The sequence below is a fragment of the Haliotis rubra genome, unplaced genomic scaffold (genome assembly GCF_003918875.1).
Source record: "Haliotis rubra isolate DU_JTF1 unplaced genomic scaffold, ASM391887v1 Scf935, whole genome shotgun sequence".
Classification (NCBI taxonomy): Eukaryota; Metazoa; Mollusca; class Gastropoda; order Lepetellida; family Haliotidae; genus Haliotis; species Haliotis rubra.
In genome coordinates this window covers 64169-136257 of record NW_025767674.1, presented here as the reverse complement: position 1 = coordinate 136257, position 72089 = coordinate 64169, and the positions used below count along the sequence as shown (strand labels likewise).

Genomic DNA, 72089 nt, shown 5'->3' with positions numbered 1-72089 from the left:
TTTTATGGTTTCCACGTGTAGTTAACTCACTCATAAATTGAAATATGTAAGACACAAATGGAAACTATACTGAGTCAAAAAAGAAACTTCACAAAATGTAATTTGAAAAATAATGAATAATTTTTTCTGATGATACATCTATGTATCCGAAATGGGATCCCTATCTTTCGACTCTAGAAAAACGTTAGCAAAACCCACTCAAACCCAGCCATTCGTCGTGCAAATGATGTTAGTGCCAAATCAGGTTTTGCACGTGCAGTCGAACACGTGATCTTCGCATCGAAGTTTTCTTCATATGCACGTGTTTGCATTGGCCTCAAGAATTGAAAAAACACTTTTAAACCACAGTTCTAACGGTACTTGAAATGCCACGATTGTCAAATGTGCAACGTGAACGTGCCGTTGGCATGTTGCAAGCGGGAAGATCAGTTATTGACGTCGCAAGAGCAATGGGATGCAGCCGTCGTACTGTGTATGACTTGCGAGGTCGTCTACAACAAACTGGCACCACTTCTGATCGCCCAAGGTCGGGTCGTCCACGTGTGACGTCACGAGAAGAAGACCGTCAAATCGTCCTACGTCACCTACGTGACAGATTTCTGCCGGCTACACGAACCAGGGCTGAGATGTTTAGAGGTCGACTGTCCTCACAGACCATTCGAAATCGGTTGCGGGCTGCCAATCTCCATTTTCGACGTCAATATCGTGGGCCAATATTGACGCCGTTTCATCAACGTCAACGTCTGCTGTGGGCCCAACGTCACCTCCGGTGGACCCAGAGAGACTGGAATCGAGTCGTCTTTAGCGATGAATCCAGGTTTACCCTCAGATTCGCGGACGGCAGGCATAGAGTCTGGAGACGACGTCGTGAACGGTATGCCCAATGTTGTGTACAGGAAGTCGACAGATTCGGGGGCGGAAGTTGCATGGTGTGGGGTGCTTTCTGTGGGAACAACCGTTCCCGACTTCTGGTCATCCGTGGAAACCTCACAGCTGCTGCTTACCGCGACCAGGTGCTCACCCCTGAACTCGTTCCTTTCATGGCGGCTCATGGCCCAGGTCTACAGTTCCAGCATGATAATGCTCTCGGCCGCATACCGCGATGTTGACACGAAATTTCCTTCAAAACGCTGGAATCAACGTCATGGACTGGCCATCGAGGTCTCCTGACCTTAATCCAATAGAGCACGTTTGGGATGCACTTGGGAGAAGGCTTCGTGGTCTTAGGAACCAACCTCAGAATTTGCAGGAACTTGGCGCTGCCTTGCAAGAGCAATGGCGCAGAATCCCCAACCACGTGTTCACAAGCATCAGGCAGTCGATGAGGAGACGGTGTTTGGCAGTGGTGAATGCGCGGGGCGGCCATACACGATATTGAACTGAGAAATTTCGCATTTTTATTCTTGTGACTTGACATTCTGTATACCCATGTTTTGAAACGGCGGTGTAGCCTAATGGAACTGATTATGGCACTGTCAGTGTATCGAGTACATCACACAGATCTCAGCAATGAAATAATAACAATTCAACCATCTTACCATCTCTTGTTCTTTTATAGTGCCCTGTAGAAAGAATGTGAAGTTTCTTTTTTGACTCAGTAAAAAGTGACCATAAATCTGACTGTAGCAACTCCCAAAAGTACTCGTGCATACCTTCGAGTAGCCTTGCTCAAAGCATGTACTGAAGACAAAGTATGTATGTATAGTAAGTCTATCCTTTAAAGAGGCAAGTCTAGATAAGCGGACAATATACCAGTCTATTAGAGAAATATTCATATTTTGCTGAAATTATCATTTAAACTATTAATGACTACCTTAGAGACTTGTGAAAGTCTAACCTTCAAGTAATTTTTAGTGACACATCTGTTCAGTAGGCGGTGTTTGTTGTGTCTCTATGGCAACGATAGAAGAGTTGTTGAACTCTGATGAATCATGTAACGGAAAGACGGGAATGGAAACAAAAGTAACCTGCGACAGCCATATGAAATGTTCCATGAATGCAGGTCAGGGTTTCAGTGGACATCTTAGCACACACCACGATCACCAAAACAAACATGAATGCAGTTTATACAAACATTATCGTATTTTGGTCAATTTTGTTTTATTTTATCACGTACAATACCCATGCTTCAACAAAACAAATGAAACAAAATATATAATACAGCTTATTTTACAAGTGATTTTAAGGTCCTATGCCTTTATTTTGCCACAATGACCCAATACTGAAATACTTCAACTATCATTTGTCGTTGTTCTCTCTCCACGTGCTAGCCACAGGCCCTCGTGTCTTTGCGAGGATTAAAGATGTTAAAAAAAAAGAAAAAATGATTTGAGATGACCCCCGTACATCGACTGCTTAATGTAGGAATGCTTTTCGAGGAATAGGGCCCGTAAGTCTCGCGAGGCGCTACTTCCGCTACCAGATTTCCGGTGACAAGCGAATACGCAAGAACCAGTTGTAGTGCCAAATTGCGCGACCGCCTAATATGACCTTACTAGACCGGACCAAGTGTACTACCATGCTTGGCTGTCACAGCTGGTGACAGTCGTAATAATTGGATCATTTGGGGACGATAAGATCGAAAAATTATTATTCCTTCAAGGATTATCGGTTCCTTACTGACAACCGACAACCATGAGTCAATTCGAAAACATATGAGTACCTTTCTTTAGCTATAATATATTTTTGACAACCAGTGCAGTTCTATCGGCGATAGTATCGCTAAACGTGTTTGTCACAAAACATATTTTTGGAATCAATGACATGGTTAACGTAAAATGCATTTGAGTAATATGTATTTATATTGAATTAATATAACTATTCATTAATATACTGCAATTCATAAAACAGCCATGTGTTACCAACTTTTTCAAGTTAATGTTCTATTCATATTTGGCCACATTGACTGTCATTTCCCTTTTCAATAAAAGTATGTAATTCCAAATTATAATATTTTTGTTTGTTTAATTTGTTATTTATTTTCTAAATACATTTGTTCTGCTTCAGCAATATTTTGTAACTATTCCAAATTAAAAAACTATTTTGTACATATTCAATATATTTATATTTGTTAGGAACTATTTGAGATCAAATAGTTTCTAACAAATATCAATATTGATATGTACAAAATAGTTTTAAATTTGGAATAGTTACAAAATATTCAACAGAGACAATTGGCTTTATGCAATGTAAAATGCATGTGTATAAATACTTGAGGTACTAATATAAATACTTTGTAAACTAGTTGGTAGGCTTAATAATTTTACTCTTTCCAAGTCCAAGGGATGACTTTATGCCAGTTCAGGTGACAGAATGACTCAAAGATACATGAAATAAATTGTTTGTTGTTTTGCAAATGTGAAAGAAAATGCATTATAAATTTTACTTTGGATAGATGACAGGGATCTGCATGTGTCAAATTGTTTCTTTGCCATGCTGTAAATATACTGATAATGATATATTGAATACAGGGATTGGGATGGAGACCTTCGACATTTTCACGATTATTAGCCATTTTCTGAATTTAGAATGGGCCACTGCCCTTGTATCAATAGTAAACTTCAAAATTTTAATGGGGCATTTTTATTCTAATGTGCAAAATGGCCACTGTCTTTCCCAATGCCTGGAATAAATAGCAGTTCTTGTAACATTATAATTTTTTTTATAAATATATGAACTTTCCCATTTATGGTGACGTTTTTATTCACACAAGAAGTCATAGTGTCACAAATCAATCAACAGCTCGACAAAATAACCTTGATGGCATGGTTACAATTATTTCGGTTACTACTGTCAGATATTCAAAACAAAAATGTGAAAACCCTCAGCCATATGAATATTCATCATGAAGCAATTATTTATCAAATTATGTAAACATTATTTTAGAGGTGATTTATAAAAACTGGTTGTTGCACAATATTTATTACACTTTGTACTGGATGTCTTGGAGTGAGTGTACAATGTACTATGATCTAAAGTACATGAGTGTTACTTAGTTCTTGGTTATGCAGGGGTGAGGTTCTGCTATGCTGTAAGCAAAATATGAAGCAGCACACAGCACCTTCAAGTCACAATTGGCAAAAATGCAAGACAAAATACACTCAAAATTTGGAGTAATCACTCAAAGACATTTCCTGTATTGTAAAATATACTGATCAATACATGGGGAAACTAAATGTGCATATATACTATGTCATGACTGTAGATTCTGCAGACACTGGCTGATAGCAGCATGAGTATGATTACTTGTCATGTAATATAGTGTTTTTCACCCATATTTAGTAACTTACATATTCCAAATATTCTGCCAATGAGGCCAAGGTTGGTAACTGGCATTCCATATTTTCCACTATACAGTTAGACCAATATGTTTTAAAATAATGGAAAAGAATAATGTGTACTGGTTATTGTGCTATGAACCAGTGTTGTAATCTTACAGCAAATAAAAACAAAGAATTTCATATTTCAACAAAATTCCATGTCATGTAGAATCATATGCCTATGCCATTGATTAAGTTTAACTTTTCATTGGAAAGCATGTTTTTTCATGGAAACTGGAGTAGTAGGGTAACCTAGTGGTTAAACTGTTGACACTCGTCACACTGAAGGCCCGGGTTTGATTCCCCACATGTGTGCAAAGTGTGAAGCCCATTGCTGCTCTCCCCAGCATTATGTTGCTGGAATATTGCTAAAAGCAGTGTAAAACCCAATTCTCTCACTTGGAAACCTTTGCTATCTACACTGAAAATCTAATCTCCTACATCCATCGTTGTATATTTACTGTCAAATCAATATCATGGCTAAAAGCAGAAATCTTCCAAACCATTCAATTTGTGCTTGCTTTATCCACACTTAAAAAAACAATAAACAAGTTTTAGAACTATTCTGCAAGTTTATTCCAAAGACATAATTACTCATAACATATCAAACATTCTTTGCATTTTCCAGATGCTAAACCTGAAAAAAATACTGTACCAGTATCATCTGGAATACAAATGTTCTTTCATGGTCACTCATCTAAATTCTCACTGAATTATCTGAGAGTCCCAAGATGTCACAAGACTTTCCAAAACACCTTGCTGGTTACAAGCATTTCCTGTTCCAGCAAGTTTCCAAAGGATGATGTGTAGGGCTTTAATATGTTTTATAACTGTACATACAACATTTCAATGACTTGCTGTTTCTTCATTGCAATGTATATTGCTTGACCACCAGATGTTAAAAGAAATCTGAAGATCTGTTTCAGTTTGTGTTGCTCTTGATGTCAATGGTACTTGTGGTGATAATGAAATCTATTCCTCCTTCTTTCTCCTCTTAAAGATGTGCATCTGTTCAAACTGAAAAAAATACATAACACACGTTAGACCAAGTATGATATACTTAATAAAATGTAAACACTAAAACAGTTCCTTACAATGTTGACATCAAGATATTATTGATAAATTAAGCATGTGGATGTTATGTTTAACTGAACATGCTGCACCATAACCAAATGCTAAATGGGGTTGTAATAATATATTAATCAAGCTCATATTACAGAATACATTTGTGAGAGACACCTATTCAGAGCTATTGGTATCAATCAAAGTGTGGGTATAATCATCATTGTTTACGCACTATTAAATTATTATTTAATTCATTACATTTATTTTTTTAGAATTACACCTGGATTTTCATTGCACATAAAGTTATCTTCTAGATAATTCCAACTGCAAGATACTTTATTTATTAACACAGTTTTTTGGGTACACATGCATTATACCGGATACCTGCCTGTCATATTTTATTAGGTCCCCTCTCCGGGGGACAATAAAATCCCACTGTAAGATATCAAATGCAATCAAACGATTAACTAATCTGCACACATGTCAACTCCACCCTTATTGTGCGTGCCATGCTTAAACAATACCAGCCTTTAAATAAAAACAAAGAAATCCATGTAACAAACTTACCTCGACTAATGAATGGGCCAGCCTGAAGACGACGCTGTAACAACTCTGCATCTGTTTGGCAAATATTCACGTGCTGTTCATGCAACATTGCCTTAGTGCTTTAGCAGTCCATAGTCTGTTACATGGCATAGGTTTATGATTCACACAGCCAGTGTCGAGTATGATTATCCACGGCATACCCCATGTAACAGTGTTATCGCCATTGCCGAAAAACGTTGTTTGTCACCGGAAGTACTAAACAACGTAATCTCTCGCGAAGTGCCGTGACCTACTTACGGGCCCGTTTTGTGCGGATTTATCGTCAGCCATTTGTGTCAAGATCGTTTAGTTCAGAGTCAAAATCGGGTTTCAATCGACTTGCAGAAATAACAATGAAGAATTGGTAGGTTTCATGATTGGTGCTCGATAGGCCAATCATCCATGATTATGTTCACATTAAATTTTAATCGATTGCATGCGATGGTAGCGTAGCGATCGGCAAAGCAGGGATGCTTCTGTCTAGGGATGCTTCTATCGGCTGCTGCTTGATGATGGATTTGGTTTGTTTGTTCGTTGTTTTACGCCGCTATCAGTAATATTCCAGCAATATGGCGGTAGTCTGTAAATAATCGAGTTTGAATCAGACAATCCATTGATCAACAACATGAGCATCGATCTACGCAATTAAAATACGATGACATGTGTCACCCGACAGGCGGTGTACACATTTATCACTGTGCATACTTCAATTATTAGATCATCCGGCAGCTTATATTATCATTCATACCAAGAGAACTGTCAGCTTCTGCTAATAGGATTTCGTGAAACAGAATATGATAAATAAAGGTTTGAATTATCGGTATACACGTCTTGCCGTGTTGCGTAACAATATTCGATTGGGTTGGGCAGCGTATATATAAACATGAAATCACCATGCATCAATTAAAGCGGGTTTGTGTTGTTTTCTACTGCAGGTATGACAAATAACGGAAATAGTACTGGTGTTTGTTCCGGAGTCTCTGTTGTTGAGCGCGAGTGACGTCGTTGCGTCACTAGCCAGTGTGGACATAACGTGGACATACTTCGATAAGGGCAAAGCGAATGAGGCCATAGGCCTGACATTGTGTACTCGAGCCGTTGTACGACCTGTGGATGCAATGATGTGATTCGTGGTAAATCGTGTTAGAAACGTGTGCCGCAGTTACAGCTGTTGAAGAGTGGGATTGGTTTTAAATTGAACGTAAAGTTTTATCACTACAGATAAATATGTATCATACACATTCTAACTGTCAATATGGTTGCTATGTAATCGTGTCGCTGTATCCCAAGCACGCGCACCCAACATGCATTTGCGAACCTTGGTATCGCTGTCGGTGGCGCTTTGTTACTTTGCTGCACAAACACCTTGAGTGACTCGTCGACTTTTAGAAGAGCGGGTGGCCTAGTCTTGCTCCAAGGCTGTACTGGGTGCTAAGTGCATGTAATATAATGTATATTAATTCTATCCTTTAAAGAGGCAATTCGAGATAAGCGGACAGTCTTAGAGCCCCCATCTGTTATTTATATATATATTTTTTAGAGATTATGATTTAAATCATTAACTTTTACCAAAGAGAGGACATCAGTCTGTTATTTGCATATATTTTAGAAATTATCTATTAAACTATTAATTATTACTTTAGGGACATGTGCAAGTCTACGGGCGGCTGATCATGAGTGAGCTAATGGCACTGAGTGCACTTTTGAGAGAGGGTTTGAATTGATTTTGAATCGGAAATTTTAATCTTTCTACGCGTGCACGATATAAACACTTGACAAAGGTGTGTCTTTCACGTACCAGAATATCGCAGCTGTCACCAATCGTGGGTATAGCAATCATTTAAATGTGAAACGTACACATAAAGGGTGCACGATGTTCAGAGAGAGAGTGCTTATTGGACATCACACGTAATACATTTGCGTAAGTTTTATGGTTTACTCACTCATAAATTCAATATGTAAGACACAAATGGAAACTATTAAAAAAGTGACCATAAATCTGACTGTAGCAACACCCAAATGTTCTCGTTCATACCTTCAAGTAGCTTTGCTCAAAGCCCGTACTGAATGCTATGCCCATGTATGTAAAGTAAGTCTATCCTTTAAAGAGGCAAGTCTAGATAAGCGGACAGTACACCGGTCTGTTAGAGGAATATTTATATTTTGCCGAAAGTGTCATTTAAACTATTAATTATTACCTTAGAGACTTGTGCAAGTCTAACCTGCAAGTAAACGCGAAACATGAGTTCAGTAGACGGTGTTTCGTTTGTCTTTGTGGCAGCATTTAGAAGAGTTGTTGAACTCTGATGAATCATGTATCGCAAAGACGGGAATGGAAACAAAAGTAACCTGCGACAGGCATATGACTGACTGACTGAGTTTGGTTTTACGCCGCTTTTAGCAATATTCCAGCAATATCACGGCGGGGGACACCAGAAATGGGCTGCACTCATTGTACCTATGTGGGGATTCGAACCCGGGTCTTTGGCGTGACGAGCCAACGCTTTAATCACTAGACTACCCCACCGCCCCGACAGGCATATGATGAGTATGCAAATAAAACAGTATTATTGGCAAAAGGTCATAGAAACTGACATCATCTGTTTGAACTCTTGATACAAGGTAGGCCTTTTGCTTTGTTTGATGTCCGAAATTCAATCAGCCATGCTGTGAAATGTTTCATGCATGCATGTCAGGTTTTCAGCACACACCACGATCACCAAAACAAACATGATTGCAGTTTATACAAACATTATCGTATTTTGGTCAATTTTGTTTTATTTTATCACGTACAATACCCATGAAACAAATGAAACAGAATATATAATACAGCTTATTTTACAAGTGATTTTAAGGTCCTATGCCTTTATTTTACCACAATGACCCAATACTGAAATACTTCAACTATCAATTGTCGTTGTTCTCTCTCTCCACGTGCTAGCCACAGGCCCTCGTGTCTTTGCGAGGATTAAAGATGTTAAAAAAAAAAGAAAAATGATTTGAGATGACCCCCGATCATCGACTGCTTAATGTAGGAATATTTTTCGAGGAATGGCTTCTCAAAAGAAAGCATCAGTTGTAAATGTCTCCTAAACAAGGATCAACCAACCAGAGGGCTTGCTTCGACCACACACCCGTTTTGTGCGGATATATCGTCAGCCATTTGTGTCAAGATCGTTTAGTTAAGAGTCAAAATCGGGTTTCAATCGACTTGCAGAAATAACAATAAAGAATTGGTAGGTTTCATGATTGGTGCTCGATAGGCCAATCATCCATGATTATGTTCACATTAAATTTAATCGATTGCATGCGATGGTAGCGTAGCGATCGGCAAAGCAAGCGGGTTGGGTACACCGAAGTGTCCGGCCTTGTCATAATGTATTGTACTGTGAAGCATTTCGAGTCGGGGAGTCATCCAAAAAAAGAATCTTTTTAAATCATTAATCTTCGCAAAGACACGAGGGCCTGTGGTGCTAGCCACTTCAAACAAACTGACATAATCATACTAACGGAAAAAAGAAACTGGACATAACATAAAATTGCATAAAATAGAAGTTACTTGAAAAGATATATAAAAAACCCTATATAAACATGTAGCAAAGCACTTTGAATGAAATTTGATGCCACGTATCGTGCGTGGCACGTGCACTTTGTGCACAATGAACTTACTCACATTTTGCTTTTTGACAACTGAAGTTGACGCACCTGATATTGAAGATTGAAGAACAGTTGATTATTTTGTTGCCTCTGAATGTTGTGGAAAACACGTTAATTTCAACCTAAACTGCGCGTACGTCAGAAAATCAGCGTTACTTGTTGGTATACATATCGTATAGAAAACCCTCCACCTGTGCAATTGTCGCTGTTCCCAAGATGCTCAGCGAAGACTTCATCAGAGGTATAGTTAGAGGTAGCACCACTCAGATTACCTGCCAATGACTTTGCAGAATAACATATCACCAGTGCTTCTGATGGTGTCAAAGATAGCAAATAGTAGTTTCTATTTAGCAAACAATCGGTCTGACATTTGGTCCTGGGCTGACGTGGTGAATGTATATCTAATAGCCAGCACACAAAGACAGGAATGATTTGCAAAAAAACATGGATCAAAGAATTAACCAACATTATGTTGACTGACTGGTCAGTGTTTGCACAGATAACAGTGACCAGTCAGTGAACATAATGTAGGTCAATTCTTTGATCCATGCTTGTTTTCTTGGATCTGTCAAAAGTAACCATTATGTAGATTTACTAAAGTAGACGGAAAACACCTTTATGTGTATAAACAACAACAACAACAACAACTGTCCGATGACGCGTTGACTGTTCATTGTTAACTAACTCACCAAATTATTTCCCTGTGAAGATCCGGTTTATAATTGGTCTTCAGTAACCCATGCTTGTCGTAAATGGCGACTAACGGGTATGGGTGGTCAGGCCCTTTGACCTAGATGACACTTGTCATCGTATCCTATTTGCGTAGATCGATGATCATGATGTTGATCACTGTCTGTTCCAGACTCGATTATTTACAGACCGCCGCAATATAGGGGAATTTTCCAAACAAACAACAGATTATTTAAAAAACCGGGGCATCATCAAAATAGTTGTCACGTGTGCTAACTCCAATACGACTTCACACCTGTGTGAAATACCTGAAGCATTCTAATGTGACCAGCAGAGATAGGAAGACGAGTTACGTCACGGAACTCTATATATAGATTTAAAACTATTATTTTTTTTAGATTGTTACAGTGCCAGATGACATCACACAAGTGTCTGTGTATAACTGCGGATATATGGGATGTTCAAATATGTGAATATGGACTGACACATTCCTAGTAAAAGGTAATTTTAATTTTTTTTCGGTTGTAATTATGATATTTGCATTTTCTTTTCATTCATTTGCTGTAGCTTTGATCAGAAGCATGCAAATTCCTTTACGTTTCCTCGAGGCGAGATAACACGATGTCGTTGATTTCACGTGGCTTTTCGTTCGTGGACGTTTAAATGTCAGTGAGTAAAACGCCTAGTCATTTTACAAACTGACAGAAACATCTGTTCGTAACAGACAGGCTAAAGTTATTAGAAATGCTCAAAAAGACATAAATCACCACCATAGACTATTTTTGCGGGGATTTAATTTGTTCATAGCCAAAAAATATAAATATATACGTTCGTTTTCTTGTAATACTGTCATTTTCAATCAGTGGGTTATGAAATCAAACAGATAAAGGTTTGGAATTCGTAGTCATGACAAATAGAGAGAGATTAAATTTGTAAAATATCTTAAATATACTGAACATCATTGAAACCACACCACTTATAAAAGTTCAGATTACTAAAAGCACGTGTAAGGAATTGATATTTTTTGAGTGGAAAATAACAGATGAACGACTAACAAAAACAACAACACAGTGAAGACGCTCATTCATTGAAATGTTCCACAGTCAGAAAGGATCAAACACACGTGGGGTCAAATCGAAAAGTCATTATCGCGGGTGACCGCCATTTGCATTGACACATGCAGTTCAACGTCTCCTCATTGAGTCAATAAGCGTCCGAATAGAGTTCTTGAGGATGGCATTCCACTTCTGCAGTAGTGCAGACTCAAGTTCCCGGATGTTTCGCATCTGTTGTCGCCGCGAAAGACTTTGACCAATTTCGTCCCACAAGTGCTCCATGGGGGATACATGGCGACTGTGCTGGCCAATGAATAACCTGGATGTGTTGCTGGGCCAGATACTGCATGGAAAGTCTTGTTGTGTGTGCCCGTGCGTTGTCCTGTTAAAAAGTATGGACATCTTGGTGGTGATTGAAGACAGATACGATGTGATTCTGAAGAATCTGCTCACGGTAATAAAGGGCATTAACTCTCCCTTGAAAGACATGAAGGCAGTCCTGTGATTGTAATTTATTCCACCCCAGACCATGACACTCCCACCTCCCAAAGGTCTGTCACAGAACCACACACTCATCAGCATAACGTTCACCACGTCTACGCCAAACACGTAATCGGCCGTCAGCATTACGTAGATAAAGACGTGACTCGTCAGTGACTACCACACCATGCCATTGTTGTAACCTTTACTGAAAATGCCTGCTAGCCCATTGTATACGCTCATTACGGTGTCTGTCAGTCAGAATTGGTCGAACGTAAGGACGTCGAGCCTGGAGCCCTGTAGCGTGTAGACGGCGTCGCATGGTGTCAGCGCTGATGAGCCCCACGTCAACCTTGAACTAGTGCAGCAGTCCTGGCAGTCGACAGTGTTCAATCACTGATATGGACAAGGTCAATATGGCGATCCTGATGGAGCGTCGTAACACGTTGTTGCCAAGGTCATTGAAGGTCACGGGTGCTGCCTGTCTACTTATGTCGTCTATGAAGCCTAACGATGGTGGAGTGGCCAAGTCCAAGTTGTCGAGCAATATCCCTGCTGCTGGTGCCAACCTCTTTCGTGAGGTGAATCATGCCTAGTGCACGTTCTCTTTCGTGAGGTGTTAACCTTGGCATCTCTGTCCTCGTTTCACAATCGTTAGTGAAGCAATGAGAATCGGTTCTCATAAACCCGCTTTTAATGTCACAGTCAGTATGATTTCAAAATGAAAACCGCGCTTTTTTCATGGCGTGGCTGCATGTTGATGCATTTTGGAATTAAGAGTCATGCTGTGGACAGGAATCTGTTTCTAAAGTATTTTTTTCAACTGGACATGCCCTTCGACTTCATGCTAGTTATATTCATTGATCATTGTCATGCTGAAATCCATCTTGATGAAAATATGGACAATTTTAGACTGGTGCGTTTTCAATGATGTTTAGTATATTTTGAGGTTTTGTACAAGTGTCAGCCATTATAGATGTTGACTATAACATGCATAAACTATGATAGAAGGCGCCCCAGTGAAATGAATAGTTTATGTTTCAAGTCAAAATAGTTTAAAGGAAAATGGCAGAATACAAAGTCAGTAATCACCATATTACCTATGCGATTCTGAAAGACGTCTACATTTCCTTATTAATCTATAGATCAAAGTTACCATGCACTCTTAGAATTGGTCTTCAATAACCCATGCTTATCGACTAACGGGATCGTGTGGTCAGGCTCGCTGACTTGGCTGACACATGTCATCGTATCCCAGTTGCGTAGATCGATGCTCATGCTATTGATCCCTGGATTGTCTGGTCCAGACTCGACTATTTACAGACCACTGGAATATTGCTGGTACTGGAGTTAACAAGAACCAAACCAAACCAAATCTTATGCAATCAATAAAGGCCAGGCGTGCGCTTATTGACCACGCATCTCCGCAATATCATCCAGGTTTCAAAGGGAACAAGTCAAAACAAAAGCAACATTCCGCCCCCAATAAATATTTAATGATTCATCCTGGATCAGGGCCCTCTAAACAAACCACATGCTATGAATGAATGGTGGTGTTTCACACCGGAACAGCATTAGTGAGTGAGTGAGTTGAGTTTAGTTTAGTCGGTTTTACGAAAAGCAGGGCTTACTGATCATGAAGAGCACATCTTGGCCAGATCTTTGTTATTAAGGAAGAAATGGACATGATACTCTGTTTCTAAATCGAGTGAGTGAGCGAGTGAGTATGGTTTTACGCCGCTTTTAGCAATATTCTAGCAATAATACGACGGACACCAGAAATGGACTTCACACATTGTACCCATGTGGGAAATCGAACCCGGGTCTTCGGCGTGACGGGCGAACGCTTTAACCACTAGGCTACCCCACCGCCCCGAAACAGCAATAGCCTAGCACAAATAAGTAAACATATATATGAACAAACACAAGCAAATTGTATATGCACATAATTCTCACGCACACGCGCACACACAGACATATAGCATGGACGCTCATATAGTAATAACATATCATATTCTAATAGATGTAAACTCAGATTTGGGGGTGTTTTTGTGTAAATTGCTGGTCAAGCGTGTTGACCTTACCTCTGTTCAGGTCACAGCTCCAGTACAATAACATTGTCTGCAGGAATTCCTGCATGACCAGCAACTTTTTTATTGGTGTTTTTCAGTTTGAGATAAACTTCAAAAAAATTCCCCTTTTAGGAGTCAATGCCCGATGGCACAGATTGGCATTATAAACCGATCAGTCAGCATGACGTGAAATAAATTACATCGACGTCGACATCAACACTATGATAGGCAAACAATGACAGGCACATCGCACATTGCGTTGCTTCTGTGCATTTCGCTGACTCATGTCGTATGGTGTGTATAAAAGCCCCGGACGTGCAAACTTCCCACATCGAGAGATACCACAGTCTACAACAGCAGAACAGTTCTACTCCGGATAAATACACGGTCATAATCATGGGCAAGTCCTGGGTGTTGGCGAAGGAGTTCGAGGGGAATCCCACGGAGGCTAATTTCCGTCAGATCGACGAGCAAGTGTCGGCTCCAAAACAAGGAGGTAGGGCGTGTTACGACTCAGCTCAATGCACTATACACTATATGTCCTTCATTATATGCTTAATGCAGATGCACTCAAGACTTTAGACTTAGCCTCGTCGTGGAACGCAGATGTAGTGAAAATCTACCTTTACTTCTTATTAGGTAGATATAAATGAGTCAACTGCTTGTATTTGTTTGAACAGTTTTAAATACATGTTATGTTGAGAGAACTCCGAAATGAAGGTTCGCTGAGCGGTTCGGTTGCATACGAGCGTAGCTTTAGTGATGTCATACCAATGATTATTATCACGTAAAAATATCGAATTCGAACCCAAGACAGCAGATCCTGACACAGCTAAGTGACGCAACTTTCCGCTGGTCATCATTCGAATATACCGGGACAGGTGTAAATTCTTCTATGCAAATATGTATGACCTCAGGGTTGACCCAGTTAGTAAGCGCCCATACAACTCATTCATGCATGTAAGCAAACTCTAATTCTCTCATGTGCCGTGGTACTATGCAAGCTCACATTATACAATAAAGTCTCTGATTATAGTCCCTCCCATTAGAACTGCACTGTATATTCTAGTATTCTTTTTACTTCTCATCATCATCATAATAATAATAATAATAATAATAATAAGCCCCACTGTACAGTCTTGATAACTAATTATGAGAGGTCCGGGAAATTATATAAGTAAGATGATTGTGTATTTTAGTTATGAAGAAAACTTATTCAATCATTAATTCTTACTGGATTGCACAGGGTCGTTTAAAAACAAAACAATACCACGCGTCCAGGGTTACATAAAGATTATATAACTCGCAGAGGAGTACTTCAATTTATTGTAACCTGCCAGCATATTGAAACATTCCCAGCGGGCACACAACGTTGAATCAACGTTGAATCAACGTTGAATTTTGGTTGTTTGGTTGATCAACCTTTCATAGACGTTGATCCAACGTTTATCATGCGACCAAAGAAAGTTAGTCGAGATTCGTTTAGTTGTCAACGTTGTTTCAACGTAAGGAACCAACAAAATGTCAACTAATTGTTTCCTTGGCAAATTTGACACATAATTCATATTGGTAATAGGTATCCAACTTAGCAACTATCCTTTCGGAACATTATTTTCATAAATGATCAAGATCGAGCTAGTGACAGATATAATCTTATATATTATTTGATTGTGCATCGATCAACGGACGGAAATATTACGTAAATCGCAGTTTTAGGTATAAAGTCATCAGTTATCCAAATTGCATTACATTTGATATTTTCCCACAAAACTGTGAAAATTGTATAATTCCCGACAATTTGCTTTCAAACACCAGCCAGATGTTGACCTTTCGATCGCTCGTTTGGCCATATCCGGACATGCGCACAATTATCGCGCACGCAAAGGCAGCTGATCGTTGTCAGTTGACTTTGGCGAAGTTCAACGCAATATCGTTCTATTTTCACCATCTTCACGGCAAGCTGGTGTTTATTTGGTAAGTATGTCCTTCATGTATAATGAAAACGTAGGAATGCCGTTTAAATCTAGCAGTAGCAAGAAACTCCGAATTAGGGCTCATGTTTTATCTCACAAGGTTACCGGTATGTCACAGTACATGTTTCTCAAAATTTTGTTTTGTTATTTTTCAATATATTTGCATGCATATATTTGGCATTTTATTATATAATCGAATAAGATTTCCTTTCGTACCCATCACCTGATTTGAATTTTGCAAACATACATTTTCAAATAATCAATGAAGTACATCAATATAAGGAACCGTTCATAATTAAATATATGGCTGCGGGTGGGGGTGTTGATTGTAAGGGTTGGAGGGTGGGGTGGGGTGTCACCCATTTTGTTCAGGGGAGCTGAGGGATCAGCATTTTTGTACACACGCACTATGTTTAGAAATTATGGGAAGGGGAGAGGGCGTCATAGATAATGTACATGACTCATACACTTTTTTGGTGTGTGTGTGTGTGTGTGTGTGTGTGTGTGTGTGTGTGTTGTAATTCACATTGTACGTAAAAATCAACATCACCCCAAAGCCATACATTATGAACGGTCCCTAAGGGCAGCTATACAAAATCGGATAGGATTAATCAACATTTTATATTGCATCCCATTATTATGAACATTTGTTCGTTTGAATAGATCTATCAGTAACTGATGCATTGAGCACGCCCTGAACCCTATCAACATATGTATATTATTGGGGGTGGAGGGGGTGTCGGAGAATGGCGTAAGGAAATGCAACGAAAATTTTCATTTTAAAATGTCTTGTGAAAGTCTTTGTTAAGGATGAAATTGTATATAATTTATTTGAACTTTTATTTATTTACAAAAAGTGTAACTTCACTAATGATTCTTTGATGGGACAATTAACAAAACTGCACCCACAGACTTTCATTCTTACACTTGTTTGGAAGGGATATGATAATTCATGTCTCTTAAAGGTTAAAATCTTACATACAAAAGAAGTAATTTTAATGTAAGGAACATTTAATTATGAAATAAGATTATTTTAATGGAATTTGCAGAAATCTCATCTCCGAAGACTGGGTGGCAGCAATTTTGTGGATCACATAAAAGGAGCAAGGCTAAGGTAACACGTTTTAACATTTCACTTGTTTCCAGTATATCCACCACAAAGTTTAAGAGAAAGATGATAATGCTCTTTCATTACCACCTGTTTTGAATATTTGTGATAATGTTTGGTCTTTGTGGTGATAATAGTTGGTCTTTATTTTCATTTATATATTAAGGTTGATCATTTAAGAGAAAAAAATGACAATGATTTCTCCCGGAGATGTTTAGCTTAATGAGCACTCCCTTGCTTGGCGCCATATTGTTTTTCGCCGTAAACAGCTGGATGCAAGATAGCACGCGAGAGGACAGAAGTCATACATTTATAGATATTAGAGATGTTTATTGCTGGGAAACACACTCTTCAGGTATTTAGTCAGCTGTAGAATTTGAATATGATGTTTTTTATTATTGTCAAAGGGTAGGTTTTTCATTATTTGCAATCTAATATGTGTGCAGTGAAACATACTGAGATTTGGAAGAGTGCATTATTTAAAGTACAGGTGTTGTTAGATATCAGCATTTTATGTACATTTTCCCTTGTTAAGATCATCTATCGAGTATATTAGAGAGAAGGTGTATATTTGTAGTGTTTTAAATCAGAGTTATTTTCAGTGTATGACCTACATTTCAATATGTTTTGGCCACCTGTCACCCCTTTGGTCAAATAGAGTAGGACTTCCATTTCTTGGAATTGAGAGTCAGCGATGCACTGTTTCCAAGAATTTGCGTTAGCCAGCGATGTTTGTTTACGAGTACATTTAAGTCTTTTTGAGTGTAGATTGGAGTTGTAAGAGATGTTATTCAATGTCTTATTATTCATGGTATGATAGATTATTTCTGGCAATGTAGAGTTTAATCTCATTATTGTATTGTTGATGATTCAGAGAAGCATAGTTATGACGTCGCAGATAATACGCACACATAATTCATTATATGAGAGATTTTCTAAGCGTTCCTATAAGAGATTAAGTGTAAACATTTATGAATTATAAAAAGTTATTTATCTGAGTTTTATGAGTGTACAAATGACAAAGAGAGAGAGAGAGAGAGTAGATAATAGAGAATATATTGTATACTTATGAGAGCTCATTATTGTTTTCAGAACTCCATGATCCATACTTCCTTGTGTTTGGGAACAAATGGTGTTGGGAGACCTCCCACAATAGACTTGTTCTTTGACCTGTGAACCACCACCCATTTTGTTTTCTTATCATTTAATGTAAAATGGCTTTTGTTACAATTTATGACTCCTGGTAGCAAAATTGCTACATCAGTTCAACTCCTATTAATTTGAAATAATCATTTCCGAGAATCTCTAAAGAAAACTAAATCTGACAGAATAACAACAATCTTCCATTATTTTGCAGGACGATGTCAAACAATTTGATGTCAAGAATGAATGTTGATGGGCAAAACGGCAAGTTTTCTTTTAAGAGTACAAGGTTGTATTCAATCATCTCTGGTAAGTTAAGTGCAGCATTTTCATCATGACCATAGCAAATAATATATGACAGTAAAGCATCGTCTAATTCATCCTACCAGTAATTCATAGTCTAATTAAATAATCAACTTGCAATTGAGGATTTTCTTTGAAAACGTTTAAGAAAACTTCCATTCCTTCGGTTGAAAATATAAATTGTTTACACTTTTCGTCATATTTTGTATTGATGCTGTTCATATGTTCACATGCCAAGTTACAGCAGTGAAATGAACCTTTCAAGTGATTGATTAAACAAATACTTGAATCATTTAAGACAATATATCTTCCATATAACTTATTCATGTATTTAAATATAACATTTCAGAATGTGTCCTATCTCAAGGGAATGAGATGGGAATGCATCCGAAGCAAATTTCAAGAAAGAGTTAGGAACGTTTCTGAAGTATCCACCTGACCGCCAGGCAGGGAGTGGCAGAAAGAAGAGGAGCTGATAATTGTGTTTTGGGAAATTGTGTTGAAAAATCTGAACTGTGGTATTGAAATTGGTGGCGTAAATGTCACTTTGATGCTATATGCAGATGATATTGTGTTATTAGCACAACAGAGATCACCTACAGACTATGTCATGTGTGATGTTTTACATTATGCATTAAACCACGTTTTCTGTGTGCGTGTGTGTTCATAAAGATTTCATGAAAAGTGACTTGTTTTATGTGCTGTCTTCAGGTATAGTTCCTGGTCATCTTGGATCCCTTTCATGGTGAAAGTAATTGCATTGTGTTTATTCAGGGTCTGTCTAAGAGCTGAAATTCAGACAAAATGTCTTCGACAATTTTCACCTTTTCAAGGTAACAATACAACAGTAAATAGTTTTTCTTAATTTGGAATACTCTTTTCTTCTTACTGGAATTATACGTCCAACTGACATAAAACTTAAATGAACATTATATTGAATGTGGAATTTTAACCAAGTATTTTATCAGGTAAATATTTTACTGCAATTTTCTGTTTGAACACTGTTTATTGCAGATAGCTTTTGGGTATTTTAGCTGGATGCAGGAGTTTGGTGCTACTTTATTGTAGTTTAAAGATGAAATGCGAGTCTATTTACAGGAAAGCGTAATACCTCCCAGACACAACCACGGAACAACCCATTTTCAACGTTAATAATATGTCAGACTTCAACATTGATTCCACGTCGGATATCTACGTCAAAAAAACTTTCATATACAACCTATTTTCAATCTATTTTCAACGTTGAGGATCAACCTATTCTCAACGTTGATAATCGGTCAAACTTCAACGTTGATTCCACGTCGGATATCTACGTCAAAAAAACTTTCATATACAACCTATTTTCAACGTTGAGGATCAACCTTTTTTCAACGTTGATAATCGGTCAAACTTCAACGTTGATTCCACGTCGGATATCTACGTCAAAAAAACTTTCATATACAACCTATTTTCAACGTTGAGGATCAACCTTTTTTCAACGTTGATAATCGGTCAAACTTCAACGTTGATTCCACGTCGGATATCTACGTCAAAAAAACTTTCATATACAACCTATTTTCAATCTATTTTCAACGTTGAGGATCAACCTATTCTCAACGTTGAAACAACGTTGATGTGCCTGCTGGGTTATGGGTTAGGGAACAAGAGTGAACGAAACTGGCATACGCGATCGCTCTAATATACTTAGCTGTTAAAATGCAAATAACGCAAATTAATAGGTGTTGCATGGTTAATCATCCACGACAAGTCAGGTACTTCCACTGTCCAGACAGAAATGTTAGTGCCTGGCCTCGAAGCTGGGCAGTGACGTTACGGAAATACCTGCCCTTTGTATTTATAAATAGACAAGGTCACTCACTTTGGTAGTAGTTCAAATCTGCTTTATCGTTTAAATTAAACAGGAATATATACATTGTCATGATCACGATAACTCCCCATGCACTGTGCATGCCAAGGTCGTCATATCCTGCAATTTATTTCCTACATCGGATGTGTTTATCGTACTGGCTAAATCGTGGCCGTCTGTAGTTAGTAAACAACAGTCGTCATGGATGACGTCGAGCGCTCTGATTGGTCGGCGCTCCAGCCACGCCAAACATACGTGTCGCTTAGAGGAAACTTACTGACACTGATTTTTTTTATCGTATTCTTTCCAACCGTGGCTGTTTGTAATGGTGGTCAAATACTCGGATATTAACTATCGTGGTTCTATATAAAACCGATCCCCTTATAAAAGACAGACGGGCATGATGAGATTATCGGGAGGGTGGTGTTGTGACGTGCGTAATGATATTAAATCTGAAGCTAAGTTAGTTTCAACTTCAGTCCAGATGGCGAATGGCCTTGACAGTTTATACGTATGTGAGTCCGGTGTTTCAGAGTAAGAGCAATATTTTATATTCTCTGTTTCTCATCGCCCGACCGACCCTTCTAATTTTATTGCCGACCCCCCAAAAAATCTGCAACGCCGCCGAGTCGAACGTAAAACGTAGCACCTCGTTTTATATAATGTTTATCTTTAATCAGTCGCTGCCACAAGTCCAAATAACGCGAGAAATTGTAATAAGAATTACAATAAATGAGAATCAAGAACATTATTCAGATAAATTTGTCTTCATAATTTTTTATAGTTTTTCTTGTTTATTCCCCGACCGACCATCTCATGTTCAGAATTTGGTGGCTACGTGAAACGCATAAAAATGATGCTCTAATTACTATCCTGCCTTAGCTTCCGAATCACGGTCTCTTCCGCGTGAGATGCTGCACACATGGGCAACTGTGTTAATGACTCCTGGGGGCAAGCTTCTTAGTTCCACTGACTAAGTAGCGGCAGACTGTGCATCCCACCATATGTTTTGAGGGTTCAGCAGGGTTTATCGAAATGCAGATATTGACATTTCTTTTGATTATGTGGTTGAACAAGATATTTGACAGTTGACGTAAATGGATATATGCACAACAGTAAACAAATCACTTTCTGTCACTGCAGTAAACAAATCACTTTTCTGTCACAACAGTAAACAAATCACTTTTCTATCACAACAGTAAACAAACCATTTTTCTGTCACTACAGTAAACAAATCACTTTTCTGTCACTACAGTAAACAGATCACTTCTCTGTCACTACACTTAGAAAACACTTTTCTTTCACTGCTGTGAAAAAATCACTTTTCTTTCACTACAGTAAACAAATCACTTTTCTGTCACTACAGTAAACAAATCACTTTTCTTTCACTGCAGTAAACAAGTCACTTTTCTGTCACTACAGTAAACAAATCACTTTTCTGTCACTACAGTAAACAAATCACTTTTCTGTCACAACCGTAAACAAATCACTTTTCTGTCACTACACTTAACAGATCACTTCTTTCACTGCTGTGAACATATCACTTAAACATCTCACACTTGTTTATCAGTTCATCCATAAAATCAAAGACCATAACATTATTTTTGCTATATGGTTTATTCCAACATTCATTACTATCTTTCTACATACCCGACTGCCCCCATGTTATGCACAACCACGAACATTCACCAATTTGTGTTTCAGAGTTCGTGTGTGAGGCGATATGTCTGACTGTTGATCCATACATGAGGTATGTTGTTTACTTTCGTTTTTATATACGTCTGTATGTCTCTGTCAAGTTGTCAGAGTGAGTGAGTTGGTTTAACGCCGCTTTTAGCAATATTCCAGCAATATCACGGCGGGGGACACCAGAAATGGGCTTCACTCATTGTGCCCATGTGGGGATTCGAACCCGGGTCTTTGGCGTGACGAGCCAACGCTTTAACCATTAGGCTACCCCACCGCCCCTCAAGTTGTCAGAACTCATATTACACATGAATGTTTATATTTGAAACATTCTATGCCACATGCGTGTGTATATTTAACAATGCCTATGTCAAATGCAGGTGTATGACAATGTTTAAGCCACATACACGTCTATATTGGACAATGTTTATTAACTTTGAAGAAATGCATAAGTATTCGAGTATTAGGTTCACGTTTTGCTTTTGCATGATGAATGTTATTGCGAGGAAGCAAGTGGTAGATATCATTCATTTGCGAAAAAGCTGTAACATGATTACCTGCCATAACCATCTTACAACACTGATTAGGTAATATATACATCAGGTCAAGTAAATCACATGCACAATCAACACTGATTAGGTATATACATCAGGTCAAGTGAATCACATGCACAATCAACACTGATTAGGTATATACATCAGGTCAAGTGAATCACATGCACAATCAACACTGATTAGGTATATACATCAGGTCAAGTAAATCACATGCACAATCAACAACAAGAGTTTAATCTCCGCGTGGGGCAGAAACCTATTATCGTGGGTTCGAATCCCAGTTCGCTCCGATTACATTTCAAGGTTTGCCTGCACCATAAGTGATGGATTTCACCACAGCGGTAAACGTCAAAGACCAACATTACCTCGGGTTTTCCTCCCACGGCGTCATGTGCATGAAATACTGTTGAAGACGTCACTAAACCCAAATCACTATCTTGTCTCTCGTAAGTCCCCACGGTCCCTAGTATGGTGGGCTAACTGTGGCTGGTAGTAATCTGATGCCCCTATTCACCATGGGTCGTTAATTCAAAGTTTATTATTTTAAATGTTGAACTAGTTTTAACAAATATGTGATACTATAGTTATTTCGCTTTTCTTTGACCGCATGTTTTCATACACTTTAAAAAGATGTTAGCTATGTAGGTATAAATCTGACTCGTCACGGTATTGCTGAATATTGCCGATGTGACGTTAAATTTTAACTAACTAACTCACACACTCTTTTCCCTCTCCTAATGTTATTTTGTAGTACACGTTGTAATTCAATAACAGCTTGCTCTTATTTGAATGTTCATGACATTAATTTTCTCTGTTTTGTCCAGAACCGTCATGGCTGGGTCGAGTATTGGTAAAGTGCTGATGGGAGAACAGGTCGCAAGGTAGGACAGCATTAAACACAACATTTAAACAAAACACGAAAACAAACAGAGGTTTAACTACAACACCAACCACAACATTATTTATATAAATATATCTAAATATTGTTCTATGTACCGAGGTGTACCTTGTATGATCTCTGCCTTAGGTTTTTTTATTTTGTTGCACTTGTATCTCCTATGTCTATTACTTCACATGAAATTTACCTCGAACATCAGCTCAATTTGGTTGGATGGATTATTGCGGTGTCTTTCGAATCTACAAACGAAGCTATATGTATCTAACATTAGTGAATGAATGTAGTTTTAATAGAGATGCACTGACACTCACAACGACTAAAATGTTTGACTGGTCAACTTCACTGGTTGATGTAACTGGTTTACATAACTGGTTATTCAACTGGTTTGTGTAACCGATTTATGGAACTGAATTTTAAAACTGGTTTGTGTAACTGGTAAATGGAAAGTTGTTTTGTGCTGGGAAGCGGGGGTTACAAGTTGCGTTTCTGAAATCTTTTACCAATTATATTCTGTGTAAGACTGTGTAAGCCATTGCTGTCTCGACATCCAGGGTAACGGAGAGCAAGAACCCCGAGTACCCTGTTGGGTCGGTAGTCCAGGGTTACTTTGGATGGAGGAGCAGGGCGTTGGTTAACCCCAAAGAGAACCCCGATGCACTCAAGATACATAAAGTTCCCGACCTCGGTGGCAAAGACCCATCCATTGCTCTTGGAGTCTTGGGAATGACAGGGTAAGAGCGATAAGTAAATGTACATATTTATTTTAGGGAAAACAACATTATTGGTGAGTCTTTTTTTATAGGATTACTGGTTTCTTGTTATGTTTCTACAACGATTTGATTTACTACCTCGATTCGGATGTTTATGTCTGTGCAAAGAATTCGTATAGAAGACTCCTTTTGGTGTGGACGCTATGGTGCTCAGAAACGACATATATATAACATGTCAGCAACAAGAAAAAGCGCAGGTATTTTGCATTCGTACTTCGCCGATTATATTCGTTTAACAGGTTCAATAATAAGATAGGCTTGTAGAATACCTCGTTCATTCAGAAGGAAACCTCCTATGGAACTATCCTCAGATCTTCACACGGAGAGTTATCCTCTTGGTAGACTAACGCACTGTCTCTGAAAATACTGAAAAAGTGCCCAGTGGGATTGGTGACTGACTTCATTTTGAACTACCAATAATATGGTACAGAGTGTGTGCGACAAGATCTGATATTAATGAGATTGTTCTGCTATTGTTTCAGAGTGACGGCGTATCTAGGTTTTCTGGACGTGTGTCAACCCAAAGCTGGGGATGTCGTTTTTGTTAATGGAGCGGCAGGTGCAGTGGGCAGTGTGGTTGGACAGATCGCCAAGATCAAGGTAGGCTGGAGAAACACAATCCTAGCACTGACTCAGATTGATTGATTGATTGATTGTTGTTTAACGCCGCACTCAGCAATATTCCAGCTATATGGCGGGGGTCTGTAAATAATCGAGTCTGGACCAGACAATGCAGTGATCAGCAGCATGCGCATCGATCTCCGCAATTGGCGAGTGAGTGAGTGAGTGAGTGAGTGAATTCAGTTTTACGCCGCACTCAACAATATTCCAGCTATATGGCGGGGGTCTGTAAATAATCGAGTCTGGATCAGACAATCCAGTGATCAGCAGCATGAGCATCGATCTACGCAATTGGTGAGTGAGTGAGTGAGTTTAGTTTTACGCCGCACTCAGCAATATTCCAGCTATATGGCGGGGGTCTGTAAATAATCGAGTCTGGACCAGACAATCTAGTGATCAGGTGCATGAGCATCGATCTACGCAACTGGGATACGATGTCATGTGTCAACCAAGTCAGCGAGCCTGACCACCCGATCCCGTTAGTCGCCTCAAACCAGTATGGGTTGCTGGAGACCAATTCGAATTTTTGTGACCAAGTGATTCCTCCTGTCTGAGTAATATATAGATCTTGAATAAATATGTTTTGAATCTCTGACAAACAAATTGTTCGCAGGGCTGCACGGTGATTGGGTCTGCCGGAACCAAGCAGAAGTGTGACTGGTTAAAGAGTCTTGGATTCGATCAGGTGTTCAACTATAAGGAAACAAAACTGGACGATGCTCTCAAGGCTTGCGCACCAAAGGGAATCGACTGTTTCTATGACAACGTATGTAAAAAAATAATATTTAAATTTTAAAGCGTTAATGATTTTGATTAGTTGTAATTAACCTGACATAGCGCCAGTTATATTATGCCATTTTGTAAATGCTGATCTGGTTCAGACAAGCCAGTGATGGATTATATGAGCATTATCCTAATCGGAAGCACAAGAGACCAGTGAGTCTGACCACCTGATCTGTTTAGTCACCTCATACCAAACAGGGATATGGTGATGGTGATCTGTATTCTTAACCAGATTCCCCATAGGAAAGTAACAGTATGACAACGACGTCGACGACGACGATGATGATGATGATGATGATTGTCATATGTTTCCAGGTCGGTGGTGAGGCCTCCTACAACGTGCTCCAGCACATGAACAACTATGGGCGGATGTGCGTGTGTGGCGCCATGTCCACCTACACCACCGACAAGGAACAGCCCATGAGTACGTTTCCCAGAGTACTTTAGACATATAACGTTTATGAATCACCCCGGGAGCGGTGGCTAGCCTAGTGGTTAAAGCATTCGCTCGTCACGCCGAGGACCCGGGTTCGATTCCCTACATGGGAACAATATTTGAAGCCTATTTTTGGTGTCCCCCGTCGTAAAAGTGGCGTAAAACTTAACTCACTCACTCACTCACTATGGCTAATCCCCAAAAGATACGTATTTTTCAAGAGACGGCTACGTTTTATTTCCATAGACTTTATCCTGTCCTTAAAAACCAAAAACAAAACCCAGACAATAATCGGGTTGTGGCATCAGTTTTGGCATTGGGTTGTGGCCAAACCATGTTTCCGCAAACAATACAAGTTTTGATTTTGTCTAACATCGCATACAACATGTATTAATTCCCATTAACAAACACTGCATATATTTGTGTCTTTCAATTCACAGAATTGTAATTTGACCCGTAAAAGACATAAACACTAAATGTAAACATGTGTATGTTTACTCTCAGTATGTAGTTCTGACTAACTTACTGTTATGTTTTGCAGTGCCGTCACCATTCTTTACCGTTCTCGTAAAGAGGCTAAAAGTACAGGGATTCGTTATCTTCGACTGGAACTCCAAATTTGAAGCGAGTAGAGCAGAGCTGCTCAAATGGGTAAATGAGGTGAGTATGTTCTTGAACTGGTACCATTGGTACATAAAGTCATGGACCACATTGTTATATGAAGCAGTCATGGACCACATTGTTACAGAAAGCAGTCATGGACCACATTGTTATAGAAAGCAGTCATGGACCACATTGTTACCTAAAGCAGTCATGGACCACATTGTTATATGAAGCAGTCATGGACCACATTGTTATAGAAAACAGTCATGGACCACATTGTTATAGAAAGCAGTCATGGACCACATTGTTATATAAAGCAGCCATGGACCACATTGTTACACATAGCACTCATGGACCACATTGTTATAGAAAGCAGTCATGGACCACATTGTTATATAAAGCAGTCATGGACTACATTGTTACACATAACACTCATGGACCACATTGTTACACATAGCACTCATGGACCACATTGTTATACACATAGCATTCATGGACCACATTGTTATACAAAGCATTCATGGACCACATTGTTATATGAAGCAGTCATGGACCACTTTGTTATACAAAGCAGTCATGGACCACATTGTTATATGAAGCAGTCATGGACCACTTTGTTATATAAAGCAGTCATGGACCACATTCTTATGCAGAACAATCATGGACCACGATGTTTTCATTGTTTAAGTTGCAATGGCCTTTCCAAAAGTCCGTCAGCACACTGATAACGAGTAATGTTTCTCTTCAGTTTTTAAATTGCCAACCTCTTCCCTCATCTTTCAGCACTTGGCTAGCACACTGACAGAATCAGTCTTGCAGTCATGTTTCCGCAATACTACATTTAGGCAACGAAGTTAATATATTTCTCACATCAGCCTTTTTGTATTTTGACCGAGATGCATTCTTGTGTTGCAGGGAAAACTCAAGTACAAGGAGACGATCCATAAAGGGTTTGACAACATGCCAAAGGCATTCGCGTCCCTGTTCACAGGAGCTAGCCAAGGGAAGATGATCGTGAAGGTTTAGGTCCATCTTTATCAACACTTGCACTGCCATGAGAAGCAGGAGGAGGTGCCGTAGAATAATGGTTATAATCGTTCGCTTGTTTCATTCCTCGTGTCCCCGCCCCCATGCCTGATGTCGCTGGGGTGCTGATATACGCGGTGTCCGTCATCTATTTCCTTGAGACACGTAACCCCACTCTGATTTATGTTTATTCTCCTCGTTTTTATTGCAAGGTATCCACTTTATCCACTTATCTGTCCATTGTAGTTAAAATACTTATGAAGGTCGTAGAAGACTATACTAATATGGTACAAACATACATTTTGGATGATACATTTTGCTAGATTTCTATACAAAGGACATTAGATTAATTTGAACATACGAAAATTCGGTTATTCTTTTACTTGTTTTGAGTAGTATATATTGCAGGTCACGTCGGGTTAAATATAGTCATATGAAGAAAATCGGATGTCTTTTAATTTTGGTATCTATTGGCTAATCTTTAGTATCTCCTATGAATCTTACAAGATCCTCACCAAGGTGTAATACATTAGGTACACCAATGGAATGTCTGAACAATGTCTGAACAAACCAAACATCTCATCTCATGTGTTCTTCTGTGATCATCTTTCATGGTTGATCTATTTTCAGGGTATATTTGTATGCACACAATCTGTTGCTATGTCAGTACTTGTGATGACATATTTGTCAGTGATTCACATCTTTATCCAATAAACGTTTGTTTTCCTATACGGTATCATGTCATTCTTGCAAAATCAGTATACTGTATACTCTGCTCTAGACACATGGAGTTTCGCGATTCGAAACTGTTCCGCTCGTGTCACACTAGAGACGTAATAAGCAATACTCGCTGTACTTCAGTACGGGAGATGGTGTAGCCTGATGGTTAGAGCGTTCGCTCGTCACGGCCCGAGTTCGATTCCGAATTAGGGTACAATGTGTGAGGCCCATTTCAAATCCAACTCATTCACTCCTGCGTATAACACATTTTCTTTCGGAAACTAATACTATCATATATCAATTTTTTGTCAACTAACCTTTTGAGTGAACGCGCACACATGTTTGCAAACACTGTACAGACATTTTAAAAAATCGTGAATATTTTGTTCATTGCAGTGGTATTACCCTGAACATAACTATTTCGGTAACTTCTTGAAAAAGTGAGTGAGTGAGTGAGTTAAAATTTAAAGTCACATTGGCAATATTTCAGCCATATCGTGACTAAAACTAGTTCTAAATTCATAATACATACATACATATATATAAAAACCCTGTCAACGACGGACAGTAAAATTACTAGATTATCACAAAATGAGTTAAAACTAGCTAGCATATATCTTTAAAAGTAGAAAACTATTTTTGGACAATACAATGTAAAAATGGGCTATATATCGCCAGCAACTGAAGGCTGATCACCATGCTAGGGACCATGGGGACTTACAGTACTTTGGCTACCTGCATGGACCCTAGCTGGATTTACACCATCCCTTCAGCCACTGGTGATTGTAGGGAACTTTAGCCATTATTTAAATCAACAATTATTCTACGATTAACATATTTTTGTAGGTCGAAATTGACTTTGAAAGTTGTGGGACTTACGTACCCTCTTCTTGAAAAAGCCGGGGTGGATGGGTAGCAGATGGTTAAGGCGTTCGCTCGTCACGCCGAAGACCCGGGTTCGATTCCCCATATGGGCACAACGTGTGAAGCCCATTTGTGGTGTCCCACACCATGATATTGCTGGAATATTGCTAAAAGCGGCGTGAAACTTTACTCACTCACTCACTCACTCTGGAAAAGCCAACCATTCAAGATGCCATCGTTAAAAGCGACTTTCCGTCAAAGATGATCCTAACTCTCATACGTCAACATGGACCTACGACAAGCGTTAGGGTTGTTTTTGTACAACTGTATCCAGTCCTGCTGTCATGATTAAGATATTCTGACATGATGTATTAGACAGTCAGCAAAACTTGTTGAACATGTGTTTAAAACCTTCTCTCATTGAACCTGCCGCGAAAAAGGTGCTAAATTGATGATTCGACGTGAAGCAACGTTCACTTGCTCACTAACTCAATCACTTGCAGCATCTGGGCCTCGTTCCTCAAAGCGAGTGTAACCCTAAGTCGATCGTATCTCCCATACTTTAACATTGACTTACGACAGTCGTAGCGCTACGGTCGCTTTGAGGAACGGGGCCCTGGTCTTGGCGTGGAAAGAATATGTTTGAAACGTTCCTAAAATCCCTGCCGTAAGGGTTGCACCAACTAAACATAGTAAATTAAGTCCACAGCTTAGACGCGTAATATACATTACATTCTTATGAAAAATAAACAAAAATCCATCAAAACAGAAATGCAAATTCAGTTTCTGGAGAGTATTGCCCTTCTGCAATAGTAAACAGACAACCTGCAAATGCATGTCTGTCGAACCTATAGTCTGTTTAAGTCAGTGAAATGGAAAATGATTGCTACTCAAATTTGAATCTTCACAGGATAAGTATAATCATGTTCATGCATGTGAGCTGAGGTGAAATGGGGTTTAAAGTTGCGTTAAATATTTCTGCGTTTTCAGTGACATGCGTGCTAGCTTGCGTGCGTGCGCGCGTGGGTGGTGGCCCATACATATGCCGGTGTTTAGTGCTAGGCCACCTTGCCGTACCATGGCACGGCCAGTTCCGTTGTAAGGCAGTCTATATACGGTTACATACTGAAACCTACGAGTAGAAGTATATGGTGCTGAAAAGCAAGAACCTTTATCTACAGGAACCGCAGCTCTAATCGTTGATCACAGATTTCTGGCAGGTCCAACTTACCCATTTTTTCAAAAATTCGCAGTGGCGTCGACAGCTCGGGTTACACGCAAGAGGCCGTTCACAATTTATGGCTGGGTGCCGCTGCTGATTTTAAGGGTGGGGGTGACCCATTTTGTTCTGGGGAGGTTAGAGGAGGGCTTCAAGTTTGTACACATGTACTAGCGGAGGTGTCATTGATTTTGTATATGACAAGCAGAGGGTGGTGGTTAGCACTTACTTTCTACATAAATTTAAGGGGAGGGGGCATTCACATGCTTCTTCATGAAGATCATGAATATCAGCGCACAAACCAGCGTTCAGTTTGAAGAATTCCAAACTGTTTAAGTGTAACTGTGACGTCCCCCTGGACTTCATGTTCCTTTGTTTCCAATGGCTAAAATACTGCCGGCGTGACGTTTTAACTCACTCACTCTCTCCTTTGTTTCCTTTCCATCGGACGTTCTTCAATTTGCACGCATCACCTCTGTGGCACATGCCGAGATGGGTATACTTTGCTTGATTGGGAATAAATAAAATAGCAGTTCGTATTTTGCTGCAGAAAAACTAAAGAGAGAGAACTGTAATGTGCAATTTAAAGTGAGAAGATGTATTTTCATCAACGTGTTTGTATCTTATCTATTGCAGTGTAGAAATATTTTATACTTATCTACTTGCCAGAATAGTACTGTCCTTGAATTTTCCGAATGCATACTTTTGTTTCCTGGCTAGAAGGCCGATAAACAGCATGTGTCACATTCCAATTCATCTCGGCAATATTTGGTCCCTCCCTCCCTCAGATATTGAATCCCCGTAGCATCACCTGGTTTCTGTGCTGACGATACGAACATATTACCAGTGCATAATGTGGGGATATAAGTATGATTATTCATATCCATTAAACTGTGACAGTCACATGAATATTTATTCGTAATTTTCAGTCATACGTTGCATAATCACAATGTGTTACATATTTTGATATCATGTGTAAGGATTACATGTATTTTCATTAAATTTGTAATTCTAAGTAAAGGCTCTAGTACAGGTAACGATATTACAGCAGTGATTTGCTTCCTTTCGAATACAGAAAAATAAATGTCTCTCTTTCACGCTGAATCATCTAAAGCTTTAACGCTCGAACGTTATATGTTTAAATTTAGCCTAGAATCTGGCACATTTAGTCGTATTCTTAATCTCATTACAACCTGTTAGGACGTGTCTGGGGAATGTTATGTAGTTGCCGTTTATTCGTGTAGACAAGAACATGCTGTCCCAGTTCGCGAACACCTGGTGTCAATATACCGAGTACCCGTATTAGGGAAATACGGGACACGTTTTCAATTGTCAAACATCTTACATGTAGTATATTTTCGTTGTTCTTTGTTCATTAATTATATTTGCAGGTAGCAAAGGTACTGTAAGTCCCCATGGTTCCTAGTGTGGTGATCTACCTTCAGTTGTTGGTGATCTATAGCCTGTTTTTATACTGTCTTGTCCAATTTTAGAGAGAGACGCCAGTTTTAATTCTTGATACTGTGATGTTCTAGTTGGTTTTATTATCCTTAGTTGACAGGTTATTATAATTTACATGTATTATGGTCAATTTGAAACTTGTTTTAGTCATGATATGGCTGAAATATTGCCGATGTGACTGTAAATTTTAATTCACTCACTCATTAATTAAATTACATAAAAAAAGATGCATCGTAAAACTATACTCACTCACTCAACAATGTGCTATGGGAATACACTCACCACGGCTAGGGACTATTTCTAAAGTCACAAACAATAGTGAATTACCAAACTCATTCCCCACAGAACACGTGGGTAGACATTATTCCTGGCTGCTGCTGGTGTGGTATGACAGACATTTTCCCATAACTACCTTTATAATAATGTGTCTCCAGCATGCATACATACATGTCATCAGCGCTCAGTATGTCACTACGTTGACTCACATGCATTTTATTTCATACTGATGTTGCGTAAGAAACACATGTGCATATCCAAGATATTCTGTTTCATTGCCTGTACCATTAACATGCATAGTGTTGCAAAGAGTAATGTATATGAATCATGTACATTACTACTTTGAATTCACGAATCTTATTTACAATGCTGTTTACGGTTATTTAGTGTCAGTCAATATTAGCAATATGATTCACAATGATAATATTTAAAATAATGGCAACAACTGTAACGCGCTCAAAATCCACAATAAGGAGCTCATTGGCGCCTACACAAAACGTAAATCATAGGAAAGTAATTATAGGATGTTGAAGAAACTTAAAAAAGATGTCTCATGTGTTTTGTATTGTACCAAAGATGGTGTATGTGCATTAGGCCAATCGATCCCCTGAACTTTCCTTAGTTTCTGCATTAAACAATCATTGTATTTACTACAAATAGGTTAATGCTTTCCCCAGTTGTCACCTAGATTGTCATCTGTTCGATTTTCGCCGTCCAGAGTGAGAAGAGGTGGCGTAAGTGAGTAAGATTTTGAGCCGCTTTTAGCAATATTTCAGCAATATCATTGCGGGGGACACCAGAAATGGGCTTCACACATTGAACCCATGTTGGGAATCGAACCCGCGTCTTCGGCATGACGAGCAAACGCCTTAACCACTTCTTTACCCCACCGCCCCTTATATGCAATAACCCTGAGATACGATGCCCCAGTTTTAACATAGATACCCCACTAAAAGCCTAGAGGAGCCTGACATCCTTGCCTTAGTCCCCCTAGATAAAGAGCGACAGGGAGTTTAACGACAAGAACCGTCTTATAACACTGTTTTGGCTTAGCGAACCTGCAAGAATCTTTCTTATTGATTCAGCACGACAGTGAAATTTCACTCCTGCAAATGGCAGCAGAATTGCAATGTAAATCAGCCAAGTCCAAAACGCAAATTTCACTCCTGCAAATGGCAGTAGAATTGCAATGTAAATCAGCCAAGTCCAAAACGCAAATTTCACTCCTGCAAATGGCAGTAGAATTGCAATGTAAATCAGCCAAGTCCAAAACGCAAATTTCACTCCTGCAAATGGCAGTAGAATTGCAATGTAAATCAGCCAAGTCCAAAACGCAAATTTCACTCCTGCAAATGGCAGTAGAATTGCAATGTAAATCAGCCAAGTCCAAAACGCAAATTTCACTCCTGCAAATGGCAGTAGAATTGCAATGTAAATCAGCCAAGTCCAAAACGCAAATTTCACTCCTGCAAATGGCAGTAGAATTGCAATGTAAATCAGCCAAGTCCAAAACGCAAATTTCACTCCTGCAAATGGCAGTAGAATTGCAATGTAAATCAGCCAAGTCAAAACGCTGGAGAAAAAAATGCATCTCCCTGGGACAGATGAGAAGGTTGGTATAAAAGCTGACTGACGTACAGCTTTCCACACCGCAAGCTGAGGCAGCCCTAGGTAACACAGCAGATCTGCCACGGATAGACAATGGTGATGGCAAAGGCTTGGGTGATAGGGAAGACGTTCGATGGGGCACCCACGGAATCCAACTTTCGCCTCATCGAGGAAGACGTGCCAGCACCGAAACAGGGAGGTAGGAAGGCTAAACGTCACCTCAATTCACTTTCATAATTTTATGCTTACTGCAACTACCGTTGAAACATTAGTGAGTGAGTGAGGTTAGTTTTACGCTGCTTTAAGCACTATTCCAGCAATATCACGGCGGGGGACACCAGAAATGGGCTTCACACATTGTACCCATGTGGGGAATCGAAGTTGAAACATTAGACTCAGTTTGGTAATGGAGGCAGATCCAGCTTAGGTTATAATTGAGATCCGGGCATCATTAGGCTTAGGTTAATCTAGACTAACAACTAGTCTCTGAAATGAACATATTTTACTGAAAAGAAATTCATAGTAAATAAAAAATATAATGAAAAGGAACCCTGAGACTTTCTTCATTTTCAGACTAACAACTAGTCTCTGAAATGAACATATTTTACTGACAAAAAATTCTAATTAAAAAAACAATATAATGAAAAGGAGCCCTCAGACTTTCTTCATTTTCAGAGACAAAACAAATCTGCAGAGGGATAATTTCTTGGAATTTCACAACATTTACAAAGGTTCTTATCACCCATCACTGCTTTAATTGTGTGTGACAGGAATATTTACTGCCCCCACCGCCTCCCGGTCCTACTGCCAGCAGTGTTGGCCGATTTGGGGTAATGAGTATCAAGAGCAAGCAGGGATACAAACTAAGGGTAGCGTCTCTTGATATTCCTGAAGCTGAGGAATTCTAGACTTGCCACATTTTCTAGACTTGCGTGGGCTTTCTTGGATATATTTGCTTCAGGGTCTGTATGATAGACTAGCTTGAATCCAATATCCTTCAGTTAGTCCAGGAGGAGGCAGCTGAAAAATTTCAAATCGTAGCCTCCCCAGTACTGATTTTGTTTGACACTATTTTCAGTTAGTATGATGTCTTGGGCTCATGAAAAGGCCTGTAATACTCTCAGATTGTGGTATCAGGTTTTTTTTACAGGCCATTATATGTGGTGGGGGTCTGCGAGCATTTAAGTCACATTTGGTTTGCTGCCCGACAACACCTCAAAGTTAATCATTAATAGTTTTACTACTATCAATCTGATCACTTTCATTTTGACTTCTGTGTACTGCTAAAGGATGTAGAAATTATTTGACATAATTTTGTTTTGAAAACAAAAAACAGAATGGCCGTCATTTTTGCCGCCATTTTGTTTTGTCGTGTTTTGCCTTCTCAGCATTTAAATCTACATAAAAATGAACACCGAATGTTTCCATTTACATACAAAGATGATACTTTTGATGTGTTTTGACAACTGTTTCTCTTAGAGTGATGGCTTGGGCACAAAACAAGTTATTTTGTATGGTGATAGAATGGTAATTTAATGTTTTACAGCTTATTCTTTGAGACAGGGGTATTTTTGAAATTCTCCGACTTTTCATGGAAATGTGTGAGAGTGATTTATTTAATGGCAGTTAACATTATTTTGGTTACTAAAACAAGTTGTTTTTGTTTTCTCTTTACTTCTAGAGTGACGGCATGTTATTAGGAATGTTTACATATTACCCAGAATTCAAAATGGCCACCAAATTGGCCGCCATTGTAGTTTAACTACATATACTTATTGGAGGACTAAATTTGTACTGATATGAAATCCAAACAACTCATTTGGTGTCTAATGTGTAATACAGTATATGAATAGAGCTAAATTTCAATGATAGGGTCAATCAAAGCTTCACACTTCTAAAATATTTGATGAAATAACATTATCCAAAAGTGTTTGAAAACTATGCTTCATGGCCGATAACTACGTCTAAGCTTTGGTTGTAGGTATTCAAATTGTTCTATCAGATGACTCTTAATCACTTTTGATACATCCATAAGCTTGCAATTAACCCTCGTTTTCACTTTCTTTAATTTCATATGTTACATCATGTCACAATCGGACCTGTGAAGATCCGGGTTAGAATTGGCCTTCAATAACCCATGCTTGTCGTAAGAGGCGACTAACGGGATCTGGTTGTGAGGCTCGCTGACTGGGTTGTCAAACAAGTCAAAGGTGTTCAGGCAACAATCATCTGCCATACAAATAGACATGCCTATGTGCACACTATATCATTCTTTCTGCTGGCATGCTGACTTTTTGCATTTACACGATGTCAGTTCAACCAATCCATGGGGAGATCTCTCGACATCAGAATAGCTGACCATCACAAATGCTCCAACCATTGTCAACCGGTGAAGGAATGTTCATGATTGGTTGCAGAGACTGTTTCCAAATATGGACTTTGTAGTTTAATCGTTCAATGTGATGTTTTAGACTGTTCGATGTTGGTGGGAGGTTTTCATTCAATATCTTGTGTCATCTACAGACATCACTGGATTATTTGGTACATACATAGAACTCACAAAGTGGCCACAAGATGTAATGAGTGTTTCTTGAACATCCAAATTGTCACCCAATTGTGTCAATGTTTGTTGGTGATTTTCAGAGGACTTCTGTAAGTCAATTCTCCATGTTGAACGTTCTACACGTTCTAAAATGGGACGGAGTAATAACGTACTTAAAATGAGATTGCGATACTAAGAACGGAATTGCCATACTACGAACGGAATCGCTGGTTTCCTGCAATTTTTATCGGAAGCAGAGCAAGAGTACAATGAATTGGTAGAGCTCGAAAGAAGGAAAACATAAGAACTTATTGGGTGAGGAACTGGCTTAAACCTGAGAGGTGAATAGCTGTGGGACATTATCATCAACTGATGGAGGAGCTCCGCCTTGATGATCATGAGCCCTTCTACAATTTCTTGAGAATCGCCCCTCCCATGTTTGATGAACTTCTTGAACGCATTGACCCCTTTATAAATTAGATGTTCACCCTTCTTCTTCCTTGGAGGCATGGTGATGTGAATGTTTCCACCTTGAAACTGAGAACGGAATAATAATGGGCAGGGTATTTATATAAACCGAATGAGGAAGTGATTGCTATTACGATTGCACGCACTAGAAACGGAGTGAGAAAGTAGTGAGAATGGGAAGAAGTGCCTGAAAATGAGTTGGTTTAGAAAATGAGTTAGAACGGGGTTTGTTCGCATTAAGAACGAGATAGGTTTAGTTCAGAAGGGATATAAAGCGACTATGGACGGGATTGGACTGCTTGAAAACGTTGTCCACACGGGGTGAACGGGCAATTTTACCCACTCTAAACGTAACACCAACTGTCTGGGGACGGGGTAAAGACGAGACAGACGTACTGAGTTTGTCCCATTGTCTTGGCAGTGGTTTGTTTTTGCCAACAATCTTGACTTCTAGCGCCGTTGGCAATCCTCTTTTGATTTGCTCCCCTGCTTTGATTGACTCTTGTCTGGCATACCTGTACCAAACAACATCAACTATAATGCAGTCTGTTCGATTCAGAATTGAAGTGAAGTTGTCCCAATGCATATCAGCCAAGTGTCCAAATTTGGAATTTTGCCATTCCATCACCTATATGAACTGGCAACATTCTCTCTTCTGCTAGTATAAGCAGCGAAGGATCAAAAGCTCCCTTTTAAAGTTCATTTAACAAACCGCTTTTGATGTTCTTTCTTAATGTTCCATCTGAATGAGCCATTGTAAAATGAACACTAGAAATGTCCATGTTCACATTCAATCTTCAAAATGAATGATGTCTGCATCTTGTCAACATTGGAAGTGGAGTTGTTGTCCCAAAGGATATGATTCACAGCCTCTTGCATGTTAAACAGATTGGGGCAGAGCAAAGGGATAACTTCATAAGTAGTCGATTGAACTCTTCCAGGACAAACTTGTGGTCACCATTACATCGACTGAACCTGAAACCTTTTCTACATTGATTCCCAAAAGGGCTGTAAAGCCCGGGTATGAGAGGTTTCACGTAACAAATGGATGACAATTTGGATGTTCAAGAAACACTCTTTACATCTTGTGGCCAGTTTGTGAGTTCTATGCATGTACCAAATAATCCAGTGATGTCTGTAGATGACACAAGATATTGAATGAAAACCTTCCGGCAACATCGAACAGTCTAAACATCACATTGAACGAGTAAACTACAAAGTCCATATTTGGAAACAGTCTCTGCAACCAATCATGAACATTCCTTCACCAGTTGACAATGGTTGGAGCATTTGTGATGGTCAGCTTATCACTATTCTCATGTCGAGAGATCCTGCTCCCCATGGATTGGTTGAACTGACATCATGTAAATGCAAAAAGTCAGCATGCCAGCAGAAAGAATGATATAGTGTGCACATAGGCATGTCTTTTTGTATGGCAGATGATTGTTGCCCGAACACCTTTGACTTGTTGCCAGTAGATGACTCCGATTCTGACATGAGTGAATGTGTTTAGTTTACACCGCACTCAGCAATATTCCAGCTATATGGCAGCAGTCTGCAAATAATCGAGTCTGGACCAAACAACCCAGGGATCAACAGCATGAGCATCAATCTAGGCAATTGGGATACGATGACATGTGTCAACCCAGTCAGCAAGCCTGACAACCAGATCCCGTTGGTTGCCCATTACGACAAGCATGGGTTATTGAAGATCGATTCTAACCCGGGCCTCTACACGTCCGATTGTGACATGATGTAACATATGAAATGAAAGAAAGTGAAAAGGAGGGTTAATTGCAAGCTTATGGATGTATCAAAAGTGATTAAGAGTTATCTGATAGAACAATTTCAATGCCTACAACCAAAGCTTAGTTATCGGCCATGAAGCATAGTTTTCAAACACTTTTCGATAATGTTATTTCATCAAATATTTTAGAAGTGTGAAGCTTTGATTGACCCTATCATTGAAATTTAGCTCTATTCATATACTGTATTAAACATTAGACACCAAATGAGTTGTTTGGATTTCATATCAGTACAAATTTAGTCCTCCAATAAGTATATGTAGTTAAACTACAATGGCGGCCATTTTGGCGGCTATTTTGAATTCTGGGTAATATATAAAAATCCCTAATAATATGCCGTCACTCAAGAAGTAAAGAGAAAACAAAAACAACTTGTTTTAGTAACAAAAATAATGCTAACTGCCATTAAATAAATCACCCTCACACATTTCCATGAAAAGTCGGAGAATCGCTAAAATACCCCTGTCTCAAAGAATAACCTGTAAAACATTAAATTACTAAGATATGACCAACCAAATGACTTGTTTTGTGCCCAAGCCATCACTCTAGGAGAAATAAGTGTCAAAACACATCAAATGTACCAGCTTTGTATGTAAATGGAAACATTCGGTGTTCATTTTTATGTAGATTTAAGTGCTGAGAAGGCAAAACACGACAAAAGTAAAGGGCGGCAAAAATGACGGCCATTTTGATTTTTTTCAAAAAAAAATATGTCAAATAATTTCTACATCCTTTAGCAGTACACAGAAGTCAAAATGAAAGTGATCAGATTGATAGTAGTAAAACTATTAATGATTAACTTTGAGGTGTTGTCGGGCAGCAAACCAAATGTGACGTAAATGCTCGCAGACCCCCACCACATATAATGGCCTGTAAAAACCCTGATACCACAATCTGAGAGTATTACAGGCTTTTTCATGAGCCCAAGACATCATACTAACTGAAAATAGTGTCAAACAAAATCAGTACTGGGCAGGCTACGAAATCCCATTTCTAGGCCCCTTTTGAGATTCTCCTCCTGGACTAAGTGGGAAAAACCTTTTCTCGCTTAACAGGAACTGCAACACTATAAAAATGATAAATTTATCCTGTTCTAAACTAGGGCTGCAACGATTCGGTTTGATTCATTGAAGATCGAATCTGACACCTTAGTTTCTATTTTCGATAAGCAGTAAGCATTATCACTATTTCGATTCGATATTTGAATAACTATTCTAATTATTTCCACAGAGCCAGAACGTAATTTTGACTTCAACTCGAGCAGTCTCGAGCCATTAAATAAGACGAAATGTGATTGGTTGACGCCGGGCTATAAGAATTGTTGTTAGTAGACATCGCCAAGTTGACGATGGATTTCACGCTAAAAAAGCCGACTCTGAGAGTTAAATGAAATCGAATCGAATCTAGGTCTGGGTGAATCGTTGCAGCCCTATTCTAAACACATTAACCCTCATATAATCAGTATCAGTGGGCTTCACTAATGTGATAAGACCCGTGAAGATCCGAACTAGAATTGGTCTTCAGCAACCCATGCTTGTAATAAGAGGCGACTAACAGGATCGGGTGGTCAGACTCGCTGACTTGGTTGCGTAGATCGATGCTCATGATGTTGATCACTGGAGTGTCTGGTCCAGACTCGAATATTTACAGACCGCCGCCATATAGCTCAAATATTGCTGAGTGCGGCGTTAAACAGTATAGCCAACCAACTAATGTGGTAAGCTTCTGTGTTCTGCATCACTTCAGTGAGTGAGTGAATGAGTTTAGTTTTACGGCGCACTCAGCAATATTCCATTTCTGGTGTCCCCCATTCTGGTGTCCCCCGCTGATATGTTGCTGGATACTGCCAAAAGCGGCGTTAAACCACACTCACTCAGTCAGTGGATATACTGGCGTTATAATATATCCCCAAACAATATCTCTTCTTTAGCTTTGGTATCAGAGTTAGGGCAGACGGCCTGTTAGAGATGAAGTCAGATGGGAGAGCTCATAATCACCCAAAACTGTTGTGAAGTAAGGCACGCTGTTCCCAATATGAACTATTTCAACGCCATCTCTCAAAATGACAATCTGAGACCGCATACAGCTGTATGGAGCAGTTTTACATCGGAACCACAATCTGCAGGTGCTCTTGTAGGCCTCTATATATACTGGACAAAATAAGTTAGGGATATTGGTATTTTTATGATTGATATTTTATCAGTGTGTCAATGAATAAATAGATCATTTTTTATAATTTGAAAATTTACATATACCCCTAACTTTTTTTGTCCAGTATATCTCCAGTTATATAGTGAGTGAGTTACGAGTTTTAGTCCCATCAACAGTATTTCAGCCATATAGTGACAAATCAAGTTATACATTCATGACGCAGAAACCGAGAATATGAAAACCTATTGACAAACTACATTAAACACAACCAGAAAAACACAGATACAGAAGTAAAATCTAAAACTATACACAATACAACATATAAAACAAGCTATACATTCATGACGCATAAACCTAGAATATGAAAACCTGTTGACAAACTACATTAAACACAACCAGAAAAACGCAGATACAGATTCTGAAGTAAAATCTAAAACTATACACAATACAACATATAAAACATGCTATACATTCATGACGCATAAACCGAGAATGTATTAACTGTTGACAAACTACATTAAACACAACCAGAAAAACGCAGATACAGATTCTGAAGTAAAATCTAAAACTATACACAATACAACATATAAAACATGCTATACATTCATGACGCATAAACCGAGAATGTAAAAACTGTTGACAAACTACATTAAACACAACCAGAAAAACGCAGATACAGATTCTGAAGTAAAATCTAAAACTATACACAATACAACATATAAAACATGCTATACATTCATGACGCATAAACCTAGAATATGAAAACCTGTTGACAAACTACATTAAACACAACCAGAAAAACGCAGATACAGAAGTAAAATGTAAAACTATACACAATACAACATATAAAACAAGCTATACATTCATGACGCATAAACCGAGAATGTATTAACTGTTGACAAACTACATTAAACACAACCAGAAAAACGCAGATACAGATTCTGAAGTAAAATCTAAAACTATACACAATACAACATATAAAACATGCTATACATTCATGACGCATAAACCGAGAATGTAAAAACTGTTGACAAACTACATTAAACACAACCAGAAAAAACGCAGATACAGATTCTGAAGTAAAATCTAAAACTATACACAATACAACATATAAAACATGCTATACATTCATGACGCATAAACCTAGAATATGAAAACCTGTTGACAAACTACATTAAACACAACCAGAAAAACGCAGATACAGAAGTAAAATCTAAAACTATACCCAATACAACATATAAAACATGCTATACATTCATGACGCATAAACCGAGAATGTAAAAACTGTTGACAAACTACATTAAACACAACCAGAAAAATGCAGATACAGAAGTAAAATGTAAAACTATACACAATACAACACATAAAACAAGCTATACATTCATGACGCATAAACCGAGAATGTAAAAACTGTTGACAAACTACATTAAACACAACCAGAAAAACACAGATACAGAAGTAAAATCTAAAACTATACACAATACAACATATAAAACATGCTATACATTCATGACGCATAAACCGAGAATGTAAAAACTGTTGACAAACTACATTAAACACAACCAGAAAAACACAGATACAGAAGTAAGATCTAAAACTATACACAATACAACATATAAAACATGCTATACATTCATGACGCATAAACCGAGAATATGAAAACCTGTTGACAAACTACATTAAACACAACCAGAAAAACGCAGATACAGAAGTAAAATCTAAAACTATACTCAATACAACATATAAAACATGCTATACATTCATGACGCATAAACCGAGAATGTATTAACTGTTGACAAACTACACTAAACACAACCAGAAAAATGCAGATACAGAAGTAAAATCTAAAACTATACCCAATACAACATATAAAACATGCTATACATTCATGACGCATAAACCGAGAATGTAAAAACTGTTGACAAACTACATTAAACACAACCAGAAAAATGCAGATACAGAAGTAAAATGTAAAACTATACACAATACAACACATAAAACAAGCTATACATTCATGACGCATAAACCGAGAATGTAAAAACTGTTGACAAACTACATTAAACACAACCAGAAAAACGCAGATACAGAAGTAAAATCTAAAACTATACTCAATACAACATATAAAACATGCTATACATTCATGACGCATAAACCGAGAATGCAAAAACTGTTGACAAACTACATTAAACACAACCAGAAAAATGCAGATACAGAAGTAAAATCTAAAACTATACACAATACAACATATAAAACAAGCTATACATTCATGACGCATAAACCGAGAATGCAAAAACTGTTGACAAACTACATTAAACACAACCAGAAAAATGCAGATACAGAAGTAAAATGTAAAACTATACACAATACAACATATAAAACATGCTATACATTCATGACGCATAAACCGAGAATGTAAAAACCTGTTGACAAACTACATTAAACACAACCAGAAAAACGCAGATACAGAAGTAAAATCTAAAACTATACACAATACAACATATAAAGCAAGCTATACATTCATGATGCATAAACCGAGAATGTAAAAACTGTTGACAAACTACATTAAACACAACCAGAAAAACACAGATACAGAAGTAAGATCTAAAACTATACACAATACAACATATAAAACAAGCTATACATTCATGACGCATAAACCGAGAATGTAAAAACTGTTGACAAACTACATTAAACACAACCAGAAAAACGCAGATACAGAAGTAAAATCTAAAACGATACACAATACAACATATAAAACATGCTGTGCTGTGATAGAATGTGCGCTATGATAGGGGCGCTGGGGTAGCCTAGTGGTTAAAGCATTCACTCGTCACGCCGAAGACCCGGGTTCGATTCCCCACATGGGTACAATGTATGAAGCCCATTTCTGGTGTCCCCCGCCGTGATATTGCTAGACTATTGCTAAAAGCGGCGTAAAACCGACCTCACTCACTCACTCACTCACTAATGTTTCAACGGTAGTTGCAGTAAGCATAAAATTATGAAAGTGATGATATATTGTTAATTGCTTTCCTTCATCTTATTCATATCCGTTTACTAATTTACGTCTTGTGAATGTCTTCGATTGTTTTTGACGAGATGTAAACGATATTGTTAACCTTTAGCGGTTGTGTTGCAGAGTTTGCGTGTGAGGCTCTGTACCTGAGTGTCAACCCATACGAACGGTGAGGAGGTAGTTAACGTTTGTCCTGAAACAGATGTGACGGCACTCATTAGCCATTCCACGTTGTTCATATGTTAGTTACTGTCACCCATTCTGGGATCTAGCACAGGGTTTATCAGAACGTTAAATCGCAGCTTATTGTATTTTTCTTTGAAGCCATTCATGTGCAGTGTGATACCGTTACGCCAGCCTTACTTATTGGACGAAGGGTTGTCTCCCCTTGAATATACTTTCGTTGATGCTATGAATTTGATCGCGTACATCGCTATATCAATAACGTTAATATAGGATTTCTGAATGAAAAGTACTGATATTACCATTAAGATTTATATTACATATACTCATGGAAACGAATAAAACGAATAAAGGAACAAGTGGAAAGTACAAGTGTTCCTTTATTTATTTCCAGATTTCCACCCACAGTGCAATATAACTGACTGACTGACTCAGTTTAGTTTTACGCCGCTTTTTTTTAGCATTATTCCAGCAATATCACGGCGGGGGACACCAGAAATGGGCTTCACACATTTTGCCCATGTGGGGAATCGAACCCGGGTCTTTGGCGTGACGAGCCAACGCTTTAACCACTAAGCTACCCCACCGCCCCCAGTGCATTATAAAGCAGGACTAGAACCCCTGAAAAGAGTATAGAAACACTTGCATTTTCGTGTGTTCCTTTTCTTGTTTCGATGAGTATAGTTGTTTTCAAACCACAAAACGAACAATGAAATATCAGAGCAATGTGTTGAAACGTTGATTACTTGGTCCTTCCATGTTCAGTACAGACCATATTACTATCTGGTTTTACTCTAGAATGTATTGGTGTTGGATTCGTTCATCTGCAGGAGGAGCTCGGATACAGCACCTGTTGGGTCACCACTCATGGGGTATCAAGTTGCACGGTAACAGAAACAGGTTTATTACTAACTCGTTGAAGGTATCACTGTTTAATCATTTTACAATATTATTACACATTATTACCTACGTGGGCGAAAATTTCGGGGTTCATATTTATCATACGATACACTAGGCAAAATATCACTTTGTCTTGGTGACGTGACGTCATGAACAATGCTATGACGTCACGTTTCTTCTGTTGCGTTGGGTTCTATATGCGGCGACGGCGGGCAGCCAGCCTATGTTTGAAAGTAGATTGTAGATTTGGTTTTTTCCCCCTCAATTTGACGACTTCGGCAATAAACAGAATATTATATTGGCCATATCAAACTATCTTTACGACACTCGAGCCAAAATATCGGCATATCCCTCGCTACCAACATGTAGGCACTCGTTTCGTAAACATAGTATGACATGGGCACTCATATAATATCCTCTCTTTGTGTAATAACAATGCATGATGCCGTACGCATGACGTCAAAATGGTTTACAGTTATGACGTCACAATGCTAATACCTTTGCTGATGTTGGATGAGTAATAAATAAAATACTAAACTATGTCCCGTGTAATAACATATGTATGAAACTCGTGAATGGTATTGGTATCTAACTCGGGACATCGTTTAGTATTCTCTATATTCCGCACATTGATTGTACTTTCACATATCCCGAACCAGTGAAGACCCGGGTTAGAAATGGTCTTTAGCAATCCATACATGTCATAAGAATGGGTGAGGTGAGGTGAGGTGAGGTGAGGTGAGGTGAAATTGGGTTTAACGTCGTGCTTGAGAATATTTCGCTCATATGACGACGTGCATGCGTGTGTATGTGTATGTGCGGCTGCTTGTACTAGCCCAGACTTAAGCTGGTTTTATAGTGCTAGCTCACTGAGATACCATGCCGCAGTGAAGCATGAATACCCCACTCAGACACATTATACTGACTCCGAGCCGACCAGTCATTGTTGTACCCATTAATGCCGAGCGCCAGGCAGGGACCAACAAGTACTATATTTTAACGTCTTTTGGTATGACGCGGTCGGGGATCGAACCCGCGACCTTCCGCTCTCCGGGCGGACGCTCTAACCACTACACCACGGAGGCAGTCCATAAAAATGGGGATGGGGTTGTCAGGCTATATGATATGGTATCCCAGTTGCGTAGATCTATGCTCATGAAGTTGATCACTTGGATGTCTGGTGCAGACTTGATTATTTACAGACCGCATCATATAGATGGAATGTTGGAGTGCGGCGTTAAACAAAAAAAAATAATAAATAAATAAAATATCAAATACAGAAAGTCCAAATAAGGGATATATTACTTTAGGAATTGCACTAGCTGATAGACACAAAGATTTTACCAATTTTTCCAATTCAAGTACTGCACAAGTGGTTACTGTCACTCTACATGATCCATTACACGTAATAAATGTTCGTAAAGTGTTTGACTGAATTGTATGACTTTGTGACTGACATCAACTGTAGTCTAGAATCAGTTCCTTCATTTTTAAGGCAAGTCTTGTCTATTTGCTCGTTTCAATTAAACAAACATAAAACTGTATCAACTAAAATCACAACTCTGAAATTTATGCATTTTGTGTAAGATTGTCATGAATCCATTGCTTTTTCGACTTCCAGGGTGACAGAGAGCAAGAACAGTGAGTACCCTGTTGGGACGGTGCTCCAGCTCTACTGTGGCTGGCGAACCAGGTCGTTGATCAACACCAAAGAAATCCCTAAGGTTGTCAAGATGACTAAGCTGCCTGATTTTGGTGGGAAGGAACCATCCCTTGCTCTTGGAGTCCTGGGAATACCAGGGTAAAGGCCAGTTAGGATAACCTGTTTTACACTTTCTTCTATGTTATTTTTTAACACCAGGGTAGTCATGTATATTTTAATGTTCCATGGCTCAACAACAAAATAAAACCAAAACTACCATACTCTAACATGATGACGTTCGTAGAACAGAGATCGGTTTTGTGGTCCTAGGAGTCGTTTCGAACTTTCGAGGCAAAAGGCACTTTGAACTGTTATAGTAATGAAACTGCGTTGTTATATCGTTTAAAGCCACGCAGTGACGTTTACTATTGACAGGCCACGTGTAATCATTCGTAGATTAGAGAAAAACTGATCCGTATGCCAGAAAGGGACAAAACTATACAAAAGACGTCCGTTCCTCCCCCTCTGTCGTGATGAATTCCAGACGCGTATTCCTGTAACCTTGATGCGTTTCGTATCTTTATTAGACTAACGCTTAGTCTATGAATATATATAATTTTGATAGTAACAAACAAGCCCATGTAAACTGAATAGGAGCCCCTGACAGAACAGAGATTCAGAACCTGAGGAAATCTAGGCTTGCTGTATTTAGGGCTTTAGCACTGCAGATAGGGATTGGCAGTAGGGAAAATAATATGGTTCTGGGACTGTGAGACATACTATATCTTTATCAATATTAATAATTCTGGTTCCACTGTTTCAGAGTGACGGCGTATCTGGGTCTCCTGGATGTCTGTGAGCCGAAAGCTGGGGAGACCGTTCTGGTCAGCGGGTCTGGCGGGGCACTGGGCAGTGTGGTTGGACAGATCGCCAAGATCAAGGTATCGCCAGTCTGGAAACCTATGGCCAAGCGTTGTAAAGCTTCTCATTTCAGTTGCGACCAATAGACGGTCCCAATGTTATGGTTTGAATGCCAGATTTGCAGTGACGTAGAGTTTCAACAAAAATTGGGAAACGTCTTAAACGTTCGGTGTGTCCGTTGTCATCAAGCGAACAGCACTTTGATACTACTAAAATCCTTTTCAAAGCGGTTCGGAACCATATTCGACCAGTCACTTGTAAAAAGTGTTAACTTCTGCTTAGAGTAAACCATTACATTGTATTGGAGTTGCATGACACTTTGAATAACTTCTTTGAGTGGCATTTTAGAAGTTGGGAAGTACAATATAGAAGCATGTCATGCTTGACAACGTACAAGAATCTGTATCGAAACGTCGCACTCATAAAGTTTGTTCTATATAATGACACTTTGAAGCCAACATATTTCTCAATCAGTATTTCTACATTTCAGGGTTGCAAGGTGATTGGGATTGTCGGATCTAATAAGAAGTGTGATTGGTTGAAGAGTCTTGGGTTCGATCACGTGTTCAACTATAGGGAAGCGAAAGTGGACGATGCTCTCAAATCTGCTGCTCCGAATGGTGTCGACTGTTTCTTTGACAACGTACGTAACAGCCCATCTAATTTTTCACGTGCATATGACCTATACTATACCAACGGACAAAAGTAACTGCTTTATATACCTTGGTGTTAATGGAATGTTTTTGAAAATACGACACCGTATTTGATCTTCCATCTTATGAATGATTTATCAAAAGAACTTCATTGTCATTGTAACGTGATACACTGAGAGATCTTAGAAGAAGGGTGGTGGAACAGCTCCATTGACAATGCAAATATCGGTGGTGACGACCACTGGCGTTGATACAGCCGAGGTAGCGGCTTCTGGTCTTGTCGTGGGCACCTGTCTTGTCAAATAATTGAGTCTGGGTCACGCAAGCCGGTGACTGACGTGATGAGCATCGCAGCTGAGACACATGACATGCATAAACCAAGTCTGCGAGTCTGACTACCCGATCCCGTCACCTCTTGCGATAAGCATGTGTGGCTGAGGACTAGTTCTAATCTGAGTCTTCATGGGTTCCATTATTTACAATACTAAAAGGACTACTGAATGGAAAGGCGTTAAACAATAAATATGTCCAAACATCTGCAGGTCCATGATAAAAACGAATTGTAGATGAGCGAGTTTGGTTTTACGCAGCTTTTAGCAATATTCCAGCAATATCACGGCAGGGGGCACCAGAAATGGGCTTCACACATTGTACGATGTGAGATATAAACATGAGACGGATGATCCCTTTAAGTATGGCGATACCCGTGCATCACACACGTGACACGGTGAGCCAAACAGGTCTGAGTAGTGTTAGCGGGTCGTCCGTGCTGCATGTGTGCATCAGTCTCGTCTTGTCTTCTGTCCTGTCCAGTCGCCCTGAATAAATGTTTTGTGTACCGGCCGGCCGCCTTGATTGTTATCCCTTACAACGACTGCCCATGTGGGGAGAATTGCAGATGATATTCGAAATATCCATATATGTTTCCAGGTCGGTGGTGAGTTGTCCTATCGCGTGCTGCAGCACATGAACAACTTCGGGCGGGTGAACGTGTGCGGCGCTATGTCCTCCTACAACTACGGCGACAAGCAGCCTCTAAGTACGTTCAGAGATACACATCCGCAACCACACGTTAAACGCGTTATCCGTAAAGAGACCCCAACATCCCAAACAAAAGAAGAATAAAATTAGTAAATATTAAGTAAATATGCATGGATAAACAAAAAGATGTAGTGAGTAATTTGACCGGAAGTGCCACACCTTTGTCACTGAGGAAGCTCTAAGCACATTCCTCACCACTCGCCCCTTTTTGTAACCTCCAAGAAGACTCGTCCCCGTCTCTATGCTTGTTATGTGCGAAAATACTACAAAACCAGAATCGCGTACAATGATTGCGGTGCTTTGATAAAAATAATCCCGAGTACTTAAATTGTTTATGGCATTATTTCTTTGTTTAAAAAATCATGAAAAATATTCCACCAGGGGTTTGGCAGTCAGGTTACATGAATGTTCAGTTTGAGAAATATTTTGATGTCATTTTTTAATATCTCCTTTGGGATTTAATGCAGCTGAAAAAAAGAATATTTTATTTGCTTATTTGCATGTTCCAATTGTTATTCTTAAACCATATTTAATAATAAATATTTGGAAATATAATGTGAAAGGCTGGTAATAATTAGTATTAATTACGTAAGAATGTGAAGCAGCAACACAATATACGAGGGCTTCGGAACCATTGGAATCAAAGAGAAATAGAGTTATCGTTCTTGTTTAAAGTAGTTCTGATGTTCATGCGCCAATATGAAATCCTTCCAGAGGGGCACGAGTCGCTATTCGGCTTGTCCCGGAATAACACGAGATGGTCACGAATGTAAAGAGGGTCGACCATAAAAGCCATGCATAGCTTGCAGGAATGTTACTTTCTATAGGAGCCAGAATCACGTCCCGATAACGCTGCCATTTGTAACAGAATGTATCGAACATTAAAGAACGTAATAATGACATTACAACGGTCTCATGGGTTTTCCATACTGTTAAGAAAGTTTGTAAAACATTCAGTTGTATATGTTTCAAACAAAAGCATTTTACAACTTTAAGTAACAGTGTTACCAATAGCGTGACCCTTCATTAATGACGCCGATTACAGGATTAATGTTGTCGCGTTAAGCACAAAACCTTTTCATGCAGAGACCTTTCCAGGCTTTACCTGATTCCGTGTTTTTATAGCTCAATGATAATCATCCGTCAACCAGTTCAAATCATCATAGGTATTATACTGATGTGTCATGCAGCATTTTATATTGTTCCATGTACTCCAGTCCCGTCGCCATTCATTGCCTGTATGTGCAAGAGACTGAAAATACAGGGATTCTCAGTCCTTGACCATGCCGACAAATTCGAGGAGAGTAGAACTCAGATTCTCAAATGGATAAATGAGGTAACCGTAGAGACGATTAATATACATTGCACCCATAGATCACATTGTTATACATTGCACCATGGATCACATTGTTATACATTGCACCATGGATCACATTGTTATACATTGCACCCATGGATCACATTGTTATACATTGCACCATGGATCCCATTGCAACCATTATACATTGTTATACATTGCATGGATCACATTGTTATACATTGCACCATGGATCATTGCAACCATGGATCACATTGTTATACATTGCACCATGGATCACATTGTTATACATTGCACCATGGATCACATTGTTATACATTGCACCATGGATCACATTGTTATACATTGCACCCATGGATCATGCTGTTATATTGCAACCAAGGATCATTTGTTATACATTGCACCCATACATCACCTTGTTATACACTGCATTCATGGATCAAATTGTTATACATTGCACCATGGATCACATTGTTATACATTATTGTTATACATTGCACCCATTGATCATGCTGTTATCTTGCAACCAAGGATCATATTGTTATACATTGCACCCATACATCACCTTGTTATACACTGCATTCATGGATTACGACCCGTGAAGGTCCGGGTTAGAACTGGTCTTCAGTAACCCATGCTTGTCGTAACAAGCTACTAACGGGATCGGGTGGTCACACTCGCTGACTTGGTTGGCACATGTCATCGGTTCCCAATTGCGTAGATCGATGCTCATGCTGTTGATCACTGGATTATTTACAGACCGCCGCGTAAAACCAAACTCACTCACTCCATGGACTACGCTGTTACAAAGTGCACCCGTGTCATGCTGTATTAATTGCATTCAAAAATCACATTGTTTTACATTGCTACATTGCATCCATGGATCAAATTGCTATGGAGTGCACCCATGGGTCTCTTTGTCATACAAATGCACCCATTGTTATGGATACCTACGTTACCGACAGAGTATCCTTTCCAATATGTATACGCAAAGCCACTTCATGCCGCGAAGAGAACAGACATTTCATCGTTTTTCCTCTCTCTCCTCCTAAACTGGGAAGAATGTATTACATTTAAGAGGTTTTGACAGTGTGCCGGATTAGATAGGTGCCGATGTTTAACTGTATATAATCCGTTGTCTTGACACCTTGAAGTGTTCTTGTTTCAGGGCAAGGTCAAGTACAGAGAAGAGGTTCAGCATGGGTTTGAAAAGATGCCCCATGCCTTCCTTACTGCGTTGAAGGGGAACGTCGCTGGGAAAATTATTGTGAAAGTTTAGTCCGATTGAACTATAACACAATAATGTCTACCATAGCACGGCTTTAAGTGAAAATAATGTTAACATTGGTAAGCGGAATTTCATTTGCTCAAATTGTCGCTTTTACACGAACAAGGGTGAGACAATTGTCAGTGGGGATATTTGTTTCTGCGAATAATGCCGTTGAATATAGTACGGTTGTAGGTGAATGTCTTTCTATATTGTCATTGGCAATTATACCTTTCTAATGCTAATGCAAAACGGCATATTGTAATTTAATAAAATGTATAAAAAAGAAAATTGAGTCCATGACTATGCAACCTTATTTTAAAACTGCTGTTATCAGAATCATAACATGCATGTTTAGGGACTGATAATGTAGAAAATGGGATCGACATGTACGATTAGTGTCACTTACTGTCAAACACTAAGTTCCCAATATATGGCAATACGGGTACCTGAATCGCAATATATTGCAATACAATTTATTTGCCAGTACACAGCCTTAATGTCCACAGTCACTGGCACGGCTGGCTAGTGAATTTCATGGGGTCATTTTGTAAACACTCTCTCCGACTTGTTAAGTTATAATACACTTATAAATCATGCAAGATTATGGCCTGATAAAAATGTTCATCATATTAGCAGCTTGATGATGAAACCCGTGTCATGCCGACAATATCTTATTCTCATCTATTTTTGTAATCTTTTGCTTAGTTTCTACATTCAAATTTCGAGCTAGTGAATTATGTTGTGGGCTAGTAACTTTCAGGCATAGCTAGCCCGACTGGCTAGCAAAATTTGGAAACTATTTTGCTTACTGTTCACAGGCAACTGTGATAAAGCAGAACATTATTTCTGACTGATGCATAAAACAACATTCACTCACTACGTTTTTCTACTTTATTGTTGTGGTGTTTTTGCTTCTTGTGCAGCAGTAAGTGAGTGAGTTAAAATTCAATATCGTATCAACTTTATTTCAGCCATATAGAGAGGAGACCAAGGTCACACGTCTACGTCCCATAAACATAAAGTCACACTCGCAAGCAATTTTTGCAGTCCACATTTTAACATTACAATATTTATTTACAATTTGAATACGGGCTATAACAATATTATTTACAATTGAAAACACTTTAAAACAAGAAATTAGTGAGTTAAAATTTAATGTCACCTCGGCAATATTTATGCAACATAGTGACGGGTAATTGTTTGCATACATAATAAATACAAGTTTTTAAAATTCCTGTCATCACAGGACTGTAAAATGACTGAGTGTCACAGATGATGTTTAAAACTAGCATGTAAATCTAAACCTATGTTACTTTTGGAGACAATACAATATAGATAGAGGCTTTACGTCGCCAACAACTGAAGGTAAATCACCACACTTGGGACAGTGCTTTTGCTAACTGCATGGACCCCAGCTGGATTTTACATCATCCCTTCAGATGTTGGCGATTATGAAAATGTTAGCCAAAATGAAAATAATTTCGCCAAAGATAAAACGAACACATATTCTACAAGTGAGTTAATATTTAGCGTCACATCGGCAATATTGAAGACATATCGTGACGAGAAAAATTTATATCAATATTCAAATCAATAAAGTTTAGAACGTAAAACCTGTCATCGAAGGACAGTAAAATGCTAGACGATCACAGCTCTTAATTTAAAAACTAGAACGCTAACATGAAAATAAATCACTAGAGACAACATTACAATATAAAAACGGGCTATAATCATCAGCAACTGAAGGTTGATCACACTAGGGAACATGACATATTCTACGAATAAAATGTGGTAAATACAAATACACTTTTAAAGACTTGGTCATATTTACCTCTCACTAGAACAATAATTTTACGGTACTTCAACCTCCTTTGAGGACATAGCTTCTAACAATAGTTATACACATACATAATTTCAGTTCATGATACAGACCAATGTCTTTCAAGTAAGCTATTACGATATCTTTCAGGTTTACTGCTTGATAATGTGAATCCCTTGCAATTGCAAATCCACACAGACAAGTAAAATATGCTTGACGGTGATTCTTTCATCACACATCACCCATGCTTGTCGTAAGGGGCTACTAACGGGATCGGGTGGTCGGGCTCTCTGACTTGGTTGACACATGTCATCGTATCCCAATTGTAGTCCACTATTTACACGTAGCTGGACAAATACTTGCTGCGCCTAAATGAAAGGCATTGGAAACCCCCAAGGCCATGTTATTACGTTTAACTTGAAAGGAAAAGTTCAAAATATAATAGGTTCTAACTATTGACCTTTGACGATACTATGAAACACGTTAACATATTTCATTTTTCAGTTACATATACAGATGGGCATTAATGAAGCATCGCCTGATTCCAAGGGCAATTTTAGAAATTGTGGTCCAAACGGGCGTTCATACATACGCATTAAGGAAGGCATGTTCCACACAATGTCTCTAAAGCTGTGGATCGCATGTTCTCGCTCTCTCAAGCGCGCGCACACACACACGCACACATACATACTATAGATGACATGAAAAAAGTAATGAAAGGTGATAGATAACATCATACATCATGGGAAAAGCCCTGTCATTATCATTGCACTGAAAGGAATGAATGAGTGTGGTTTTACGTCGCTTTTAGCAATATTCCAGCAATATCACGGCGGGGAAACCAGAAATGGGCTTCACACATTGTACCCATGTGGGGAATCGAACCCGGGTCTTCGGCGTGACGAGCGAACGCTTTAACCACTAGGCTACGACAGAACGACACTAAACCAACCAAATACCACAGCAAATGCCCCAGTACATGTAGCAGGTGAAGGACCACAAGGTGTTCTTGATCCTCACATTCAGTAGGTTTAGATCAGATGAGACCAGTATTACATGTGCATAATTTTCGGGAGATAACATAATAATGAAGGATTGGCCAGCAACGAAATTCCAAGCATAAATTGATAAACCAAGGCATGATCACTGACACTGCAGAGTTTTCAAATACACACAAGGAACAGTGAGTAAGTGAGTTAAGATTTAAAGTCACATCGGCAATATTTCAGCCATATCGTGACTAAAACTAGTTATAAATTCATAATACATACATATAATATATAAAACCCTGTCAACGAAGGATAGTAAAACCACTAGATTATCACAGATTGAGTTAAAACTAGCTAGCATAAAAGCAGAACATTATTTTTGGACAATACAATGTAAAAATGGGCTATAGACCGCCAACAACTGAAGGTAGATCACCATACTAGGGACCATGGACACAAGGAACACTGTCAAGTAGTTTATGCGACATGCTGCGTTTACAGTGGACGGGTAGGGTAGCAAGACTGAGGTGGACCTTCAACGAGAAGAGATGGACACATAAACTTTTAACTGGATCCGTGGCTGAACTAATATTAACATTGGAAAACTGTCAAAAACTGTCCTGTCTATGAATAAAACGAAACTTATACTTTACTGAACACAACTCGCAGTCGTCAAAATATTTAAAAAAATACTTCGACTACTGTTATCAAATGAGTATATTGTTATCCCCAGTACTTGCTATCCAAAGATAGGGTCACACGTTGAGCCGATTAAATCTTGCAGTTTTCTACTTCCACAATGAAAATGATTTGAAACAAAATGTTAACGTATTCCTTTCGCTTATAACAATATAATCACATAATCTACACAGCCTACTATTCCACGCGAAATTCTGTGTCTTACATGTTCCCATTTTAAAATATTGCCACCATCAAATATCTGTGGGTGAAATATGAAAACTTTTAAGTCACTCTTAGTCAAGTATTTCGGCCCCTGGCTACATATTTCTTGTTCCATTTATTATTTAACACAAACCATAAATGCGCCACATTGAGAATATTTGCCGCCAGCCTCTGTTCATCAATCAGCTTTGAAAGTACATAACCCCCCTATAGGAATAGGATGTAAATGAGGCATCAATGGATATTTTAGAGATACAGAGGAATATCCATTTATCATTATTGCTTTGTTAGGAAAACGATGATAGCGGTTGACTTATATACCCATGACAAAGAGAAACAGGAGAAGGTAATGATAGATTGTGTGTATGTCAATGTACATAACTAAAAGCAACCAGAAACGACAAATGCTGGTTACAAATCACCACGTTTAATTTACACACGAGTCTTGAAAGAATGAGGTCCCAAATGTGTCATCAACTAGGTAAAGCAATTGATGACAAATACAATGCCTCCAGCCACTGCGGTGATAAGTCGAATTCGGTTTTTTTTTTCAGTTACAAAACTAAAAAATTGAAAGGCTGTGGGAAAGGGAAAACTGCAAACTCTTAAAAAGAGATCAGTTGCTGATACTTACAACACCCGTTGGACTAATACATTTAATTGCAGCACGCCTTGTCGTATCTGTTAAACTTTAATGTAGATTTACAACACCCGTTGGACTAATACATTTATGTGCAGCACGCCTTGTCGTATCTGTTAAACTTTAATGTAGATTTACAACACCCCTTGCACTAATACATTTATGTGCAGCAGGCCTTGTCGTATCTGTTAAACTTTAATGTAGATTTACAACCCATTTGTACTAATACATTTATGTGCAGCTGGCCTTATCGTACCTTTCATACTTTAATGTAGATTTACAACAGTTGTGAGGCTAATATATTTTCATTCAAGAAGCCTCGGTTGTTGAAACTTCTGCACATTAACACTCGTAGATTTACGAGACGCTTATATGTTCTGATACAAGCATGATCTTTAGAAACTTTTCTATTTTACACGAAATTAATATTTTAAAGACACAGAGGAACACTTTTCATTGAACAGTACGGTAAAGGCTGTCTGGAAAGAAATATTAAGAGCAAAGAAACCTCGGTAGGTAATGATGTATTGTGTGTGTGTTAATATGCATATAACTCAGAACACCAAATTACAGCATTTACACAAAAGTATTTATATTGACAGTATGCGATCCCAAATGTGTCATCAACTAGCTAAAACAGATATTGGCAACGACAAGGCTCATAGCTATTTTCAATTTCGTGATAAAGTAAACTTTCAAATGATGTTCCTTTCAGTCTTTAAAAAGCTAACGGACTTGAAAGACGGATTAGAAGGCTGTTGGGGAAGAAAACCTGCACATCCGTAGCTTTGAGAAATTTACCTATTGTATAAACCATACTTGAGCCACCGTCAGAGCATTGATACAACACATTCCACCAAGACCTGTCCAGTTATGGTGAACCCGCTCTTAGTACTTGTATTCCTTCTGATGTGTCAACAAGAAGTTTGCACTGATCTCAGGTTTGATTACTTCGAGAGGGTAATGGTTGAAGAAAGGGTGGACATTTTATGGAATGTATACAATGTGTCTAGTATGCTGGAGTGCACAACTCTGTGTTTTGCTGAAAGCAAATGTGCTACTTTTGACTTTGATGAGGTAAAGGGTTCCTGTCAAGCATTTGGTCATGGCGTACGGAAACAGATCGGAAAACATGGCTTCACTGCATACTATTCGAAAAGACGTAAGTACTTCTTCTTGTTGATCTAATCATTTCAGTCCTTTACAATGGTCGGGTACACACCGCACGTGTTTCAAGAACCGTGTATTGGAATCCATGGGGGCCCTGTTGTCAACTTCTGTAATGTAAGGAACACCTATTTAGTTCGTCTGGAAGATTTTGTCAGGTAAATACCAGTGTATGAAATAAGGCCCGTCCGACCGCCCGAGACGAGCTAGATTTCTGACGGACGGTCTACATTTACAGCTAGCCAGCCCCATGGTCTAGTAAAAAAAATTGATATATCTGAGTAAATTCACCATATCGTAAAATCCATTTCTCAAATTGATCATTATATTTAGACTTGACAATTATTGTTTGAACATTGAACTCTCGTATCGTAAGCCCAAAGCACTGCGTTGCCATATATTATCACTAAAACCTATACGATGCGCGGAGTTCTGCAAACTCGAAACACTGCGAGTATATTTCAATATTGTCGAAATGCGACACCTGTCTAACGATGGACCTGTACCTTAACGATGGTAACATTCGTCACCACTCGCCCCTTTCCGTAACCTCCAAGAAGACTCGTCCCCGCCTCAATGCTTGTTATGTGCCAAAATACGACAAACCAACCAGAAAGCGCGTAATAATTGCGGTACTTTAATAAAATAATCCCGAGATACTCAAATCGTTTATGGCATTATGTCATTGTTTAAAAAAACATGAAAAATATATATCGTCATATTGAAAGTACAAAGAACGTAGCTAACGGAAAGTTTTAATAAAAATAATGCGATTGACGTTGAGAAATTCAAATACACGCACGTGCGTTTGTTGACATGACGTCTCTTATGGGGCCAATTGAGTGTATTTATGACCATCCTGCGGGCTTGTTTTGGAGATGTACGTGCGCTTCTAACAGTTTTAGGAAATATCGAACTTTATAAATCGCAGCAAGTTTCAAAACAATTATATCATATCTGTATATAACTACAATTGTATTCAACTTTAATATTTAACATTTGGCTTATATCTCACATCTCTGGGGATATTTAAGTCTTTTATTTAAGACTGTTTAGGTTATTAGTATATTTTTCAGTGTATTCATTTTAAAATTCAAACGGGGTTTGGCAGCAAGCTTTAATGTTAAATGAATGTTCAGTTTGAGAAATATTTTAAAGTCATTTTTGAATATTTGCTTTGGGATTTAATGTACCTGAAAAAAAGAAAGATTATTTTATTTGCTGTTTAGCATGTTACATAAAACAAATTCCATTTGTTATTCCTAAATCCTATGTAATAATAAATATTCGGAATATAAGGTGAAGAGCTGGTAATAATGAGTATTAATTACGTTAGAATGTGAAACACCAATACAATATACAAGGGCTTCGGAGCCATTGGAATCAAACAGGAATAGAGTTACCGTTCTTGTTTAAAGTAGTTCTGATGTTCATGCGCTAATATGAAATCCTTCCAGAGGGGCACGAGTCGCTATCCGGCTTGTAAATACATGTCTCAGGTTCATTTAATTATTCATTGTAACTAAAAACTGAGTTATTTTCTTTAGATGTCTGGTCTTGTTAAATCCATTTTTGGATGGTTACATTTTGAAGTTACGAGCCCTGATGTCTGGCTGGGGTTTTGCCTTTTTTCATACACTGCTTTAAGTACACATTCGCATGTGATTTACCGAATGCAGCTTAAGCGACGTGTTACATATCCCAGAAATCCCTGTTGCTTTTCTACATTAATAACCAGGATATTCTCGTTAAGGTACTGAAGGTACCAACGAGACGTGCGACTTAATAATGAGAATATTTATAACGCGCCTTTTCCAGGCTAAATATCCTGCTCAAAGCGCACAATCTGATCATTATTGCCCCAGATAACCCAAGCTACCTGCCAGGCGCTAGAAGGTTTATAGTCTCACGACTTATTTCACCGGGTACCTATTTCCTGCTGGATGAACAAAGGTAATTTTAAAGAAACTGACTTGCCTAAGGCGAGGCCACATGTATCACATGTGCTTCGTTGTATGACAGGTCTGAAGTCCCAGAAACTCCCTGGAGTCAAGCTGTTAAATCACTGATCTTCTAAAAATAGCAGTCTATGTAATTTTTATATTTTGATGACTGCGACTTGTGTTCAGTAAAGTGTAAGTTCCGTTTTGTTCATTCAGCTCTATGGACAGGAACATACGCCACCACTTGGTACTAAAGTTGCAAGAGTGCTTTTCATAAGAGAAGTCCGCATGCTATCTCTGTTCCTCGTTCAGTTGTGTAAGCTAAAATGTCGTCAGTGTCAGAGTTTCTGATTTCAGATTGAATTGAAAGATGCTTCATTTTTGTTGCAGGATATGCTGGCATGCATCGAACTTGTGAAAATGACAAGGACTGCTACGGCATTGGTTCCTTGTGCTTTAAGGGGAGGTGCAATTGCGATCCAGAGTTCACCTACAGCATATCGGAACAAGCTTGCGTGAAAAGTACGTCATGTGTGCTGGCATGCGTATAAACCCATGTAATGCATTCGGGTGAAATAACCCTTTCTTAAGTGGCGATTGTCTATAATTGTGTATCTGTCACATATTTAGCGCATTGGTTCCTGAAGGTTTCTTAGGCTCCATTCGTGTCAACCTTAGAACACGGCTAATAGAAGTGTATGTTGTTGTCCATGACAAGTACTTGTGTTCATCTGATTGTGTTCACATGGAAGTGAAGCTGCACATTAAACCAAGCCAACGAGCCTAACCACACGATCCCGTTAGTCGCCTCTTACGACATGCTCATTCTAACCCGGACCTTTACGGGTCTTATATGATTCAGGTAGGGTAGGCTTATGAGTCCTGACAAGTGAACCATCTTATACTTTAAGTTTATGAATTACCGAAGATGCACAATCTACATGTATTCATTATATGTTACAGAACCTGTTGGGATGTATCAGCCTTGTAAAAATACAGACCAATGCCACATCAATGGTTCTGTATGCTTCAAGGGAAAGTGCATGTGTACCCCTGGTCTCAGCTACCACAAGGCGGAGCAAACATGCGTTCGGAGTGAGTACTTAATGCTAAAGAGTGAGTGAGTAAGTGAGTTTAGGTTTACGCCGCACTGAGCGATATTCCAGCTATATGGCGGTGGTCTGTAAATAATTGAGTCTGGACCAGACAACCCAGTGATCAACAGCATGAGCATCAATCTACGCAATTGGGAGACGATGATATGCGAGCCTGACCACCCGATCCCGTTAGTCGCCTCTTACGACAAGCATGGGTTACTGGAGACCAATTCTAACCCCTGATCTTCACGGGTCTAATGATAATGAGTTGTTGAGTTGAGTTGGGCGTCACATCGGTATTATTCCAGCCATATAGTGACGAGAACAAGTCTGCATTAATAAGCATTGTAAGTGCAGAGTCAAAATGAGTTTGATTTCAAAAACATATATTCATTACATTGTCATTTAAAAACAGAAAAAGTAATAGCACTAAAATTAAAGGCAGTCAATTTGTTAGTCACATTACACAGTTACAATTTATGATACAGATCAACTTCCCTCTTTCAGATTTGTTGCATCATAATTTATGTCTTGAAAACACATATCAAATTTGGTTTCCCTATCTCTAATGTTTTTGGAGAAGATCTGTCCCCATGATCTCGGAGGGAGGGACGGAGCTCAAACCTCGCCCTCCCACTTCGTGCAAACAGGTTGTGTCTGCATATGTGTTGTTTATGAGTGAGTGAGTATGGTTTTACGCCACCTTTAGCAATATTCCAGCAATATCACGGCGGGGGACACCATAAATGGGCTTCACACATTGTACCCATGTGAGGAATCGAACCCTGACCTTCGGCGTCACGAGTGAACGCTTTAACCACTAGACTACCCCACCGCCCAGTGAGTAGTATATACAATGATGGTATGGGACCAGGTCCCCCCAAGGGCTCAATTTAAAAAATTGAGCCCTTGGGGAGGCCCACACCAGCCTTACTTCAGAGGCAAGCAAGAAGTCGCGACTCAACCGAATCCGTCGACGCGTCCATCGACACCTACGTCCCACACAAGCGAACACTCAGAGGTCAACGACGCCCGACGATCGCGAAACATTTCTCATGTTCTTACAACACAAAGAGATAAAAATCAGGAAGGAGTTGTCAGATCCTGCTCTTATGCGCATGTCGTCGAATGATAAACTCACTCACAAAAGGCTAAGAATTGCCACGTGTGCGACGAACCCCTGTGCGGGGATTCCATGAGAGATCACTGCCACGTCACCGGCAAGTACAGAGGCGCCGCTCACAACGCGTGCAACCTGAAGCTCAAAATCGACCCCAAAACCATCAAAATCCCCGTCGTGTTTCACAACCTTCACGGGTACGATTCTCACCTGATCATGCAGGCCATCGTGAAGGTCAACGGCAACATAACGTACATCCCCAACAACATGGAAAAATACATCTCCTTCTCGTTAGACGGTCTGAGATTTATCGATAGCGTTTAGTTCCTGCTGTCGTCTCTAGACAGTCTGGTGAAGGCCAACGACCCGGACAACTTTGACATCACTAATCGATACACCGATGACGCGACTCGACCCCTGCTGCTGAGGAAGGGCATCTACCCCTACGAGTACATGGACCATTGGTCCAAGTTTGACAAGACGCGATTACCTCCCATCAACCAATTTTACAGGAACTTGACCGACTCGGCCATCACCCCGGACGATTACGGGCACGCGATTAACGTGTGGGACATACTGGGCTGCAAGAATTTGTGCGATTACCACGACCTGTACTTGAAAACGGACGTGCTGCTGCTGGCCGATGTGTTCGAGATATTCAGAAAAACGTGCTCAAAACAGTACGGCCTGGACCCCACGTGGTATTTTCTCATGCCCCGGTCTCTCTTGGGACGCCTTGTTGAAAAAGACTAGAGTTAAATTGGAATTGTTAAAGGATTTCGACATGCACTTGTCCATGGAAAAAGGCTTGCGAGGCGGGATTTCCATGGCCTCCAAACGATACGCCAAAGCCAACAACAAGTACATTACCGGTTACGACCCCGGCAAACCGACCAAACACATACTCTATCTCGACGCAAACAACCTGTACGGCTCGGCCATGAGTCAGTATCTCCCCACCGGGGGATTCGAATGGGTCTCTTCACCCGAGATAATCGATGTGAATAGCATTGCGCCAGATTCGAACAAAGGCTAAGTGCTCGAAGTGGACTTGGACTATCCCACAGAACTACACGAATCGCACAACAGCTATCCGCTAGCTCCCGAACGATAAACGGTGAACCCGGACTGGATGTCCGAATATCAACGAAACGTGCAGGGAGACAATAAGCCCGCTAACGTTGAAAAACTCGTGCCGAACTTGATGAACAAGTCAAAATACGTCGTTCACTATCGCAATCTGCAGCTGTACTTGTCGCTGGGAACGCAACTCACAAACATACACAAGGTGCTCGAGTTCGATCAAAGTCCGTGGATGGAGCCTTACCTCTGAATGAACTTGGACTTGCGAAAACTGGCCACCAGCGACTTCGAGAAAAACTTGTACAAACTCATGAACAACTCAGCGTTCAGCAAGACGATGGAGAATTTGAGAAAACGCGTTAACGTGAAATTAGTCAGATCCAGCGAGGAAAAAAACCTCAGGAAACTCATAGCCAGCCCGGCGTTCAACCGAAGCAAGATATTTGATGACGACTTGGCGGTGCTGCACCTGAACAAAAGCCACATCAAATTCAATCGGCAAGTCTCGTAAAAACGCCATCATTTGCGAAGACGAGAAAAAGAATTCATAGAACAAGGAAAGCAACAGGCCCGACAAGACTTCTTTACGAAAACCAAACAAATCATAGGAGATTCACAATAAACTCTTTCACAGACATCAACATAACAACTAATTTTCGTCAAATGTTGCATGCAACTCAGTTGTAGTATATACAATGATGGTACGGGACCAGGTCCCCAGGGGCTCAATTTAAAAAAATTGAGCCCTTGGGGGGACCTGGTCCCGTACCATCATTGTATATACTACTCAGTGTGTTGTTAATGTTTCAAAATGGATGTGCAAAGCTGTTTCCTTGCCAACCCAGATAGTTTTGAAGCTTGCATAGTTTTAATTACACTCAAGGCCAAAAGAAAGTGGCCCATTTTATTTTTGATATACAGTACAACCAGAAATTATTGAGAATTTAAGATTGTAATTTTTAAATATTTTTTCACTCATTACTCACGTATTAAATGTGAATATTAGCAGAACATAACTCCAGATTCAAAGACAGGTGAACAGTTAGTATTTTGTCAAGTCACCATGGGCAGCAATGCAGGCTTCAATGCGGCGGGGCATACTACTGATCAAAGAAGTTAGAAAGTCGTGGTCCATGCTTTCCCAATATCGGACTGCCTCTTCTTTCATTTCAGCAATGTTTGTCAGATTTTTCTTTTTCACACTTTCCTTCATAGGTCCACAAACATTTTCTATTGGATTTAGGTCAGGCTATAGCTTGGCTAATCTAATAATGTCATATTTTGGGTCCGAAACCAGGACTGTGAATGCTTTGAACGATGTTTTGGGTCGTTGTCCTGCTGGAAAATCAAAAAATTTCCATAGAACACGTGAGCAGATGGAAGTAAATGTCCCTCGAGAATATCTGTGTACCGCTCACTGTTCATATTTCCTTCAAATACACAGAGGGGCGTTGCCCCTAACACAGATATGCCACCCCACACGTTAAATTTCGGACTGTACTTTGGGCACTGATACAAAGGTTTTTCAGTTTGTTTGGTCCAGAATTTCAGTGTATTAGGAAACATCTGAGAAAATCACATTGTCCCAATTAAAATTTCAATATTTTTCAAAACACGATAAACAGTGGACAAAGGGATGCCTGTTCTACTTGAAATCACTTTAGCTGATCTGATGTCCTTGTTATAATACTCTAAAATCAACTTCCTCTTCTCTAAATCATCCATACTGAGGATCACTGAAAATGTCATCTGCTAGCAAGTAAACAAAGGGGGATAACTCTTCACAAACTAATGAAAAAGGATTAACGGAGTTGTGTCTCTTGAATGAAACCAAGCACTTGATAGCTGATCAAGGTTGTTTATACTATAAATCCAATTAAACATATTCCAAAAATTCTCAATAATTTCTGGTCATACTATATGAAAGGTATTCACAATTGTTGAAATTTATTTTCTATTGTTTAACAATCGCCAAAACACACCAATAATGTTGTCATTAGGAAAATTTGACTTCGAGCTAAAAAATCGTGAAATTTGTGCAAATGGTGAAATACACGTGTTTGAAGGATCAAAAGGACACTGCGTCAGCCAAACGAGGCATTTAACGACCGTTGGTATAAAACTTTAGATATGCCTAGACTTACTTCAGAACAGCGTGAAAGAGTCATAGGAAAGATAAACACGGGAGCTTCTCATGCTCATGTCGCAAGAACGTTTGGTTGTCACAGACATACTATCAATAGACTTATTAAACGTTTCAATGAGACTGGCAGGACTGTTGATTGACCAAGGTCAGGTAGACCAAAGGTCACTACCCCCAGGAAGATCGATATCTACGAATTCTACATTTGAGGAATCGGTTCCTGACAGTTTCGGAATCGGCATCAACGGCACTCGGTCGAGACACACAGTTAGACGACACACAAACACACAGTTAGACGACGACTACAGCATGCCGGAATTCGAGCCCACAGACCGTTCCGTGGAACAATGCTGACACATCAACATCGCCTGAATAGGCTGATCTGGGCATGTCGTGTTCGACAATGGCAGGTTCGTCATTGGCGTAGGGTTCTATTCAGCGATGAGAGTAGGTTTTGTTTAAGCCATAACAACGGTAGAGCACGTGTGCATCACCGTCGTGGAGAACGTCATGCCCCGTCATGCGTTATGGAGGTTCAGGCTCATGGTGGTGGGAGTGTTATGGTTTGGGGAGGTATCTGTGCCGAAATGAAGTCAATTGGTCACAGTTCAAGGCAACCTGACAGCACAACAATACATCGTCCAGTTGTGTTCCCTTTCGTTAATCAACACCAAGGGACATTATTTCAACAAGACAATGCTCATGCGCACACAGCTAGGATTGTAACAGACTTCATGGGAACCAATAACATCAATGTTTTACCTTGGCCGTCTCCTTCCCCTGACCTCTCACCAATAGAGCATCTCTGGGACTTTCTGGGCCGGAAAATCAGAATGAGACTAACCCTCCAGGAAACCTGAGACAACTGGAACAGGCAATTCATGAGGAATGGAGGAATATCCCAAATGCCTTCATCAGACGTCTCACAACGTCAATGAGACGTCGAGTACTTGCATGTATCAATGCAGAAGGAGGACACACAAGATACTAAGTAATGCACACCTAAACGTTGACAAATGTGTTTTAATCTGGAGTTCACAGATATTGTTCAAGACAACTGAAAACATGTAACTTTGCCTTTTGATACCAGTGTCATTTAATTAAATGTTGCTTAAACATTACTTCATGTTTGATGTTGTAATAACCTGCGGATGTTTATAGCAAGTGGCCTTACTATCAACATAAATAGATATGAAATCAATTTTTTGTCTGTGTTGATTTTATTAAGATTTTTAGCACAGGCCACTTTCTTTTGGCCTTGAGTGTATATATGTCAGCAACAGACATTAACTCCCATGTTTGTGTTTCAGAGTGCAGCACATATGGGAAGACTATGTCGATTTACGAAGGGTTGAGCATAGCTGACCACAACACAAAAAACTATCATGGGGTTTCACAGCTAAAACGTGTATCAGTAACTGTACAGCTACCACAGACTTTTTGTGTTTGAGTGTCGAAATACATCTCATCTACGACTGCCTTCTCTCAAGCTACGGATATCTTGACGTAAATGAAAGTGACAGAAACACTGGAGATGATGGATGGCAGTTTGGAACCCGAGATTGTGCATTCGATTGAATGTTGCTATCGGTATCTACTTGTTCAAGTGCCCTTACATTAGTGATGGTTGCACTCTGTGAAGACTGAGCAAATCATATATATGTATGTATGTATGTAATACTATATATTTGCAGTAAAGATTAAATATTAGCATTGTTAGATACATGCGTCGACTCTTTTGTTTTCTGGTTTGTCTGAATATTACTTCACAACAGAGAAAAGGTCTTTGTAGTTCGCTTGATTTTTCTCTCGAATATTAGATATATATGTGGTGTTAAAGATTGCACGGAAGGAGCAAAGGGCAAATTAAAGAAACTGCACACGTTTGTACCAAACCGACATGGTCACAACATGAACATAATACAACAGTAGAAGGTTATTGAACAAATCGAGCAAGAGAATTGCATGGGGATTAATTCTTACATTTTTGTTCCTTTACTGAAATCGTGAATACTATAGCCTTGATCAAATAGCAGTACAACAATAACTCGCTGCGCTTAACAGGCTGCATGAGTTGAATACTCTCTAGGGAGTTGAGTTGGTTAAGGAATGCCAGAAAAAAGATCAAGGGAACACCCTAGCGCCCTACATACATTGTAAATATTCTATAATAGTAATCGTATATAACCTGCTGGATAACTGTCTATCCCGGGTCTATACAGACTGCCGATAGAAAAGTTGACAGTGAAACTTGCTCTTTGTACTCTAATGGTTACAGCACACATGGTTAACTATATTAGAAATCACCGGTCATCAGTATCTCTGCTGAATAGTTGTCTGTCTGGGGTAAATGGACATGACAAATATATTATACTGATGCATGGTCGGCTGGGGTTGGTATTTGAAGGCACTCAAGCTCCCCCTTCTTGATCTGCCTATGCGGTTTCTGCATCAAATCAGAGTTTCTGAATGATTACTCCCGGTATTTGTGTGACGGGTTGATTTTGATCTCAGTAACTACATGAAAATTTCAGTATTATTACTGGCTCTCTCTTGCGGAGCACGTCTATGAGTGAGTGAGTTTTACGCCACCTTTAGCAATATTCCAACAATATCACGGCGGGGGACACCAGAAATGGGCTTCGCGCATTGTACTTATGTGGGAATCAAACCCATGCCTTCGGCGTGACGAGCTAACGCTTTAACCACTATGCTACCCCGCTGCCCCGCACGTCTATGAAAACACCATCGTCAGAAACTGATCGGTCTGGTAACTATGGATACCGATATTATCACGTGACCTGGTCACATATCTGCATCAGCGGGTGTTTACCATACATGTATGTTAGCATGTAAAGTCCTTACTGTTTTTGTTACCCCGAGCTAATACATCTAGGTGAGTCTTATCTGGTCTTATTTGGCAACGGGGAGGTACAGCCAGACCGACAATTGAGCTAATATCTCGGTTTCAGCCCTTTCTAGCTAGTCGGCCTGGCGCAACATTTTACCCATGCCAATTTAAATAGACACAAGCAAGTCGGCTTGGTGCACTTCTCTGCATGTCAATTTGGTACAAATGTTGGCCTCGCAGGACGCCACCTTGGCTTCTGTTAATGGTATTGGCTCGTCGTGACCTTTGGCATTAGTCCGAAATTACATTAATCTGTTGTATGCAATTTATAGCTTACTTATTACTCGCCTGTTGCTGGGGCAAGCCGTTGCCGTAAAACATTTAAATAAGTTGTTCGTCCTGGTAAATGTCCATCAATGATCTTATTTCGTAGCAATTCTTCTTTGGTTCCATCAGTTTCAATAACATACAAACATATAAACAGTTTTCAATAACATATATTTAATTATATCCATTACTTAGTTATCACATCGCTTTAATCCTTTGAGGGCAACCTTTTATCGTGAATACTGATATCTTTGAAATTACATTTTCTCAGTAAAGTGCAGATAATGGTACTTTTGGGTCCCAGAGTCCCATTCAGATTTCGAACGAAAACTATATAGAAATCGAAAGGAGGAAAGCTATTTGAATTCCCTGTTCAGATGTTGTGGCTTTTATTTTGGAAACTGGTGTGCAGTATACGTATTTATCAAAAGGTGAAATCGTGATTAATTAGGCACAGTGTCAAACATTTTCGACAATATTTTGGCATATATATACATGTATATATATTGGGGCATATGCACTCACTTAAGCTTCCTACTGATGCAATAAAAGACTTATTATCCCTTACGACTTGCCTGAAATCAACAACTGAAACTTCGAGGCGAATAGCTTCCAACTTAGGGAGATCCAAACCGACTTCCTTACAGTCATAGACGCAGACATCAATTTCTCTGACGTTGTTAAATATTTGGGTATCTACATCGACTCTTCCTTAACTCTTGATGCTCATGTTAACCGTTTGAGCAGGACCTGCTACTTTTACCTGAGATCCATTGGTAACATTCAATACCTGAAACTGCTGCAACTCAAGCCCTTTTTCGAGCTCTTGTTACATCGAGGCTTGACTACTGTAACAGCATCCTTTCAGGCCTCAGTTCTAACCTCCTTGATAAGCTTCCAAAGATCCAAAACACTTCCGCCCGCATCATCAGCAAGACTTCTAAACGTTCCCGTATTACACCCGTGTTGAAAGAAATGCATTGGCTACCGGTTAGGGCCAGAATCGACTTTAAGATCCTCTGTCTGACATACAAGAACCTCCATGGTTTGACCCTCCTACTTGTCTGAGTTCCTACACCCATATGTCCCCGCACGCAACTTGCGCTCAAACACACAAACACAAAAATCCACTGATCATCCCAGCCTACAAATTGAAATCCTTTGGATACCGATCGTTTTCTTACTATGCACCTGTGCTTTGGAACTCATTCCCTTGTGTCATTAAAAGCTCTGGCACAACTGACATTTTTAAGCCCAGACTTAAACCCCACCTTTTCTCAGCATATTACTCATAATTTCAAATGTAAATACTCCAGGGTAAATATTCTGTAGCACTTTGAGCATGCCTTTGGGTGTGGAATAGGCTCATTATAAATATGCATATATTAGCATTATTATTAAACAGAGGACAACATTCGTCACCACTCGCCCCTTTCCGTAACCTCCAAGAAGACTCGTCCCCGTCTCTATGATTGGTATGTGCGAAAATACGACAAACCAATCAGAAAGCGTGTAATGATTGCGGTGCTTTGATAAAAATAATCCCGACTAATTAAAGCGTTTATGGCATTATGTCATTGTTTAAACAATCTTGAAAGATATATATCGTCATATTGAAAGTACAAAGAAAGTAGCTAACAGACTTGTGGTGCCTAAGCTAAAAGTTGTAATAAGAATAATGCGACTGACGGTGAGAGATTCAAAGACACGCACGTGCGTTTGTTTACATAACTGCTCTCGTGGTTCCAATTGAGTGGACCGCCTCCGTGGTGTAGTGGTTAGAGCGTCCGCACGGAAAGCGGAAGGTCGCGGGTTCGACCCCCGTCCGCGTCATACCAAAAGACGTTAAAATATGGTACTTGTTGGTCCCTGCCTGGCGCTCGGCATTAATGGGTACAAGGACTGGTCGGCTCGGAGTCAGAATAATGTGTCTGAGTTGGGTATTCATGCTTCACTGCGGCATGGTATCTCAGTGGGCTAGCACTATAAAACCAGCTTAAGTCTGGGCTAGTACAAGCAGCCGCACATACACATACACACGCATGCACGTCGTCACATGAGCGAAATATTCTCAAGCACGACGTTAAACCCAATTTCACAACACATCACCAATTGGGGGTATTTTTGACCATCTTGCAGGCTTGTATTGGAAATTGTACGTGCGCTTCTAACATGTTTAGGAAATATCGAACCTTATAAATCGTAACGAGTTTCAAAACAATTATATTGTGTCTATATAAAACTATTCAACTTTAATATTTTACATTGGGATTATATCTCACATCTCTGGGGATATTTACGTCTGACTTTCTCAGGGTCATTCATATATTTTTCACCGTATTCATTCTAAAATTCCACCAGGGTTTGGCAGCATGGTTACGTGAATGTTCAGTTTGAGATATATCCTCAGCAGCACAAAAAACGTCAGTACGAATTCAAAATTAGATAGGCACTGTAATCAAATCATTACAGAAATGGAAATAATAAGCGGATGCCGCATTTTTGTGTACTCTTGACTGAATAACTCCCTAGGACCAAGGTCCATTCAGACTCTGGCTTCAGTATCTATACCACCACGACCCACTGCTCACAGGTTCAGGAGTGCCTCGATTCAACCCATAACCACACTTTAAATCGCTTGCACCTGCCCTTGAGTTCTCTTTCAATTGGGTTTGAATCAGGACTAAGGGCTGGCCAACATGCTGTACCCGTGGTCTGGCAGTATGCGACCGGGCGTTACGCTGGCCACGTTGTGGTATGACGTGGGTCTGAGAGCATGGTCGTTGTTCTGCCATCTCCTGCCAGGTTCTATACGGTTCATATTCACCGACTCTCATCTCTTTCCATAACACATTGGTCTGAAACAGAACTTGTTCTCCATCTGCCTGTATCGCCAGTTCTCCATTGCCTGTATCGCCAGTTTTGGTGTTGTAGGGCAAACTAAAGACGTTCACGCCGATGACTAGGGGTGAGGATAGGTCCACGGTAAGGTCCACGGCAATGGAGGTTCCCGCTGTTAAGACGTCGGCGTACTATATCAGTACTGATTGGTCTTCCGTGTGTTCCCACTGTCTGGCGTGCTGCTTTGGATGCCTGCATGAACGGATTCTGTACATGCTGTTGCACAACATGGCAGTCTTGTCGTCACCCTTGGTCTGCCAGTACGGGGGAAGACATTTGTGGTGTTGGTGGCCCTCAAATGTTGCTGCAGCCTGAAGATGGTCCGAACGTTGATCTGGAAGTGATTGGCAACGGCTTGTGCAGTGTGGCTAGCTTCAAGTCTTCCTAGCGCCTGGTTCCTCTGAGCTGTCGTGAGTCGCGGCATCCTGCTGACGTTGTAATGTGAACTTTGCAACAAGGTTTGGGGTGCATTCTATAGGACTGGTCCTTGTGAACTGCACGTGCAGCATGAGTTGCATGGAAAACATGGAGAACGCCGTACTATCTCCGAGATCAGGTTGCCTTTTTTATACCATTTCCTGGGTTCCATTCTGAGTTTGGGAAGGAATGTCTTTGCTCAGGTACAGTTGGAGATGTTGTCAAAAATAAAAAATATACAATCAAAACATGAAATGAGTTTACAGTTATCCGTTTCTGCGAAGGAAAATTCCAAACCGACGTTTCTTTTGCTGCCTAGTATATTTTAAAGTCATTTTTTAATATCTGCTTTGGGTTTAATGTAGCTGGAATGACTGAGTATTTTTAAAGCTAGCAATATTCTATTGGGCTTAACATTTAATGTAGGCGTGACGAGCTGGAAAATGTAGATTAAAAAGATTATTGTATTTAATTATTTGCATGTTCCAAACATCAAATTCCATTTGTTATTCTTAAACCCTATTTAATAATATATATTTTAAAATATAAGGTGAACAGCTGGTAATAACTAGTATTAATTACGTTAAAATGTGAAGCAGCAATACAATATACGACCGCTTCGAAACCATTGGAATCAAACAGGATTAAAGTTATTGTTCTTGTTTAAAGTAGTTCTGATGTTCATGCGCCAATATGAAATCCTTCCAGAGGGGCACGAGTCGCTATCCGGCTTGTCCCGGAACAACACGAGTTGGTCACGAATGAGAGGACACTTGCCATACATGGAATGTAACCAATTGCTCCGTACATTGAAAACTGTCGCACGCGGTGTTGTCGGTGTTTGCCGAAGTTGTTTCAATCACAAGTTACTTATATGGTATTCGTAATGAGCGCTCAATGGGACATAAGTCTATGGGGTTCGCTTGAAATAATGTTCGGTCGGTAGATGGAGCGTGAG

The 72089-nt window shown here is 39.4% G+C and overlaps 2 protein-coding genes across 2 annotated transcripts; both read left to right on the top strand.

Moving 5' to 3' along the window:
- Positions 1–14188: 14188 nt before the first annotated feature.
- Positions 14189–28402, top strand: LOC124264655 (prostaglandin reductase 1-like). Its single transcript, XM_046699392.1, has 9 exons — positions 14189–14419; positions 22001–22046; positions 23361–23417; positions 23986–24165; positions 24687–24804; positions 25439–25591; positions 25924–26032; positions 26586–26704; positions 27563–28402. Exons 1-9 carry the CDS (start codon positions 14215–14217, stop codon positions 27671–27673), a joined length of 1098 nt encoding a protein of 365 aa, XP_046555348.1. The 5' UTR covers positions 14189–14214; the 3' UTR covers positions 27674–28402.
- Positions 28403–33914: 5512 nt separating this feature from the next.
- LOC124264658 (prostaglandin reductase 1-like) lies at positions 33915–51963 on the top strand. Its single transcript, XM_046699394.1, has 9 exons — positions 33915–34020; positions 43927–43972; positions 44817–44873; positions 46508–46687; positions 47352–47469; positions 47940–48092; positions 49033–49141; positions 50361–50479; positions 51630–51963. Exons 1-9 carry the CDS (start codon positions 33915–33917, stop codon positions 51738–51740), a joined length of 999 nt encoding a protein of 332 aa, XP_046555350.1. The 3' UTR covers positions 51741–51963.
- Positions 51964–72089: the final 20126 nt, after the last annotated feature.

Bases quoted from the DNA above. Each gene is read 5' to 3' on its own strand.
- LOC124264655 (XM_046699392.1), top strand. From the start codon at position 14,215: ATGGTGTGTATAAAAGCCCCGGACGTGCAAACTTCCCACATCGAGAGA. The intron at 24,805-25,438 runs GTAGGCTGGAGA...AATTGTTCGCAG, and splicing joins GACAGATCGCCAAGATCAAG to GGCTGCACGGTGATTGGGTC. The intron at 25,592-25,923 runs GTATGTAAAAAA...ATATGTTTCCAG, and splicing joins TCGACTGTTTCTATGACAAC to GTCGGTGGTGAGGCCTCCTA.
- LOC124264658 (XM_046699394.1), top strand. From the start codon at position 33,915: ATGGTGATGGCAAAGGCTTGGGTGATAGGGAAGACGTTCGATGGGGCA. The intron at 34,021-43,926 runs GTAGGAAGGCTA...GTTGTGTTGCAG, and splicing joins GCCAGCACCGAAACAGGGAG to AGTTTGCGTGTGAGGCTCTG. The intron at 50,480-51,629 runs GTAACCGTAGAG...TTCTTGTTTCAG, and splicing joins TTCTCAAATGGATAAATGAG to GGCAAGGTCAAGTACAGAGA.